At 45.2% G+C, this 64,122-nt stretch overlaps 1 protein-coding gene and 1 long non-coding RNA gene across 5 annotated transcripts; both read left to right on the top strand.

The window, feature by feature from the left end:
• Positions 1-15,333: 15,333 nt before the first annotated feature.
• On the top strand, positions 15,334-19,876 carry SRSF5 (serine and arginine rich splicing factor 5). 2 transcript variants are annotated; one of them, XM_018082345.2, is made up of 8 exons: positions 15,334-15,445; positions 15,867-16,021; positions 16,227-16,297; positions 16,508-16,603; positions 16,951-17,020; positions 18,311-18,384; positions 18,715-18,825; positions 18,985-19,876. In XM_018082345.2, exons 2-8 carry the CDS (start codon positions 15,896-15,898, stop codon positions 19,232-19,234), a joined length of 798 nt encoding a protein of 265 aa, XP_017937834.1. In that variant the 5' UTR covers positions 15,334-15,445; positions 15,867-15,895; the 3' UTR covers positions 19,235-19,876. The 2 variants fall into 2 exon arrangements, with proteins under 2 accessions (XP_017937834.1, XP_017937833.1); XM_018082344.2 differs by having other exon boundaries at positions 15,373-15,445; positions 15,864-16,021.
• Positions 19,877-20,671: 795 nt separating this feature from the next.
• Positions 20,672-59,806, top strand: LOC108641365. 3 transcript variants are annotated; one of them, XR_001921947.2, is made up of 10 exons: positions 20,672-21,711; positions 24,355-24,496; positions 25,544-26,032; positions 26,595-26,756; positions 29,084-29,200; positions 35,836-35,929; positions 37,269-37,442; positions 45,858-45,983; positions 58,219-58,319; positions 59,155-59,806. It is a non-coding gene; the product is annotated as an uncharacterized LOC108641365 (long non-coding RNA). The 3 variants fall into 3 exon arrangements; XR_001921945.2 differs by lacking the exon at positions 37,269-37,442 and having other exon boundaries at positions 20,702-21,711; XR_001921946.2 differs by lacking the exons at positions 25,544-26,032; positions 37,269-37,442 and having other exon boundaries at positions 20,716-21,711.
• Positions 59,807-64,122: the final 4,316 nt, after the last annotated feature.

Genomic DNA, 64,122 nt, shown 5'->3' with positions numbered 1-64,122 from the left:
AATCATGTGTGGTATCAATGGATTTCAGAGAGGAAGAAGGGGTAAATATAAATGGCTAATAATATTGGAGGCTATATAAGGAGAACAGTATGTATAGGAAGAGAATGCTATTTTTTGAGAGAAGATAGCTCTCACTGGGGAAATAATAATCCCAAGTGAGCAGGACAGTATAGGAGACATTAGAGAGACCTTATAAATACAGGGGTCTAGACTGCATGTGTGAATGCAGAGCTGAGGCTGGGTGCAGGCTGTGCTCTTTTCTGGGTAGTTGTGCTGCCCTGGGAGGATGGCAGAAGCAGAAACTGCAGAGGAACAGACACCCATTGTTCTATTAGTGTGATATACAGTCCATTGCTATTGTTACTGTCACTAATGTTTGCTTTGCTTACAGACCTAAGGTAATATTGCTCTTTTAGGCAAGTGTACTAATCAGTGTTCCTTTCTTTTAATGAAATCTATTGGTAGTGTTAATAGGGGAGGGAAGGTGAGAGGGTGTCCTATAGGCTGACTTGTTCAAAGTGAAGTCCTTAATGATGTTATGAGATTTTTGTATACTCACACACATGATTTTTATCCTCTGTGGAGGAACAGCCAGGTTAAGAGAATGGAAGGGGTGACACCTTCCCCCCATTTCCATTTGTTCCTAAAATTATACCTACACAGCAAGCTGATTTTACTGTAATTATACTGCTGCAAAGCTGGAGCTCTGTGGCCTGTGCATGCACATGGGAGTCATTTGCCTTCAGGAATTGTTTTTAAACTCTTAGTTTTTCACTGAGCCGTGGTGTCCTGCCACACTAATTCTGGTAGCCAGGAATGTGCCCTTCTTGACACGTGTGAAGTGATTTGTCACCTCTGGCAATGAGAAATTACTGTGTAAGGCAAGCCCTGAGGGAAGGCAGCCTGAGGTGGGTGGTCTGGGCAACCTTCCGTAACAGTTGGCCCTTCACCTGAAGGGCAAAAAGGCCAGGTGGTGCAGGAACATCTCCACTTCAAGAAAAGACCCCGCCACAAAGCTGGTTTGAGAAACTTTGCAGGGAAGGGCTGCGAAGAAGGATGAGCTTCTGCCTTCACCAGGTGTCCTGCCAGCCGAGCGACTACACTGCTCGGCTCCCAGGCAGGATGTTCTGAACGGGTGGATTTCCCAGGAACACACCAGCCCCAGTACAACCACGTGCTTTAACCCTTTAACAGGACCGAGTTCTTCGGTCCTTGCTGTGTGATGCAGCGCCACCATCGGAAAGCTTTGTGGAAGGGTTGCCTTATCAAATCATCCATTGATATATTGTGGATTTGGCCCTGCTGAGACCTTCCCCTACATTAACAGCTCCCCCAGCTGCTGACCTGTTTTTAAGGGTGTCATGAAATACAAATTCACCCTCCCAAAAGCAGAAGAATGCCAGCAGGCTACGTGCCAGCAAAGCCCTGTGCTTTGCAAAGCAAATGTTTGCGCACTTCTCCTCACCTGCCAGGGCCATGCAGAGGCCCTTTAGAGTGCTGTCACAGGAGAGGAGAGCACGATTTGGCCAGCATACACTTCCAGCCCCCATCCCTCATCAGCTGTGGTACTGGGCAAAACTGTAATGGTGTCTCAGCACCAAGAGGGGTGCAGGGGAAGGGATGGGCAAGCACACACAATGGACTTCCCAGTTCTCTCTCTTCTCTTTTACAGGAGGATGATGTTTACCAGCAAACTCCTCACCTTAACCTTCAGTGAGACACAGACTGAGCTGAGCAGCCCTGAGTGTACCTCAGCATTAGGTGGTTGTTCTTTGACAGCTCTTTGTCATCTGGCCCACACCATCCCCGTGGTGGATGTGTGGGACACAGCTCAGGCTTTTCATGTCACATCCATGAGAAAAGACAGACTTTGGGGCAAGAAGGAACAGACTGGTGCCAACATGCTGGCATTCAAGGCACAAACACCCTTGTCTCCTTTTCTGCTTCTCCAGACATGATGTTCAGATCTCCTGGCCGCTCTTTTCAGGGTTGGTGTTTGAGACCACACTGTGTTTAGCAGCACTGCCTGGCATGCAGGATTTATTTTCCAGGCCCCTGAGGCTGGGGGACCCACTTCGTAGGGCAGACAGGCTCTCCCTGTCCCCGTATGTGTCAAACCACAGCACCCAGCAGCTCAGGAGCAATCAGGCACCACTGGGTGCAGGGCTGATGCTTTCAAGGAAGGAGGGAGCCACTGTGGCCTGGAGCATCCTATGGATACAGGAGAGCACAAAGGAGGCCTTGGCAGTCCTATTCACTGGGTTCGGTGGCAGTTGGGGGTGGGAGAAGGATGGGTGGGAGAGCTGGCAGTGATGGTGCATGGCCTTCCTTACAGGTCAATGGCAGCTGGGGGATGCTGTTAGCTGGACCGGGCAGAGCTGCTGGCTGCAGCTGGCACACAGCTGGATGTGTTTCTGCATTGGCTGTGCCCATCAGGCAGATCCTCCCTTAAGAGGGCTAATATGCTACCCATATTTAGAAAGTACATAATGTTCATGTTGAAAAGGCCTCATGTTGAAAAAGCCAGGGGCCAGATCTGAGAGTAGCAGAGTTTTCTAGGGAGCCAAAAGGGGAAGCCTAGTACCCAAGGAGTGATGATGCTGGGTTTCCCATCTCATACTCTTGTCCCTGGGTGTTGCAGGGCACTGTAGGGCTACCTGTGAGAGAACTCCAATCTTGCACAACTTTCTTCCATCTCCCTGAGCTGCCTGTGCAGGATGGCAGAAATATCTCTGTAACAGCTGTTTCCAGGAGACTTATCACAGAATCACAGAACTTGCTGAGTTGGAAGGGACACACAAGGATCATTGAGTCCAACTCCTGGCCCTGCACAGAACCATCCCCAAGAGTCACAGCAGGTGCCTGAGGGTATCATCTAAACACTTCTTGAACTCTGTCAGGCTTGGTGCTGTAACCACTTCCCTGGGAAGCCTGTTCCAGTGCCCAACCACCCCTGGGTGAAGAACCTTTTTCTAATATCCAACCTAAATCTCCCCTGACACAACTTCAGGCCAGTGCCTCAGGTCCTGTCACTGGTCACCACAGAGAAGAGATCAGTGTCTGCCCCTCCTCTTCCCCTCACAAGGAAGTTGTAGACTGCAATGGGATCTCCCCTCAGTCTCCTCTTCTCCAGGCTGAACAGACCAAGTGACCTCAGCCACTCCTCACATGGCTTCCCCTCAAGGCCCTTCCCCATCTTTGTTGCCCTCCTTTGGACTCTCTCTAACAGTTTAATATCTTTCTTACATTGTGGTGCCCAAACCTGCACACAATATTCAAGGTGTGTCATCTGCAAACTTGCTCAGTATCCACTCCAGTCCTGCATCCAAGTCATTCAGGAAGATGTTGAAGAGCACAGGGCCTAAGATGGAGCCCTGTGGAACCCCACTAGTGACAGGTCACCAGTCTGATGTTACCCCATTCACTAGTATGATCCTGGGTTCAGCTCTGCAGGCAGAGTTGTTACCATTCTACAGTCTCTGTTTCCCCCATAAATGTAACCTGGCTCCAAATAATTGCTTCCTCCAGGAAGCTTTAAAATGGTTGATTTGTTACTGAAACTATTCAGTATTTCTCTTACACTTCTCTAGTGCTTTTTTTCAACAGCCTTATAAGTAACTGGGAATTTTATCTTTGTGGCATCTTGGTGGGAAGCCCCATGCTATCCCTGTTGATGGAGGGAAAAAACCCAGAGAACTGAAGTAACCTTCTCTAGGTCGCACCAGAGGCTGTGTTGCATGTGGGGAAACAAATGCTCTTTATAACACCTTCCACTTGTCTTCTTCCAGACCTCTGCTTTAGCTGTGAGCTCCTCTTTGTTTTGCACATGGAGATCCAGCTGTCACCCCAAGGGACAGCCCCTTTATTCCAGGGCAGGCTGTGCCTGAATCGAATGACTGCAATGGTGATTCAGAGATATTGATTCTCCTCATTATGGAAGCCTAATGCCAAGGGTAACACCTGCTACATAATCGCTCTCATCTTATTCTGCCCTGTGGCTAATGGGTTTGAGATAAACCAGTCAGGGCCGTGCCCTAGGGTATCAAATAGAGGCCCTGCTGTTCCCAGCATAAGAAAGGTCAGTGGGGACTCTGTGAGAATACAGGGAGACTCACTTTCTTCTTTGCTGCCTTCTGGCAGCAAAATTAGGAATTTCAGAACAAGCTGATAAAAATGCAATTTAATGGAGTGTGGGAGGGCTCTGGATACAGGGGCACATGGTGCTGGGATGCCTCTGAGGCACTGGAATAAGGTTTTCTTGCTTACTAGTGCCAGTAGAGAATGAAATGTGTTGCTGTTTTGGTTGGTTTATCATTTGTTGGGCTGGTCCTGGTCCCTGCGAGTTGAGAAGTGAGGATTAATGCCTTGTAGTTTCCCCCTGCAATTGGCAAGGACAATTATGAGAGATCCAAAGAGATTAAACATTTCTTTCTTTGCTTTTCCCCCTGTTCTGCATTTGTATGAACTCATCTTCATTTTACACCAGTGATTACTTTTTGATGTTTTTGAGGATGCCAATCACCATTGCATTTTGACCCTTCCCACAGGAGCACAGACCCACTCAGCATCATCTTACTGCTAACCCCAAGCCAAGGGGATAAGGAAGGGATGTAAATGGGGAAGGGAAAGCAGTGTTTCCAGTCTCCCTCCAGCAGTGTCAGGGTGACATGCTGCAACCCAAACATGATCTTTTGGGGCATAGGGTGCTTTGCCACCCAGTCTAACGACTGAGGTAAATAAATTCTCCAGACATGATGCCCTTCTGGGCAATTTATGCAGTTTCCTTTGAAATTCTGAAAACCACAAAATTTTTTGGTTTTTAAAGTCCAAAATTTTTTTTTTTAATTATTGCGTTCCATGACTGAGAAAAAGAAATTATTTAAAACTTTTATGTGTCTCCTTTTTAATCTGGTGAGGGAGCAGGGGGATATTACTGCTTGAGGGGGATTCCCTCCCTCTGCTGCTTCTCAAAGAAAGCTTGCCTTGTTTTAGATGTTTTTCTTCTGCCTGTCTCCATAGCAAATATTAGGGATATGGGGTCTGGTATTCATTATAAATTCCCAACAGAGAGTAAGATCAATGAAACTTTAAATAAAGCAGCTGTGAGCCAGTATGTTACTTAGCTGTTGCAGTTAAAAACATGCTTAACAAAAACGGAGCATAATCATTTGATGAGGGTCCTTATTCCCTCTTTCAGAAGCCTGCTTGATGTTGTCTTGTGGCTGATGCTTCATAGTCACCCAAGGCAGATCTTGCCTGAATTTTTGTTTGTGTACCTACCTGTCTACTAGAGCGTGGAGCCTACATCATGAAGCACTCAGCTATTACATAGCCATGGCTACTTTCACCTTTGAAACCAGGGGTGCCTGACAGTTTAAGCACAAAGCCACCTTTTTTCCCCTTGAATGTGAAAAGAATTTGGTAAAACAAAAAACCCTTAAAAATAGGGAGTGACTTTTTTTTAAAGTCATTTTCTTTATTTTCTTTTTTTCTTCTTCTATTTTTCGAGCTTTGGAAAAAAAAAACCCACCCAAAACAGAGCCAAATGAAGCCCCAGTGCAGCTGTCTGGAACACTTTAAGTTTCCCTGTACACAGTTTGGTCACTGCATGTTACACTCCCAGTGCAGAGCTTGGCAGTGTTTTCCCCGAGTCACTGTTCTTCCCTGCCATGAAGCTGCCTGGAGAGCCAGTCTTTATGTCCATATTTCCATCTCAGTCGGACAGCTGAGCTAGGGTCACAGAGAGCACTTTTACCAGACAGGAGGTTCATTTTCCTTCTTCTCTCAGCAGTGCAGCCCAGAGCAGCAGAGGTGATGAGGCCAGCTTTGTAACATGAATTCAGCCCTGTTTGACAGAAAGTCCTCTGGGCTGTCAGGAGATACCCTCCTACCAACAGAGGAGGAGGAGGAGTGGGAGGCACCCATGGGAGCAGCAACATATTTAAGCATTGTGATAGTTATAATTTTTATCAGCTGTTATTGCGGCTGAGTCTAAGACACAGGAAAAACAGAGGAAAAGTCACACAAGAACAATGAAATGATCAGAGACTGGGAGGACTTCCAAGAAAAGATGAGAAATTATAAATACATGTATCTCAGCTGTGCAGGGACAGCTAAGGAGGGTTGATACTACTAGGCAAAGGGAACAGTCCCCAGGGAGGAAAAGAGAGTCTTTAGCCTACTTCAAGGGCTTGTAATTCAACGTGACAGGAGGTATTTTGAATTGTAAATATGGGTTAAATAGACAAAAAAACCTGCTCCTTGTAATGTTATTTGTTAAACTGAAGTAATTTCCCACAAGGAGCAGCAAAAGCCCAGGCTCTTGGCTGGTCTGTATGCTAGGGAGGGGGTGTATTTTCCTGTGCTTTAGGAAAGGCAGGAGGCGGTGGTGAGGAGACAGGGCAAGTACTGAACAATGGACTGACCTGCCAGGTTCTTTGTCTTCCAGCTTTCTGCCTCTCGGAAATAATGGCCTGTGCCTGTTACTTATCCTATGTGCCATTCAACGCTTGAACACTAACAAAAGAAAACTCTTCTGCTTCTGTATGTGCTGGGAATTAGCAAACTGGGGATGTTGGAGGGTTATGTAGCAGTGTCAGACCCTTGGAAAAGCTGATGTGGCTTTATTTAATGCACTGTGCAGCTCAGGGGGCTGCATAAGAGATGCCTTGGATGTTTCAGAGTTGCAGAAGTGTGCCAAATAGAAAAGAGATTTGCACAATCATGTCTTTTGTTGCTGGCAGACACATGGTCAGGACGCTGTGGTGGCCAAACGCTTAATTCTAGAGCAATAGGTGCAATATGTGCTTCTGAACGCATATGTGGGGGGCCGGGGGCAGGGGAGAACAAATAGATAATGTGCCTATTCCCCAAAGCACTTAATCTTACTAAAACAATTTAAAATGTGATTTAAACAATAGACTTTCTAGCCACTGCATTCGTAAGCAAAGCCCAAAAAATGTCAGAACAAAGAATTTATCTTCACCAGAAGGGATGTCCTCAGCTCAGTGCTGAAAATAGTAGCACAGCCACTGATCTGACTGTAGCATTTGGGAAGGCAGCTGCACAGTCGCCATTTCCTTATGGGAGATTATGCCAGTTCCTGTGCCAAGAGAGCAGGCGTTTTCGACCAAGAGCTGTGGAAGGAGCAGAGTTAACACAAACAGATAATGATTCACTGGCAGGACCAGACACCAGCACTGCTGGCCTTGTCCTCTGCAGTGTCCCAACAACGCTGCAACACCTGCACTTGTTTTCTAAGCTGAAGCAGGAAAGTTCTGCTCCTCTCTGGCTCGGTAGGGAGAAGCCACACTCTGGCAGGTCCAGCACATGGTGCTGGCAAGCCCAGGGCAGTGCAGGTGCTGCTGGTGAAACATATAGGAAAAAAAGCTCCCCCTTCTCTGGAGCAGGCAAGTCAGGCAGCAGCTCTGCCACTGCCTTGTGATGGTCCTTGTGCCCAAACTCTGAGCTGGAGGAACGCCCTGTCTCTGAGATTGAATGTTTAATTAAGTTCTGGCACCAGGTTAGCAGGATGGTAGATAATTAACCTGGACTGGGAACCAGGCTGAGATACCAAGCCACTCCATGTGAACCTAGTGCTTGGCTAGAAACTTACTATCCAATCTAACTAACCATATTAGTAAACTGCTTAAGGAGGCAAAGGTTTGATAATGCTGGCGAGCTCTGTGTGCTGCCTCTGCTTCCTTGGCCCCAGCTGGGTGACAACCAGCCCTCAGATGCCCACTGAGGTGACTGAGAAGGGGAGGCAGTGCTGGAGATATCTCTGACCTTGGGTTATTGCATCTTCCCCTGAGCCTTTCAGCTGTTGCACCCTGGGGACTGTCCCACCTTGGCCTCTATATTTGCTGGTGTCAATCCCTCCTTAATGCCTGTAGATGAGAGTACTTTGTAGCACCAAACGCTCCCTTGCTGATGGAGTGCTTCTTGCAAAAGAGTCTATGTATGAGGATAACATAAGCCAAAAATCTGCTGAATCTTCTCTTATACTTAAACAACCTTTCCAGCACTGGTGGCTGCAAGAGAAATATTCAGAGAATTGTCTTCCTGAGGGCTTGGCTGGCTACCGTTATGAGTTTGGGGAAGAGTGAACTCCAGTGTCCTCACTAATTATTCTAGCTTTACGTTGTTACGCTTGTCACATAGATCATGGTATGGTTTAAAGCTCAAGGACCTGATGTTACATGGTGGCATGGTGCCCAGCAGGGAAAGAGCACTTCAGAGATAAGTTCTCGTGGATATAGTGGGATGTGGATCTAGTTAGTACCCCTCTGACAGCAAAGCCCTGTCAAGGGGAAAGAATGATAGTTCTAGTTTAAAAAACAGAATAGTTGCTACTACAGTAGCCCTGAAAGTTGAGTTGGTACAACAGGAGGAGACAGAGCAGAAAGTGTGAGAAGCTGGGAGCAGAAACCTCCTGAAACAAGTTTGTCGCTGAATTGACTGTAGCATCAAATCATATCTATAGAAAGACCATATATACCTGTATCTTTAGGCAATATGCAAATAAAGACCTCTTGTGGTGGGGGGAAACAGTTTTCCCCCTGAAGTTATAAAACGGTAAAACCCCAGGGGGTGGTGACGCTTGAAGTTTTGAGGTTTTACCCAATGAGCGCTTCTGCAAAATATAAGCATATCACAAGCAGAACGGAAGAGAAGGTGGTTGTAGTTGTTGTAGAGGAAGTAGCCATATTGTAGAGCCACGAGGAGTTGAGAGCAGGAGCCCCCCTGGGGGGGCTCTGGCCCCCCAGCCCCTGGCTGGGGGCTACAGGGACTTGGAACAGTGTTAGACTGGGCTAGGTGCTGTAACTAGAAAGCTGAAAGAAGTTTTCTCCACCGTGAGTGAGCAGCAGCAGAGACAGCAGTGAACAGAGGCTATGGTTGAAAGCCAACAGATAAGAACTGAACTGGAGAAGCAGCAGAAACAAACGTGCAGCTGAGCAAGGAAGACACAGAGTTGCCTTAGAGAGCCGAGAGAGAGCCAGCAGCAGAGAGAGAATTAGGCTCTACAGAGAGAGAGAGGAAGTTGGGGTAAGAACTGAAATAAAACCCCATACCCCTCTGAGACCTCCAAGAAAGGAGGAGGATGATGGACTCTTACTTGAAAGAGTCTTGAAGTGCTACAGCACTGCAGAAAGGAGCTGAAAAGCCCCCCCGCTGCTTGAGACAGAGCACAGCAAAGGGGGCTGTTTTTCCCCTGAAGATGCAGACCGTCACAAAGACCCCCGTGCTTCGTGGTATGACCGAGGTGACACGACCGTTGTCTGGGTGAACGCAGCCCATGGAAGAAAAGACCCTCGCTTGAAGACGAGTGGCCGAGGGGCTTGGATACCTCCTTGTGTGTACTGGCAGAGATCCAGCTACAGCTGCTGCATGAGAAGAAGAGAACCTGCTGCTTTAGAGACATTGCTGCTCTGAGAGTAGAAAAGGATCTTTTCCTACTTCCCTTCTAGACTTTTGTTTGGAGGGGAAAAGAGATTTGATCCATTGTAAATACTTTTATGTCATGGTAGAGATAGCTAAGATTGTATAATGTATTGTAGTATTTATTTGTACAGTCATTGTAATATATTCCCTTTCCCCCATTCTGAGTCTCGTGTGGTGTCTAGAAAACCCATCTCACATTGGGTTGAGATGTGGGAGGGGGCTTGGACTAGGGAATTGGATTTTGGGGTTCTCAAACCATGACACCTCTGTATTGGTATGAGTACTTTCAAAGAGTTATAATGCTTATATACACATTTTCAAAGTAATTATAGTGGCATAAAAATTCCATGCAAGGTAGCCATAATTGCTGGATGGTAAAACAGTCATGAAATAACAGCTTAATTTTCAGCAATATCTGTCAGAAGGCTGGAGGAACCAGGATGTCATATACCTAGGTAAGATTTGTCCTTTCTACTTTGTGCTTTAACCTGTAATGTGATATCTATTTTAAACAGCTTAGTGTTACAGCTTAGTGACAGTTTTCCTGGACTGTGCAAGTATATGGTATATGTTTTAATGTTGTTTTTCCTTAGTGTAACAGTTGCCTAAAAATAAGGAATAAAACCACCAGTGATGGGACATGTACTATCCTCCCCAGACTTGAAAAGCATGTGAAAAATAGGTGAGATGAACGTGACAAGACACAGCATTGGTAACACTCCAGTCTTCCACAAAGGTTTGACTTCTATTTCTTAAAAATAGCACAAAGCAATATATACTGCTCTTCATGAACTGTGTGCCTTTGTGAGTGCTGTTCACTTCATAACTTGACCCTTAAATATCACACCCGCTGTTGCTACATCCCAAAATAGGTTTTACCTGTTTCTGCAATGTCAGTGTATTTACTGAGTTATTTTCAGATTGCAGTCTGCTTTAGCTCAAGCCTTTATAGACGCTGACGCTTCCTAAATGGGCATTTCTAGTTAGTACTGGTGGATCAGACACAGTCTGCCCTTGTTGTTGAATTATTCCTGTAGTTTCTGAGACTCATTTCAAATTTTTCTTCTTGTCTTCAGAGTGTTTGAAACTCTTCCCTGGCTGATTCATCTGCATGTTTTAACACTGCATATTCTAATCTGTTTAACAAATTATTAATGCAGGTGTTGAACGATCCTGTGCTAAGAAGAGATCCCTGATTCCCCAAAGGAATTGTCCCCAGGTTTGTCAAGGAGCTATTTTGAATGCAAACTCTGAAAAAGTTGTACTTTCAGCTTGGCATTTTCCTATTTGTTTAAAAAATGGACTAAAATATTTATTATAGTCAGGTTTAACACTTCTCTCTTTTTCCCTCCTTGCCTGATAGTTTAGTTATTCCAGTAAGGAGTACTGTATTCATTTGAAACAGCTTGTTCTTGACTGCCTGCTTTGTTGGCATGAGCAGCTTACCAGTTTGCTGAATGAAAGTGCGTACAAACTGACGATTTAATCTTTTGTTCCACTGCCTTTCTGACCTTTGAAGTCTGCCAATCAAAAAATCACTGCACCACCAGGAAATTAGGCATTTTGTACAGTGCTAGAGATCTCTCAGAGATGGTTCATTAGTTACTTCATGGAGTTTAAGGATTAAAAGTGCTGTCTGCTTGAGAATCTTAATTCTGTTTTCCCCCTATTATGGCCTATGTTCTTCACACTGTTTTTAAGGCGAATACTGTTTCTCAGTTAAGGAAAAGGTAAAGATGACATGACATGATCTGCTGAAAACAAAAACTGTTGCCGATGTTAGTCCCTGGGTCTGTGTAAACAAAGAAGATGGTTTGTCAAAACAGAGACACAATATGATTTAAGCTGCTTGGAAATGTAATGGCCGACTATGGCCGTGAGAGCAGCAGTTGTGTTTGGGGTACATCTAACATTAGGTTAAATCAGAAAGGGGCTCAGGTGGCTTTCAGGAAAGGTCTGAAAGAGCCAGGGCGAGGAAGGACACATGATCCTGCAGAAGATCTCCTGTTACTCTCTGAAGATTTATAAATATCTTTGACCCCATAAGGTGTTTTTGTAGCAGTCTACAGCTTGCTCTCACAGTGTCGTGAGATTTCCTCACGTGTTCAGATTCAGTGTCTAAAACTAAACACACTGAGCTGGTGTAAACTTGTTCTGATCATTCAATTATTAACCCAAGGAGGAAAAAAAATAATCTTCTCCACTTTGTACCTGTAATCTTCATGCTGGACCAGGTTCCAGCTTTCTGTCTGCAGCTGGCATAAGTTCTGCATAAAAGCTAACCTGAACTTTGTTGCACTTACTAGATAACATAAAAAATGTGATGGTGGGTAATGCCTTATCATTATCAAATCTCTATTGGGATGTGATCTGATGTGATGATGCACATTCTGATGTCAATCTGCCTTAACTGCTTCACACAGTGGCAAACTGCACAGTCATAGACAGCGTCTGCTCCTTATCCTAGATGGGGTGATCAGTTCCTGCCTCTACTGCTTTTTCCTGAGCCACAGCCATTAGCACAGCCCTGAACAGACTCATGTGAACTCAAAGGTAAAGTCTGCAACTTCAGTGATGAGCTACAGATCCCTCTGTACCTAAGGTACCTCCAGGAGTAACTAAATACTGCTGCTGAGGTACAATTAATAGGATGTTAGTTTTTCTGTTTGGCTAGGAAAGATGAGCGTGAGGAACTGTATCCAAGGGGTTCTGGTAGGAGCCAGCCGAAACGAGGCTGGTTTGGCAGGAAGGATCTGTTTGGACTGTGGAAGAGTAGACCTCAGTCATGCTCCCTAACTCTCCTGACTGCTCAGTAACACAGCACCAGTGCAGCACATTTCATGCTGAATTACTCACTGGCGAAAAAAGGGTTCTACTGCTAAGTATATTTCTGGGTGGTGGGCAAGGACTCTCAGCCTGACACCAACATATAAGAAATCTGTATTTTTAGATTTGAGTAATTTGAAAAGCTTAGCTTTCCTGAAAGGTGGAAAAATAGGAAAAAAAAAAAACAGTGACAAACTTATTTCTGAATGTCTGTTATTCTATTATTTCTAGGTAAATTTCCATTTTCTTTTTTCAAATATTTTGAAGAAAAGCAATTGGTGATCAAAGATTAAATTCTCTATTTTTTTTTGCCATCTCCTTGAGACTTTTGTAAAGCAGCTCTTGAGGCCTCATTGCTGCTACCTTTAAGAGAGCTATACTTAATCTAGGAGTAACAGAAAAATGTTAGTTTAGTTAGTTATGGAAAAAAGGGATAGAGTAGGTGTATAGTAAAGGAGAAAGTAAAGAAAGGTAGAGGGAATTAAAATGGATAACCTTTGTGAAAGTAGTAACAAATACATTCACCAGTAGGAGAGGATGCAAGCTACATTTCTGCTTCCATTCACAGACCTCCTGCAGAACTGGGCAAGTGCTGAATCTTTAGCTATGTGGCTTACCTAGCAACTTCACTGTGGTTCTGAGGGATGGTAGTTTTTTGCAAAGTGTGCAGCAATGGCAGGTAGAGTCTCTGAGTTGGTGCCTCTCTCGAACTCTCTCACTCCTCCATTTTTTTTCCTGTTTCCTCCTCCTCTGTTTTAAAGCTTTCTGTAGGGTGAGAGCATAGAAACTTCTTGTCTCTAGAGCATCCTCCAGCAAGTTATGCCAGAGATCTACTACCAGTTGGTGAAGAACCACCTCCTTTTACATATTTTGACTTGGACTTCATTAGTTTAATTTGATGACCTTTTTTTAAGTAAGAGACAGCAAAGAGTTAATCCTTATCAACTGTTTTCCACAAGCAGTACCAGACATTAATGGTGTCTGGCTGGGACTTGGTTTCATCTTTCATTTAGTCTTCTGCTGCCTCCTGACCTTTTTGCTTCCAAATAGCAACTGTATTTACCTAGTTACCTTGATGAATTAACTAGGAGGATTTTTGCCTGCTTGTGTGGCTCTCAAAAAACCAGAATTGCAGGGAAGGTAGGAGTGTGGATAGTGGGCTAGCCAGAGGCAATAATATTAACAAGTCCTAGGTGGTCTTCAAACACCACCTAGGAAATACTCTACCCTCTTAACATAAATCTTGGAGAAACTAGGTAGGAATTAAATGTGCTTGCTCATGACCCTCATGTGAGAAGCCCATGTGAGTAAAAGAGTGTGACCTTTATATCAGCAACAGACTTAGGTAACACAGGAATGTTTTAAAGAGCGATTGTTGTCTCCTGGATCCCCTCCTGATTTTGCTTCTTTTCTCCTGGTGTTCAGACAGTGACATGCAGAGAGGAAATTCCTGCTTTGCAGTAACAAGAACAAGGCCTCTGAGGCTGCAGTTTTGCACTGCTAAAATGAACAGCTCTTCCTTAAAACGGCACTCCCGCCCCTTCCCGTTCTCTCTGTTCAGTGCTAACCTTATTTTCATCCCTGTACAGGCTGGTTTTCTGGGAGTTAAACCTTCAGACATCTGTTTGCTACCTTTTCCAGTACGATTTTTTGCTGGTTTAGCTTTGTGCACAAGCTCAGTGTGCAGACTGGAGAGCACCAGTGTTGACAGGAACAGAACTGCATGTTCCCAGGGTGGCACCTGTTAAAGCACTGTAACTGATTATGAAATTAGCAGTGTTATATGTTAGACAGCACATCTGAATGTATCTTCCTCGGCAGGCAAAGGCTATGAATCACAGGGATAATCACAAGCATTGTCTTTCATTGTTCGGAGTCCTCTCTCTACTGCAGCTTCTCTTCCGTGTGCATCGCCCTGGCTTTTCTCATGGACGCAGCTGCTCTGCAGGATGAAAACACACATCTTTATAACACAAGAGAAACACAGGCGATACTGACAGTTGCCCTTGCCAAACACAGTAGCCTTTCTCATCATTGCCTGCGTGCAGCAGAAATCACTTTCCCGTTCGGGGACTCTGCATGCTGTTGCAGTTTCAGGAGTGAGTGTGGGGGCAGTCATGTAAAGCTATGATGTCAGTGGCATTACGTGCAATATTGTTTCAGGGAAATCTGCGGTCCATGACTAAGCATGAAAAAGAGAAATTCATCCCATAGAGGTCACTAATAACAGACCCTGGGTGTAACAAAGATGGTCCACAAGGGGACAGGGGAGGGGGTAGGACTCAGGGGAGCATGGGATTCCAGGTGACAAATCAGGAAAATGCTATCAAAAGGATCATACTATCATCATCAAAATGCACCAAAAGGGGCAGCCTGATGCAGCTATAACTGCTGGTTCTTTGTGTAAAGCCAGCTGACCCACAGACAAATCTGGCAAGGACAGTCACACAGCCAGTATCAGATCACCGTCTGTATTGGAAAACTACTGGGTGTATCTTCAACTTCCAGATGTCTTCAGCATTTCAAATAGCCCTTGGGATAATCCACTGTCTTTACTGCAACCACCTAGAAGCCAAGCTGTGATACAATTCTGTAGAGTTATGTAAAACAGAGATGAAGCTCAGCTTGTGATTACATACTTGGTTCCAAATGAGGATGCAAGCAGATCAGGAGCACCTCACATATTTTTCTCCTAATTCTTTGCTGATCACAGTCTGTTTCTGCAAGACCTTGCCTACTCTCGCACCTGCCTGGCACACAAGAGCAGCACAGCTTTTTACTGTTGTGTACTGTATGAGTAAAAGAGTCCCGGTGGTTGTCTTTAACCTAACAACTCAGCTTTATGACAGCCCCGTGTTAGACCTCACTGTCCCCTCACGATTGCTCACACCTCCCCTACACCCCAAAATGGCTCCCGCAGAGTGACGAAGGGCCACAGCCCCGCCCTGCCCTGGATTCCCCGGGGGGCGTGGCCGCCGCCTGGGCCAATGGCCGCGCGGGGCAGCGGTGACGCGCGGGGCCGCCTCCATTTCCAGGCGCAGCGCTGGTGTTGCGCAGTAGTTGGAGTTGATCGCCACACGGTGAGGACGCACCGCCGAGCGCTCACCACACCACACTGCACCGCACCACACCTCGCACTCGCCAGACTTGGTCCGCACCGAGACCCGCAGCCCAGGTTCGTGACAGCCCCTGCGGCTTCCTTGCGGAGCGGGACGCCGGGGAACTTAGCGGGATGCGGGTACGGCGCAGGGGCGCTTTCCGCTGTCTGCCCGGCCGGCTTCAAGTGCACGGCCGGCGTTCTTCGCCCGTGCCGTTCGCTCGGTGCGCGCCGCGTCGCCGTCGATGCCGCAGCCGGGTGCGGCACCGGGCCGCCATTTTTGCGGAGCGATGGCGATTCTCTTTCTCTTCCCCGACCGGCGGGGAGGGGGCCGCGGGTGGAGCTGCGCCCCGCGTTCCCATTGGCGCGGCTGAAGGCGGCGTCCACCCGCGCTCTCCATTGGCCGCGACAGGGGCGTGCCGGCGCGCGGCGCAGTGCGGCAGCGGCGGGCGAGTGCTGAGTCACCCGCGGGGTCTGACGCGCAGTGTCCTCGCAGCAGCGCCGCGCTCACACAGAACGCAGACAGCCATGAGCGGCTGCCGTGTCTTCATCGGGAGGCTGAACCCGGCCGCCAGGGAGAAAGATGTGGAGAGGTTCTTCAAAGGATACGGCCGTATCCGCGACATCGACCTGAAGAGAGGGTTCGGGTTTGTGGTGAGTGTGCCCACCTTCTCCCCCTTCCCTAGCCCTGCAGGGTCCCTCGCCCTCGGTACTAATTCACGTTTGATGTGCACGACGCTACTTTAAAAAAAAAAAAAACAACGTTAACGTGCCCAAGGAGGTATGCCGTGTGACAAATAAGTATCTGTTCTTTTGTTGGAGATGCAATTTCATACTGACACTTGTGGTGGTTTTGCAGGAATTTGAGGATCCGAGGGATGCAGACGATGCTGTCTATGAATTGGATGGAAAAGAGCTTTGCAGTGAGAGGTTAGGTATCCTATTTCATGTTTATGCCATCTTGGCTGTCTAAAATAAGCAGTGAGTCAACTTTAGCTTATGTTGCATAATGAGTACTGTTCAAGCTATTTTGTGTTTGTTTGGTCCATGTGTCTTCGTGCCCCCCCCCATTACTGTAACAGGATACATAAGAAAAAAAAATGTAAACACATGTGGTTTTCCGTGTTTTTCTTTTCCCAGGGTGACAATTGAGCATGCCCGAGCACGCTCGAGGGGTAGAGGCAGAGGGAGGTACTCTGACCGTTTCAGTAGCCGCCGGCCGCGCAGTGACAGGAGGTACGTGTTGCTTTGAACTGAGGCAGTTTAAAAAAAGGAACGCTGTGGGCTAATCCCATCCAAGAACTTGAGCTGAAGTGAGCTGTTAAAAGGTGTTGTGTTTTTAGTCAGTCATTTGATGTGGCAGTAGGAGATGGAGGATTATGGAACTGCTCACATATGCTTGTCATCTTTATGCTCCCTCCCAAAAGTATTTATTGCCTGTACTACATTGCTCAGGGCAATACGTAGTTCAGCTTGTAGTGCTAATGATATGCCAGCACTGGTTCTTGGTACAGCCTTAGTTAATATTAAAGTGGTTATATATTGTTTGCTGGTAAAAGTCTGAATTGTTTATTTCCAAACAGAAATGCCCCACCTTTAAGAACAGAAAATCGCCTCATAGTGGAAAATTTGTCTTCCCGAGTCAGCTGGCAGGTTTGTTGAAATACGATTAACTATTTTGATTTAATTTAAAGGAATTGTTATATAATGTAGTTATTTTGTAAAATAATTAATTAAAATTAAATCTAATGTATTAAAATGTTTATGTAATTAATATGATTTTTAATGTAATTTAAATATTTTGAATGAAAACTAGTTAATTTAAATTTATAATAATAATAAATTTATATATTTGAGGATATATATTTACTTTTTTTCTTGTTTTTAAAATCCATTTTAACCACATATTAAACCCTTTATTTGCCAGCCTATCTGTGTCGTTGGCCTTATGACGAGGAGTGCCTGTGGGTTATCCTAATCGTTCTGTCTTGGTCACTCTTGGTCGGGCCTGGTTGACTTTCCAGTCAGCTCCTACAATGTCACTTGGCCACCTCTAGATCTGTGTTTGCCGGTCTAGACGTAATCGATGCACTCCTTAAAGTGCCACATTGCAGCGATCCCAGAGCGTTAACGAGATCTGATTCCTAAGTTGAGAGCTGTTCTTCCTGTAACGCTTCCGAATAACGAGGTCCCGGTCGAAAAGAGTTGAAAGATACGAAATTAGGTGGTCGTTGGAATCCTGATCGCAGTAAAGTGGTCCTTGGTGACATCAAGCATAGAGAATGTCTGGATCCATCCATAGTCTCCTGATAGGGAGGGCAGTGCGATTAATGGCTTCCATCGACTGGGTAGTGTTCGTCAAGTGGGTGGCGAAGAGCCAGTCGGGCATATGTCATGACGGTATCTCCGGTCGCTTAATGCAGTTTGCTGCTTGGCTAGCCTAGGGAATTGTTAATGAAGGTAAAGTAAACTATATTTTTAATGACATATGGGGCACAAAATAATTGGCGTTATGTAAATGTAATTCTATATTCGTGTAAGATTTGTAATGTAAATGGAGACTGAAATAATCCAAAAATATATGGGTAGTATTTCACACTCAATCCAGTATGTATACAAATGTGCTTTTTTATTTCTTTCTCTCTCTCTCTTTCTCTCTCTGTTATTTAATCTGTAAAATCATTGTAGACTAATATTTGCCTTATTATTAAGACACTTTATTAGCATTTTGCTTAAAGCAATATGCTTTTTTTCATTTATTTCGTGCCCTAATATAGATAATTCAGTATTGATAGAATACAAGTATGGCAGTTGCCATGTTTGTGATTTACCTAACATCTTCTCTTTCAGTAGTCATAAGATTCTTTTGTTTGTTTTAAACTACTTTTGTATAGATAAGTATTAATTTCACTTCTGTGCATAACATAAGTGGTCTTGTGTTAGGATCTCAAAGACTTCATGAGACAAGCCGGGGAAGTAACCTTTGCAGATGCACATAGACCTAAGTTAAATGAAGGGTAAGCTTCTCAAATCACCTCTTGAAAGCTGTAGAGTAATAACCTACGTGTAATATTTGGGGAGGGAAGCTGGCTGCTTTCAGTGTCAGCAGCTGTTCCTGGTTTACTTTCACTGCCCTTTGAAAATGCATTCAGTATTTAGGGAGTGGAATTTTTCATGCGTCAGTGATAACAAGGGATATTTACACTGAGCAGTGTGTTTTGCAATTTGGTTTTTTTTTTTTTTTCATTTTTCCCCATTTTTTCAGGTTGTAAATTGTGCTTGTGTTTATAAATGCAACTTAAAATAGTAATCTTTGTGTTTGGGGATTTTTTTTCTGTTTTCTGTAGGGTGGTTGAATTCGCCTCTTACAGTGATTTAAAGAATGCTATTGAAAAGCTTTCTGGTAAAGAAATTAATGGAAGGAAAATCAAACTAATCGAAGGCAGCAAAAGGCACAGGTATGGATTTCTGTTCTCTGGAATAATGCTTAAGTATTCATGGAGAAAGCCTTGAAGTCAGTGACCAGGCAGCTGAACTCTGGAGCCCAGTGAATTGCCTGGTTATTGCCGTGGTCCGTGGGATTTCGTTGCTCACACTGCTGCTCTTCATTTCCACAGTAGGTCCAGAAGCAGGTCGCGGTCGCGCAGCAGAAGCTCATCCGGGTCTCGTAGCCGTTCTCGTTCCCGCAGCCGCAAGTCTTACAGCAGGTCACGGAGCAGGAGCCACAGCAAGTCTCGGTCAGTTAGTAGATCTCCAATGCCAGACAAGAGCCAGAAGCGTCGTTCATCCAGCAGATCAAAATCTCCATCATCTGTGGATCGGCAGAGGTCTAGATCAAGGTCCAGATCTGTTGACAGTGGCAACTGAACTATAAGTAACTTGCCTTGGGGCCCTTTTTTAAACCATACTTGCTAAAACTTGTGGTAAGTATGTGACTTTCTGTGGGGAAGGGTTTGGATGGGGAGGGCGGGGAGGGATGGGAGAACTTTGTAGATGTGGACCATGGTGGGAAGGGTTATTGACTAATTGTATTAAATGTTTTTTGATAACCCTTTTCTTGCTCACATTTTTTTGTGAATGTCTGATGTGTATAGTTTGTGTATATTGGCAGAGCTCTTTATAACTAAAGCAGAAAAATTTTTTTGTACTTAAAGTCATCTGAACACTTAATTCTCAGTATATTCGACTGTGAATAGCAACTCAAAAGCATTAGTTTAATATCAGACTAATAGCTTTAGGCATCCAAGAGCTCTATATGTGCTGTACATAAAGCTGTATTTCAGAAGGTATTTTTTTGTGCTTTTGAGACATTGTTTTAGTTATAGGTCAGCAGATAAGTGCTGGTTGGTACTGCTAATAAAACTTTATTTTAAAATATTTTCATTTAATATGACTTGCACTACACTAAGAAAATGCCCATTTCACTGCCCTGTGGTAATAATATTCTATGAAGCACTCTAATTCTTGATACCTAAGAATGAAATAGCTCAAATAAAGTATAAAGAAACATTTCTGTGTCTAGTTTGTTCTTAGTGTTAATAAAGTGTTTGTAGCTGCATCAAAATGTTTCTTAAAGATGGGTCTGTGGCAAAGTGATGACTGTTTTGGGCGTGGGGGAGAAGTGGCGTCCTTTTAAATACATCATGCAATGTCCTTGAACGTCTGTGTGTTCTGAAAGAAGAACAATTATGCTTGTCATTGTTCATAGCAAAAAATGGAACAGATGAGTCATTTAGCTTTTAATCACTTCGGATAATAAGCATGGAATGTTAAAGATTCATGTAGTCAGCATGCATCATTAGTGTGTGTGTGCAGATGCTTCTGAGAACGTTGAGATAAACCATTTTTATAGGCATTAGTCCTCGTTCTGGGGCAAGAGGCATTTTTAAGTTGGTGGGTGGGTGTACAGCAGTGGTACCCTGAGGCTTTTGCGTTTTAGTGTTCGTGCCTTCTAGGGGCAGCAGTTTTCTGCAATCCCTGCATTTCTCAAGCCCTCACCCACAAGAGAGCTTTAGAATATAATTTTAAAAATAATGTTTTCTCTATAAAGTGCTTTACAAAGCTATTCTAATAATCTGTTGAAACCTTTAAAAAGGTCTTTGTAGCCTAGGCTGGGATTTGGATAGATCATAGGAAGTGTAAGGGGGTTCCTTTAAGAAAAAGGTCTGGCCTCTGCAGCCCTGCTGCCTTCTCTCCTTGCTGTTGCAGAGTCCTTGTGTACTGAGGTAACGGAGGGAAGAGGGAGGAGCTTTTGTGCCTTGTGGATCGGAGCGTTAAGGTGGTTAAGGTGGCAGTGTACCAGCCGCTGCTGGGAGCAGGCATGGAGAGGGGCTTAGATCCATAGTTAACTGGATCTTTACTAGTCAGCTTTGGAGAAGGGGAGGCTTCATTCTCACAGGCTTGGGATCTGATGCTGGATCACCCCAAGAGGTGTGGAAGAAAGGGCTTTAACTTCTGGGGATAAAAGCAGCACTGACAGGGGGGTGGGAGGTTAGCTGTGTTGAGACCTTAAGTGAGTTGATCCTGCTTACTTGGTTTGATGATGGGCATCTGTGTCCCAGTGGGAGTTAGCTTCAACTGGAACCTGGGTAGCTGAAGGCACCTGATGATGGGAAGGGGGTGGTATGTCAGACTCTTCTCTCAGGCTAAACATGAAATGCCATCTGCTGTGTAAATAGTTGTTCTGAATTCTGTTTCTAAACTGCACCGCTTACTTGCCTTGCAAGTGGTGTGAGTAGGTGTCTGCATATTCCCTGGGGAGCTGGCTGTTGTGATGAGGAACTTCCATTTTAAAACAAACTCCCAGGCTTTGCATCATGGGGGATTATGTTGACTTCTGGCCAGAAATGATTGTGCTACTCAGTGTAGGTTCTTGGTATGAGCCTGTTTATCCTTAGTTAAGGTGGATTACTTGAAGTTACAGTGCATACTTTGGACATTGGAGGTGTTAATGCCAATCCTCAGGAGTACTGGTGCATGTACTGTCACCATAACTGGGTGGTGTTCTCATCAGGGGTGCTGTTGAGTGCACTGACTGATAAAAGGCACATTCAAGGTTCATGTGTTCTCAGAGGTACGGCTTGCTGGGCACTGACTCAACATACTAAGGCAGCCATGGTCATGGTTTTTGTGGCCTCTGCTGTGTGGAGAGAGTGTTGCTCAGGGTTTGCAAGATGGGAGCAACCAGCAGTCCACAGGCTGCTCAGCTGTGCACTGAATCTTGCTGGTTTCTGCACAGAGAAACTTTTCACGCCTCATTTTGGGTCTTTGTTACAGAAATTACATTAATCTTCGGTGATGTCTTCAGCAACCCCTTCCAACATGTGCCAGTGGGACAGTTACAAGTAAGTGAAATTAAAAAAGGGAACTGATGCAGGCAATGATTTTCATACAGGCAAAACTGGGGGGAGTCACTTGGGACCATGGCCCTAAGCTGTCTCAAAGGGTTGTCAGAATGACTTGGAAGTCACTGAATGTCTCCTTTCTGGTCTGGCAGAATGTCTCCTTAGTCTGGAGCAAGGTCTTCAGAAAACAACGTGGTGGGTGCAGGTAGCTCTGTGGCACTCCCTTTCTCTGGTGTAAAATGAGCATATAGATCAAAGTCCTACACAGAACTGCTGGAGACCTGTGAGCTGGCTGCAGAAGGTGCACCTCAGAGGGTTATGATAACAGCTGCTGCAGAATCCATCTACTGTTTCCCTGATTTCCTACTGTTTCTGCAAGGTCCTGACACTGGTTTCATCTGTTGAGCAATAACTGTGTCTGCACCTGCACAGATCACTTGTGCTGTATCTGAGGAAAGAGAAAAATGTGAGAATAAGCAGTTCTGAAACCAGGTTATGGAAAGATTGTGACACAGCTACAATTGGTATTGCTGGGTGATTTAAAGCAAGAGGAAGGAACTTGGAACTCCTACCAAAAGAGTGAAGCTGTGTTGTTTCCAGTGATTTACGATTTGGAGCCTAGAAAGCCACTTTTTTTAATTGTAGTCTTACAAGCACCTGTACAGCTGTTTTGAATGTCAACTGCTTTGCACTGAAGGCACACCTGAGGATCCAAATGAGAGCAAGTTTTTTTTCCCCATTAGCAGTTACCCTTCCACATAGCTATGAAATGTGGTAAAGTAATACTACAGCAGCTCTGTAGCAGCTACTCTGCTGCTGCTTTGTTTCCAGGGACTGCAGAAAGCTGGACTGGAAGCATCAGAGGGGTGACTGGTGCAGGATCTCATTCAGCAGTGCATTCTTCAGCCATCATTGCAAATAGACAGCCGGGCTTTGGCATTATGGACCTGCTGAAGTTGGAGAAGAGTCTATCTTATGTCTATACGAATACTGCATATATTTTTAAATTAAGTTTTGAGCTTTTTATGTACTTTTCTAGCAAAGGATCCAAATGTTTCCTTCCTTCAGCTGCAGTACTTGGCAATTCTGTTCTCTTCTTCCTCCCCCCACTCCAAAAGTGACAACCTTGACAAGAGACTTGTTACTGTAAACTGGCAATAAGAAACCCCTAAAACTCAATTTGTGAGCGTTAGCGGGCAGGCATTCCTTTATTATCAGCACCAGACACACAGGATGATAGCTCCTCTAATCGTGTATGTCCCATTCTCGGCTTGCATGTTCAGTAAATGTCTTACACGTTCACTTCTTATAAAGTTCACACATGTTAATTAGGTATCTCCATGATGACAAAGAGGACCATGACAAGGATTGCATTCAGGGCTTTGTCCATGGCCTGCTGGCCAAATGCAAATGGTGGTGCCACACTGGTCAATGAGGTTCTTTGCACGCAACTTGGGCTCCAAAGCTCTGGGCTCTCAAAAGCTCACTCAGTTTTGTTCATCCGACCGAAGGGTTTAGAGGTCCCTTCTTCTGCAAGTGGCTGGGAAAGTGAAGGAAGGCTTGAAGAAGTCCAAATAACATTCAATTAATGCAAGCAAAACATGAGCTCTCAGGACACTGCTCTTACCCTTCAGCAGCTGTTGAAACAGAAATCCACGTTTAAAGCAATCAGCCGTGAACTCCATTCACTTCAGAAATATGCTGTGCAGTTTGTGTAACTTCTGCTCTGGTCTCCCACCTCTTCCAGCATCCAGCCTCACAATGAGAACGAGAACATAGCTGGTGGGAGAGGGAGACCTGTTCAGAAGTTGTAAAGACGGACACTTCATACAAAGGAAAATGAATCAGAACTCTTGTCCACAAGATATTGGTAGGGCCAGTGCTTAAAAACACGATGCATCCCAGGGTACTTTGTTTTTAATGAGCGTTATAAAATACTTACTCTTCTGGCCATGAAGCAACATCTTGATAGGAGGTCTAGGAAGAAACTTCCTCCATGGGTGAGTAATTTCTCTAGTAAATTCTTAGGGGCTTTCATGTCTCTTTTCCTGATGTGCTAAGTCGGACACTGTCTAGAAATTTTTTGGTTGCATATAGGAATTAATTCTGCAAGCCTTAATATCCAAAATATTATTCCATCTTTATCATTGAGGGGATGTTCTGCATAGTAGGAGCCTCAACTGACCTCTGCAGTGCAGAGTTGTGCTCAGTGGGCACAGCAGTGCTGCCTTCAGCACCATGATCCAGCTGGGGCTGCAGACATCACCCGAGCTCTTCAAGCAAATCCAAATAGGCAGCTTTTACCCACCCCTGAGTGGTACCTGCCTTATGCTTTCAGTACGAGGCTGCATGGCACAACATGCACTCGGTGCTCTGGCATGGGGGGAAGCAGGAGTTGAGCAGCTGATGCTGGGGCAGGAAGAGGGACTAGAAAGGTGGTTGATCCTCCAGCTGCTGCAAGGGTGACTGCTGGTCATCCTGCCACTGCTCCACCCCTGGCTGCATAGGGGATATGCTTCCCTATGCCTGCCATGCTGGGGAATGGCACATTGCCTGCCCTGTCCTAAGGTGCCGTGCTTCCTGATCTCTTCCTCCAGATTTTGCCTTCATTTAAGACATTTATTGCCTTCAAATTGTCCCTAGGTCCAGGGAGAGACTCGAGAAACATAGCTGAACACATTAGACTAGAGCAAAGTGAATGTCATTACCCCACATGCCTGTGGATGCAGCTGTACGAGGCTTCTGTCAAATCACCTGCTACTCCATCCCTTCCTGCGTGAAGTTGGTGAGTAATAGCACTCTTCACTCCTTCTGCATCAAGAAAGTGTTTCCCCTTTGGTAGAATCCTGTCCTCTGCTTGCAGAATATAAAGCCTGGGTTTAAAAGAGCCTCACAGATAGGGAAGTTGTTATAGGATAGTTGTGTTGCAGTACGGGGGAAGAGATTTTAATCAGGGAGGTTTGCTGCCCTAAGGCTGAGTTCTAATCCCTATGTTGAAGGGCATTATAATTCTTCAGTAGCATGTCCATTGCTCCTATTCATCTGGGAGCTCAATAGGCTCAGCTTCTCCAGCCCTATTGCTCTGGAAACGCTGCTGGCAGCAGGAAGGAATGTAGGAGCTGGTCTCCTTGTTCCTCCTCACTCGCTCTTGCTTTGGTTGGGAACTTTGTTTTCCAGGCTGGCAGCCAGGCTAGAAAAGCCCCAACAACAGCTCAGGAGCCCAGCACAGGCATCCCTCATCAGGTGCAGAGGAGCAGTGCCTGCAGCTCCCAGTGGCTTTGCACATCCATGCCCAAGGCTTCTCCTACATCTTTGTGAGTACCACAATGCCATGCTTGGAGGCAAGGCCCTTCCCCATAAATCACAGGTTTTGCCTTGAGACTTCTGTGTTACTGACAACTGCCTGACCTCATTGCTGGGCCCTGGCTGAGTAAGCAGGAGGAGGTGGCCTACAGCACTGTATGTGTTTCATTTTTCCTTGGGCATCTGCAAGATTTCTAGACACAAGCAAAGGCTGCCAAAGTAGCACATGAGCAAGATCCATAGGAAATAAGTGAAAATGTGTGAGTGAAGCCCACAGCAATTCCTTATCTCTTTCTACTCCTCCCTTCAGGTTTTTCTTTCCTGCAAATCCCCAGTCTTCCTAAGGAAATGTTTGTTTTTCACTGCATTTGCCTTTTAGCTGTGCACTCAGTTTTGTAAGAGGTGAGAAAAGGGTCAAGACAAGCAACTAAGTGTCACTGCCTCAGCAGCACCTGGAGCCCCTTCCTCAGTGCAGCTCAGGTTCTTAAAAACGACAGTGTTCTAATGCTCTCACCCTTTGTCTTTGCAGGGCTGTAGAAGAATATTTCAACTACCCTAATAGTTAAAAAAACGCCTGCTAGCTGTTTATTGTTCAAGCATTCCTGCTGCTTCCCAGTAGTTAATGGAGGAAATGCCATGGGAGCCAAGGGAGAAACTGGTCAAGGGAAGCAGAATAAATTAGTATCATTGTTTCACCCTGGCTCATCCTGGGCCATCCAGTTGTTTCACATGAGCATTGGAGCTGGGAGTTTGCATTCAGGTGTGGCCAAGAGAACTGGATCTTGGCTCTAAAGCTGCTGCTCCCTTCGGTGGGATGCAGGAGGTGGGATGGCTGAAGGGCATGGCTGGAGAAAGGAGCATGCTCCCATGCAGCGGGCCTGGGTGTTGTGTGAGCATACTGCTGGTAGCCTGCCAGGGCTGCTGCTGACCTGGTGGAGAAGCTGCCTGTTTCATCCCGAGGCAAAGCACGCCTTTTCCTTCCTTCAGCCGCTTCCTGGAAGGTCTTAGTTCCTAAAAGGTAAACTTCGAGCTGTTCTTCAGATGTTCTCCGCTTTTTCTCTCTCAACTCATATGTGCTCCAGCAGCCATCCCCCGGCGCAAGGCCCTCTGCGTGGATCCGCGGAGCTGCGCGGAGGGTCCTGCCCGGCTCCCGCCGCTGGAGGGCAGTGGCCGCATGCCCAGCGCCCCGGCGCCCCCGCGGGGAACAGGCCTCCTGAAACAGTCTCACCGTAGGTTCCCTAGGTCGCCTTTATGAAGTCAAATAGTCCCAAATTCAGAGATATGGCCTAATACAACAGGCATCACGGGACACTTAACAAACTGGAGGCATTAAAGGAGGCATTTAAAAAATGAATAAGGAAACTAATACAAGTTCGCAGACTTCCTGTTGGAGCTCAAAATGAGCTGTGTTGTGGACTTCCTTTTTTAAAAGGAGTTAGTGGTTCATGCTTTCATAATGCAGCTTTATAAATTTATCTGATAAATAAAAAATGGCTTATGTGCTTCTTTCAATAGTGAGAAGCTGAAGTCCAGTTTTCTAGTTTGCAGCTGCGATCATTGTCTCTTCTGTGTTTTTACAGAACTTAATATAACTTGAGCTCAGTCCTGTAGTTGCCCAAAGGCTCTGTTCCATCAGATGTGCCCGACAGGAGCAGTGGTGCTTGATTTATGTCAGATTTCACTTTCTCTTGGCCCACAATACCAGGCATGACTTCAACATCTTGTGTCCATATTTTGCTCAGGTAAGGTTTGAGAAAACAATGAGAACTGTACAGTTATGTGCTTGGGTAATCAGTTTGCTCATTTCTCTGTGTTTTTGAGGTTTTGCCCACCACAGCCCTGCCCACATGTGGGCACTATGCTGGAGAGGCTGTCAGGGAATGGAACAAGGAGCTTCTTCAGAGGCAATCATGATTTGTCATGACTTGTTCCAGCTGTGGCTCCCTCACACCACAGTTTTCGTACTCTCCATATTTTTTCACTTCTGTCATCACCTGAAGATGAGTCCCATTTAGATGGAAGTTTTCTATTTAAAATCTAGGTCTATTCTGTCCTGTCACAGGAAAAGTTCTGTGTTTGGAGTGGTGGTTAGCACTGCTTGTGTCTGAGCCCCCTGCAATAGGGTCAGAAACAAAAAGAAGTTGAATGGGCTGGTCTTGAGATGCAAACCATTCACCACCTGGCATGGAGCACTCTGGGCAGAAGCTGCTGTGTATCACTGGCCGAGATCAGCTGTAGCCTGATGACACGGTGATGGCCACACTCCCCTCTCTCCTCAGCCCCATGCTGGGTGCTAGTGTGTTGCCACACCAACTCCACTATGGCAGGGACTATCCAGCATATCACAAGGAAGGAGCACATATGGAGGGGGGCTGGAGAGGCTCCCCCAGCTCTGGATGGTCCTGCAGGGCTCCCTGCAGCAAGGCTGAAGGCCCTGTCATGATACAGGGCGCATACCCTGGAGACTTCCTGCAGCCACTGGGAAGTGCCAGGAATGGACAGCACTGTGGACCTGCAGTTCATTGCCCAGCTGTGTCTGCTGCAGCATTCCAGCACAGATGGTGGCCCCATCCGGCACCCAATGCCAGGGTGGCTGGGACCTTGCACCTCTGCCTTCCTGGTGGCAGCTGTGCCCTGTTCCCCACTGCTAGGCATTTGCTGGCTCCCTACCCTGGTGGTGCTACTCTCAGCAATCCTGAGCGTAGACAGGAGTCAAAGTTGTTTTTATTTATTCAAATCTCATTTAGCATCCATCAAGCTTAAAAATCACATGATTACCTCTTGTACAATTTTGTTTCATAGGAAAGTAATTAATTTACCAATTAAGCTGTGCCCAGAACAAATGATGTAAGAGCACTCTGTGTGGGCTAAATTAGTACCTGCTGGGACACAATGCCAGCATCTGTCTGGTTTAGTGACATTTATTTTAAACAGTCAGAGTGGAGATGCTGCACCCTGTGTAATTTTACTGATGGCTTCATCCCAGCCAGAGACCCAGAGTCGACTCAGTAGTGTCTGCTGGAGCATGCTCCATTTGGTCAGCAGTGAAAAAGAAGCTTACTCTGATGCCTCTTCTCTGTGTCAGGGAGGGTGTTTTAAATTTGAGTTTGCTGGCCAGGTGGGCATTGTTTATGCCTCAAGCAGTGTGGGAAGCTCTGGAGAAAGAAATGCTGCTCCTGAGAGTGTGAGGTACTTCAGCCATTTAGATGAACATTTCTATTATATCAGTGCACTGAATCTTCCTCCAAATTTCTAGAGCAAGGCTTTTTACCAGCACTGGAAACTGCCAAAAGGCCTGGTGGGAGGGAAGCGTCCTGCCCCATTCTCTCAGTGGTGTTACTACCCTAAGGGATCTGCTCCAGACAGAGAGCTCCGCTTCTGGAGAAGGGTGATTTTTATGGTAGGCAAACACAGGTTGCCATGGATTTCTGGCTGCTGAGGTACATTCTCTGTTTCCCTAAGGAGCCTGTAGCAGCAGGCAATGTGGTGTTACATGGGAAAGACTCTGTTTTCCCTTGGTGGGAAGAAGGCTGCAGGTCTGGGGCAGAAACCCTCCTGCTGATGTGTTGAGGGGAGCACTGGGGGCACCCCACGTTCCCAGATACAGAAGGTGTTTCTGTTTTTGCTGCCTCTGCCCACAGGAAGGGTGTCAGCATGGTGTTGGAGTAGAATCACCTTAAAGGCATATTTTTGAGAGGAAATTCTATAGAAGGAAGTGTGTTTATGTCTGTGATGCTTATTTTTCTCTGTAGGAAAAGAGATATTGTTTAATGTAGTTACTTGTTAACTATGTATTTAGTGGGTCTAGTTAATCTTGACTGTTTCATTTCCTAGGGGACCAGACGTCAACAGCTTCAGAAAAATATGACAGCTTAAGTTTTCTTGCAACTTTGATAAAATGCTGTCAGCAGGACAGCAGAGCATTCTTTAAGCCTGTCTCCAATCTGTATAGCCCTAACTATTGCTCTTAGTTTCATGGGAGAAATGAACCTTGTCTACTGTTCTTTTGACCTTTGTGGGGTGATAACTATACAGAGAATGATATGTTTTCTCTGGGTCATACGGGAAGACTCTGACATGAGCTTGGGAGAGCTGATCTGGGCAGCAGAAGGTTACCCAGTCCCTTGCCTAACTTCCAGCTGTGGATGCTGTACATCTACAAAGGGCAATTACACCTTCAACTGAGGTGAGTGTGCTTTGTTTTTATCAAAACTTATACTTTAAATCATTTCATTGGGTAAATTGTGCTCAAGTTCTGATGTCGTAGCTTTAAACTGTTGTTAGTGATATGAACTAGCCCTCCTTCCTACATAATGAATAGGAAGATTTAATAAAGGTTAGGGAAGTGGAAAGTAAGAAATAAGGCAATCAAGAATCACCAAGGATTAATGAAAGAGTCCAAGACCCTTATGTAAACCCCCAGGGAGAGCCAGGAGGTCTATAACAATGTAGACTCATCACCCAGTTTTTCCCCTCCTGCTGCTCCCCGAACTCCCATATGAAGGGCAGCCAAATTGCCTTTATAAGTGAGAGAAATTTCCATGTCCAGGAGAAAGCCTTGAAACTACTACCACGGTTAATCTTAAAAATGAGTCCCCAGGTGACTGTGTGAAAGACTTCTAAAAAGCATGAGGAGGAAAAATATCTTTTTTGGAGAACAAAAAGAAGAAATAATTTAAGTAATCCAGTCCAAAACAGATCTGTATTTAAATGCATGCCTGACCTTATAGGACCAAGCTGACCTTTTGGAGTTGCAGGGCTAATAAGTAGTATTATTAGCCACTGTGATGCCACTGTGGAGCCTGTGGCTTTGCCTGGTCCTTGTCTGCTCCTTCAGCATTCTTGTATCACTGACTTTGGTGCCTCGAAATGACCTTGTCTCTCTTCTTTCTTACACTTGTGGTTACTCATGGACTTTATGTGGAAGCTGTAGACTGTGTGTATTAGAAGGTCAGATTTTTCTCTCTCCCATGGGTGTTAAGAGTTTCAAGAAGAGGACATGTTAGTTACTTAGCAGCAAAGAGCTCCCTAAGAGACAGAAGTGGCTGGAGCCACACTGCACTTCTTCATGAGGACCAAAAAAGCAATTGAGGGGACGGCTGGGATCAGTCTAGGTCTTGGTCCTGCTCTATAGCCATCTCCTTTGTGGGAAAAGCAGTGGGGAAGCAATTTGACCTTAATAAGCAATAAGCATAGCGTGTTCTTGCTACAGTTTTCTTTTAAGCCTGCTTCTGTTTTCAGCATCCACAGAAAGGCTGGTGTGAAAGCCTGACTCCCACAGGCCACTGGGGTGTCCCAAGTGTGCCAGCCTGAGGGCATAGGGGACAGCAGGAATTCACAAGTCAGCACCATAGCTGAGATGGGGCTCTTGAAACCATATCCTAAGGCATGTTTGAAGTCTGGTCATCCCTGGGTAATCCTGGAGTATTGACCAAGCTCTTGTTATTCACAATCCATCAGTGGAGTAATCCTATATAAATATTTATGTGTACAGCAGTACTTGGATACTTTTTGTTTACAGGGCAGGCTCTGTGAGTGCTCAGTGGTGTGGCTGTGCCACTGCTTTTTATTTTGGATTTGTGGAGGCATTTGTTGTTTTTTCTTCCCCACTTATTTTGTTCCTTTTTCTTCAATTTGCACCTGTTGTGACTGGACCCTGATTCAGACTGAAGAGGCAGCATGTGCAGAGCTTATGGTGTTCACTTACAGGAGAAGGGAGCTAGACCTATTTTCTTGCTTAATGTCCTGCTGTGGGACACAGGCAAACCAAATTCTGCCTCCCTTCAACCATCCTGCTACAGCTGTTGCCTTCTGCCTGAACTGAGCTATTGGCCTTTCTGCATGGTGCAGATGTGCCATGAAAAGTTCAAGAGGACTGTTAAAAAACCTTTGATAATTTGTGTACTTTACCCATCTGCCATCACCTCTGGCAGCTTATTAAGCTCATGTGGGCTGAGCTCTGCCTAGAGGAGCAGCCTCCATGTAGCTGGATCCCAGTTTGGGTACCAAACATATTTCTTGTCTTCATGAATGTTTTGCTGAGTTTCTGGGCTGGTGGAAACCTTGTGGTTTTGAGTTCCACTGATATATTAGGCACTGCTGTGCTTTGGTTATTGGCATTCCTGTGGTCAGCCCTCATGCCCGGGGCTTGTCCGAGCACCCAGGCCATGGCAAACCAAACCCAGCAGTGCAGTGTTTTTGTCTTGTTTTAATTAGAGTAGGACATAATTATTAGCAGCATGTTTTTGTTTCCATTTGTTCATTCTGGCAGCAACCAAAGGAGGCCATTATCTCTACAAGAGGATGTTTCAGCACGTGTTACCATAAATAAAGCTAACAGGATCAGTGCAAAGAGAGGATCACATTCTCTTAAGGACAGCAATCGATAATCAGGCCGTTACATGCCAAATCCTTTCAAGAGGCACGATAGCAAGTTTGCACTCAGATCAGCCTTTAATCTTGCAGGATCACTGAGCTCTTTACTGGCTGATACATTTCCCACAGCCTGTCTGCCTGTAACACAGGTCTCCCTGTAAGACATGGCAGTTTGAAGACAAAGAAAATAAGCTGATGCCTTTTGGGCAATATATTTCTGTATGGATCAGGCTAAAGATGGAAAGTCAGGTCTGAGTTTACCAAGGTAACGTTTCACAACCTTCCTTGCTCTGTGAACAGCAGCAACCTTGAGCACACAACATGTTTCTGGAAACTGTGTGCTTCTCTGGTCCCCTTAGCCAGGGACAGCAGCCTCAGTTTTAACTTTTCTGCAGGCCTTGGCTGCAAACAACATTATTCTTGGAAGCAAAATGCCACTGAAGACCTGCTCTTCATGCTGGCAAATAAAGTACTTAAGCAATGTGATGTTTGTTAAAACAGCAAAATATCTTCTAAAAGTGTTTTTGTGGAACATTGGGGGAAAATGATAAGATGTATACTGGAGGGTGTTCATTCCTGAGATCTCCAGTGTTTCCTATAGTCCTCATTTTAGTGTGTCTTTTGATCTTTGCTGTTTGCCCCAAAGCTATGGGCATTAGGTGAGCTCCTCAATTTTATTTTATAAAAAAAAAAAAAAAAAAAAGAAGAAGTTCATAGCCCTCAGGGATTTGCAGAAAAGTTTGAAAATGTGATCATAAACTTCAGGAAACCAGACTGCAATTAGGAAAAGCTCAAACATTTATAATTTTCTTTAAAAAACCAGAACAAAACCCCTTGCAATTTTAAAGCTGTGATTCTCTGGATCTTGATGCATAATTTTTGAGTATGTGGGGTTGGCAGTGCTGGAAAGGATGCTTTTCTCTGCCCTGATCATGTTTTTTTCTGCTGGGAATTTTATTTACCAGCTACTTTAACTGTTTCTGCACCTTTTTCTTGGCTGACCTGTCCTGCAGCTGAGGAGCCCTCTCCATCTCTGGGGGCTTGGAAGGGCAGATGGAGATGGTGGCAGCGGTCAGGATCACCGCAGAGGCTGCCCTGCATGGGTGCATCTGGCCATGTGGTTCAGACCTGCTGGGCAGCAAAGCCTCTCCAAGGTCTTAAAGCCTGCTCTCCTGGTGAGGAGGGTCCTGGGGAGATCACCTGGGACAGCAGCAGCTCTTGTCCTCCTCTCAGTTGCAGCCAAGTGCATGGCTCCTCCTTTGCAAGCCAACAGCTTGTCTTGGAGGATTGTCTCCAGTGGGCAAAGCTTGCTGTAGGGATGTAATCTTCCCTGAAGGCTTACAAATGGAAGGGGCTCTTTCCTTCAGGTGCTTGTTTGCATGGTGTGGTGACTGATGTGAGCGGGGCCCCCAGTGTGACCCTGCTCTTTGCAGGGCATGGAAAGGCATGGTACCTTCCCAGAAATCCTGCAGGGATGCAGGAACACCGTTGGGCTCTTTCCTCTGCTTCTTCCTTCCCAAGCCACTCTCCCCTGGGCACTGCTCTTTCATATTTTTAGAAAGTACAGTTGATGTTTTTCAGCTCTGAATTTGCACGTCAGCAGCCATTGCACAGTGAATTCTCAGGGGCCTCTTTATTTCGCAAGCAAGGGTCGTACCCTGAGACGGTGTTTTCCACCACATTGTCAAGAGCACCCTGGGCTCTAGCTGCTTCAAAATGGCAGCTATTGTTTGGTGTCCCACGTCCTGCTTGAAACCAAGCCTCCCCTGGACCTGTTTTAATAGCTCCACTTTGTGGTCTGTTTATCCCCACATGCTTTCAGGGTGAGTGGGGAAGGCTCATTCCTATTTTAGGGACAGATGCAGCAACATGCTGCAAGCAGCCCCTTTTTCTGCCTTCCTCACAGTTTTGTGGGGTAGTCCTAGTTTAATCCAGCACAAGTCCCTTGCAGAACTGGAGCACCTGGAGACTGGCCATGGTTGCTACACCAAGCTCTGTGCTATGAGGGCATAGCCCATTGCATCCTTTGCAGAATGATGCCTGCAATAGGAAAATTATGCTTCGCCCTGCTCAATTATGCTTCGCCCTGATTTGAATTCATAAAAAGTGAAATATCAGCCCTCTGGGTAGAGGAGGGCAACAGTGAGCAGAGCTTTGTTTCACAGCTTCAGGATGATCATGGAGGTGGGGGGAGTCGTTTATCACTTTTGGTCAGAGAAGATAGCAGGACCAGTAGAAAACTTCAGAGGCTACAACCTGGCTGGGCAAAGTCCAAATCTCCTCCCTCACTACCCAGGATCTCCTCCTTCACTGTCTGGGCATGGGGACTCTGTGTGTTAATATGACACACCCATATTAAGATTGTATACCCATCATTTCCCACAAAAATACTTATTACAGGGAGTTTGTTTCTCCACCCCCCTATTGTAAGCACTCGTGGATTGTGTGGATCCTCTGAAACCATCTTTAGCTAACCTGTGCCGTGTCCAACTAATCCTGCAGGGCTCTGAGTGTTTTCACATTTTCCTAGCTGGGGTGAGCGCCCTTCCAAACCAATAGCCTGAATGCCACCCATGCGTATTCATGTTCCCTGAGAAATGCAATTGTAACTATTTCAATTATGAGAACCCTCAAACCCATAAATGTCTCCAAAGTTGCAAAGAATGCCCCAGCCTGGAACTGAAATCACCCTGGCTCACCAAAATTTGCCCATTACATTTTCATGAGTTTGCCTGTATCCAATGTTTCAGCTAGAACAGTGTTCTTACTTCCAGCATGTGCATGTGTGCAAGGCACACTATCTGCTTACCCTGACATGATGTCCACGCTTCCAGACTCAACCAGGTCTCCTTTCTCCCACTAAGTCTTCTCCCTAGGTAAACAACTCTTTTGGTTTGTCCTGTTCATACCTGTATTTGCTAATCCACTTTGAAAATAAGCTCTCCATAACCTGGGATAATATTGGTGTTTATTTTGGCTGGTTCAGGGTTTTGCTAGCAAAATTCTTGCGTGGTTCTTAGGCCAATGTGCTTTACTTCAGACACAAGCAAACTTTAGTCGCACTTAGCATGTGCAAGTGGCTGTGCAGCGCTGCCTTCACATACAGAGGTAAATAAAGGGTAATGATAATGTTGCCCAGAAGGCTTACACATCAAAGGCCAAGGAGCAGTTAAAATGTATTACGAGCTGTTGGCAGCGATTGTGGGGGGTATTCGTGTGTTGCTGATTTGGACAGCCAGAGTAAATGAAAACCCTCTGGATTAATTGGTACCCCAAAGAGATTTAGAGGAAAATAAAGGCTGATGGAAACTGACAAACAAGGGAAAACACAGATAGCTGGGTGTGTTGACCTGCAGTGGGGCACTGCTGATTCATTTGCAGCTCCCTACTGTGCCCTGGGAAGCCAAGCAGAGCTGGGGGTGCCCTGCCAGCAGCTCACCTAGTGCTTTGGTAGGAGCAGGCTGAGCCCCAGAGGCAGCATCTGCAGTGCTGTTATTTCAGCACATCCAAGTGTGTAGTTAAAGGTGAGACTTACCGGGTGTCTTGTGACACCTGGACACAGGACAAGAGTTTAATTACTTTTAATGATGTGGGGTGCTAGGGGAGGAGGCCTGGTATCACAGAGCGACTGAGGCTGGGAACTTCATGATTGATTTGCACAGAGACTGCTGGCTGAATCAGATGACAACCAATATGGGGAATATTGAACAATACACTCCCATCTTTTACTAGGATACCTGTATTCCAATTACTATTATGTGGTTTATTATTAATGCTTCAATTTTACATAAAGGGTGTTACACTGACAGCCATGCAAACTCCAGTCGTACTGGCTCACTCACTTTTTAGTTGACCAGATGGAGCAGGACCACTCAACACAGCACTAGCTGAGTTGTGCCCTTGCAGACCCACCTCTTTGACGGATGGGGCAGGGTACTCATGCTGATGACAGTGCGCAACTGGTGCTGACTTGGGGGTCTTTTACATGTCCACACTGGGGCTGGAAAAGAGGGTTCTTGTCTTTCCCCTGATCAGCAGCTGTTTTTGCCAGTGAGTTTCCAAAAGAATTTGGCCAAAGCCAATAGGCCACGACTTGTGCTGGTATCAGTGATGTCTCATCTGGACATCACACGGTTCATCCTGTCGAGTAATTCCTCAGTCCTCTTGCCTTGGTCCTACCTACTCATCACTGACTCTGGTAGAGACACTTTTTTATTGCTAGTCTTGACTAGACACCTCACAGTTTGTGTGGTTTCCTGTTCTGTTACACCAGTTCCCCTGCAGCTCAAGAGTTTGCTTCATTCCTGTACCCAACTCCATGCTTTGCATATTTCTCTCTTGCAGATTTGAGGAATCCTTGTCATGGGAAGAAAAGCACAGAAGGTGATGTGCTTCTGGTCACCTGATGACTTACAAGGTCTCTTTCTTCTCACATTATCCTTTCAGTGCATGGATGAAAGGAAGGAAAAGGCTGCTCAAACTGGCAGGTTCTCCTAACCATGTGTCCTTCTGGCAGCTGTGGATGCGATGGGGATAGAAGGTAAAACAACAATTCCAGAGGGGCCTTTCTCAGTCCTTTTCCTGAATATACTTATGAGAACAATAGATGAGTAAGGTTGGCAGAAAGACAGAGAAGAAAAGCAAATTGTTGTATGCACAGGTAGGATTGCTCATGTCCTCGAGACCTTGACCCAAGTCTGTCGGGCTCCTGTCTTGTCTCCCATCTCATTGTCACAGATGATTTAAAGCATGGCTCAGCTCTGCAACCTTCGTCACTACCCATCCCACTGTCCTTCTGCTGGCAGTCTCCTTCATTCTTTAGGTGTCACAGGAAAAACCTTGCTTTCTGCTTGTGCTGGGGAGCACTGTAGCAGGGTGGGAGAAGCAGCAGTCTTCTACACATTTTTAATATAGTGAAACCCTAAGAATGAGCACCACCGACTTATTTCTGACATGTTCCTGAAAAATTCCTTGCTTCTCCCATAAATCCGAGACATATATAAAGAATCTGCTTTCAGTCTTAAAGCTAAAAACAAGCATCAATTTTAAAATCTATTTTTAAAACAAATTGCATTTAATTTATAATGTTAAACTGAAGTTTTTAAAGTGCTGACATCCTTGAAAAAAAGAGAACCCTTCATTTTTTGGTGACTAATGATGAAATGTTTTCTAAAGGTGACTGAGCATAGCACAAAGAGTCCTAAATATATTTATTAGCTTATTAAACATAATTAATTGAATCTGGTTGCTAATATTGACTATGACTTCACAAGTGAAAAGCACTTTTGGTTAGCTAGACAGTTACTTATGAAAGAACAAAAATTCAATATTAAAACATATGCAGCTTACTGAATAATCATGTTATTTGTCAGACAAGCAGAAGAATCATCACTGAAGTGCTCCCTAAGTGTCAAATTGGGTAATATACATAATTAGGCCCCTTTGATTAGATATGTGCCCATGCTAACAGCTGCACTCAAGATCCACATATTAGTACAGCCTTGAAATAATCTTCAAAGGGATTGATGGCAACAGAGCACTTCTGAAGCTTCACTGGGGAGGCTTTTGGAACATAACCTACACACCAATTTTCTCTGTTCCTCTGGTTATTCTTTATTTTATCTTATTATCTTCTATTTTTAAAACAATGCATGCCTTGGTTCTCAAAGGTGATATACTGCTTCCACGAAGTGTTGCTACACTTCTATCCCTAAAAGGAAGATCTCTTACTCATCTGCATCATATTTTAAAGCCTAAAACCTTCCTATATTTAGGGATGAAACTCAGCAATTGGCAAGGCTGCTGCAAGCTGTTTCTAGGAGGTGGCAACGATCATTACCTGAAAGACAGCCTGTCTCAGATCCACTCTTCTCTCTCAGCCCAGGACAGCCCAGTGATGGATAAGGTCTTCTGGATGTTCTTTTCGGTTTTTGCAAAAGCCTTGTGAAGAAACTGCAAGGTCTCAGCAAGAAGACTGATTTTGCATCGGATCCAAGCCTCAGAGAGCCTCAAGCCCTGAGCTACTGCCAACCCACAGGGAATGAGTCTGAAGGGTACTGTTTGGCAACAGTGGAACCCAAGAGAGTGTTTAGCTGTAGATGCAATATGAATTGTTCCTGCAGTTTATTTTTACATGCTTAGAGGGTGAATGAGTTTGGAAGATTTGGAGAGAATCAGAGAATTAGCAGAATGAATCATTATTGGTTATTAATACAAAATGAGAAATATATTTCCTGGTAGAACATTGTGTGTCCAGGGATGATGAGAGGTGCTTTTGCAGAAATGCTGGTGGGGAAATATTTAAAAGAAGATTTTTTTCCCCAATAAGGAAGAGACCAAGATACAGAAAAGTTCCCCAATATGGAGGCACCATGGAAAGATTGGTCTGTAGCAGGGAAACCTAGGCAGGAGATGCTGAGAGTCTGGCAGGAGAGGACTGTGAAGCCCCATTCCTGGCCAGTTTGGTTTGGAGGGCTAAGGTATATGTGGCTAATCTTTTAATGTCAGCTATCCCACTGTGCAAGAGAGCTATAGTGTACCCCTATGAGGACATTTCACCTGTAGAAACAAGATAGGACCTGGCACCAAGAGACCCTCTTTGGAAACACGTGGTAGAGACAAAATCAACACTGAAAGACTGTGAAAAATAAATGTACAAAGATGTTCTAGGATGCCTTTTAGCTTTTTGAAAGAAGAGGGATATCCTAAGCAAATGGGTAAACAGAACAACCAGAAAGCTTTGGTAGGCATGGGAGGAGCACAGGGGAAGACTTTGTTCCCTGTGCTTTTAGCTGCTTCTTGGCACAGAAAATGGGAGCACTTTCTCCAAGGGGCCAGTGACACAGCCAGCCATGTTTGTAGCCTTCAGCTGCATGGCAAGAACACTGAAAGTAGTGTCCATACAAAGTCATCAAACTGTTACTGGATGCAGCATTAGGATCTCATCTACTGAAGCAAAAATAGACATGTGGATCCACCTTGGGCATGCAGTACATGATTAAGAGCATGTCGCCTTTCTCCATATTAGCGTTTTTAACCATGCTCAGTGGACAGGATCATCAGAATATAGATTAACATTACTGGTCAAATTATATGAAAGTTGTGAAATTTCTAAACCCTTCCCTCTTTTCTCTAAGTAAGTGCTGGTTTTAACATTGCTTCTCAAACAAGGAGATTATTCAAACCAGTTTCTCGTTAGTCACATCATCACCAAACTATGAGGTCTGAAACAAGTCAGACCAAAGCCTGTGTCTGCCCTACTTGAGAATAGGAGGAATCTAAAGGGACCTGGATTGTGTGCAAACCCTGTGGTGATGGTAGTGCTGGCAGTGCCAGCCCTAAACATTCTGTTTTTAAGGTATCTTGTGGACATCCATTGCTTATGTTTGACAGTGCACTTGTATTGGGTATTCCCAGGCACATGGGACCTTCTACAGACTGAAGGGCATCCTCAGGTGATGGGGCTGGAGGCCTAGCAGCTATATGGGTGGTGAAATCAGCCTGGAGAGAGTCCGAAAGTGCCACGGGGGAAAGACACAGTGGATGTGCTGTGCATGTGAATGAGAGTGTTCACACAGACACATGCGTGTATATGCAATATTGGTCCCTCCTGTGATAAATGGCTCTAAGTGAAGCTTTGTGAAATTTTGAATTTCTGTTTTTCAGAACAGAGCAAACTGTGGCAAAAAACCAGGAAAAATTGTTTCCTGGAATTAAAACAGTCATGTTCAGAAATGTTTCCATGTTCCGTTTTGACATTTTTTGGATCAAAGTGAAGCATTTTGACATTTGTGAGGTAGGAATGTTTTGTTTCAATTTGTTGAACTGACATGAAACATTTAGTTTCGAGTCTGCTTAACATTAAAGTAGGCAGCGCCTTTCCTTGGGTTTGGGTCCCATTCTCTCTTCTGGGCTGTGCTCCCTGGGAGCTCTGCCCAGCTCCCATGAAGCTTGGGCCAGGTCCATTTTGTTCTCAGTGAATGCAACTCAGCCGCAAGCCCCATGCACAGGAAAGAAGAGAGGCCTTTTCGGGAAAATTCATTTCAATGCTAAACTCAATTGAAATGAAAAATTTTGGGACAGTTGAAGCAAAGCGCTCTGTTCCAGATCACCTCCACAAAACACCATTTCTTGTCAGCAGCATCCCTGAATTCCCAGAGGCACTTTTTGTGTTGCAGAAGCTGTGCTCTGATTAAAAAGGTCACCCAGTGAGTGCCTGCATAGGTTTTGATGCGATCTGATCTACACCAATAAGCTCCTGGGGGTCTGCAGACTGGCCCCCTGGACTTAGCGACAGAGCTGCCCTTTAGTGTCGGTCAGGCAGATTTCCCGACAAGCTAAAGATCCCCACTCATCCTCTCAGAGGCTAGCAGGGGCCGGGGCAGCCTCTGGCTTGGCTGTCCCCGAGGAAGGTGAGTGGGCTGCAATAGGGACAGGAGTTTCTCTTGGCAATTCAGCAGACTCCTCTCTTTTCTGGAAGTGGCTGTAGGGTCTTCCTGGGATTTCTCATGAATTTTACCTAAAAGTAAATTCAAAAGTTGCATTGGCTCATTCTCAACAGCTCTCTATAAGACCAGGCAGGTCCTACGACTTTCTGTGAGGGATAATTGAATCCCTTGCCCTCCCCCTTTCCTGGGCAACAGCTTCAAAAGATCTCTGATTTTGCTCAGCAATCAAGCAATCTCATTTGCAAAACAACTGCAATGGCCCTGCAAAAGCAAAAGGACAGCTCCTTTGTTAAATAGTGCCTTTTGGTGACACAAAAGAACCATAAAGGTGATGAAGCTGCAGCCGGGACAGCGGCGTTTCCTGGACTGTGCAGTCTGACTTCCCTCCCCCTCCCGGCTGTAATTTCAGACTCCGAGTCTAAGAATTATGCAGGGCTCAAACCCAGGGAGAACAAGGTGCATTGCAACTATTCTTAGCTCCAAAAATTATTCCTGGCTTTGCTTTGAAATCTGAACCAGGGTTAATTTCTCTCCCCCTTCCCCCAGTCTGTTTCCTCTCCTCTTTCATGTACCTATTTGCATAGACTGTCATCGTAAGAATCTCCATTAAAATTGAAAGCCTCCTTCCTGCATGTCACCTCTCGCAGCCCCCTTCCGCTTGCCCTGCATGACTTTTGGAGGGCTGGAGAGCAAAGGTCCTGCGCTAGCATCGCCTCCTGAGCCCTGCATTCCCCCTGCCCTCAGTCCTGCTCCTCTGTTGCTATAGGAACATCCATCAACTTGGGAGTGCCAGAGAAAAAGAACAGAGAGTTATCTTAATTATTTAATGATTGATTAATATATTTTTATAGAGCACTTCAAAACCATGCATAATTTTATGAATTGTTTATTAACTGGGCAAGTGGTATAATTTACTGAACATCCTCCACTCTCATTGTTTTCAGTGGGAGGAAAAGTCGGTAGGCAGCTTGCAGGTTTTGTGATAGTTACATTACTAAGTGTACTAGTAGTTCTGCTTCAGGGAAATAATTTAAGTATGAGCCTTTGCTTCACGTTTCGTAGGCAGGGCTGCTCCCAACACTTGCCACTGAGGTTACTCAAATGCCTCCATTGTAAAGACCTTGTTCAGCTGGTTTTTAGCAGGTTTTACCCATCTGGAAAGAAGGATGGTGCTTACTTCTCCTTGAGGCTGAATACAGAGGGGAGGCAGAGAGTGCTTGCAGCTGGTGGTGCAGCATGGCTTGTTGGTACAGGGAGCCTCCTGGCTCAGCTGCTCCTCTCTGCTGAGTGACTGTTAGGAGGCCTGTTTTGTTAGGAGGCCTTGGAGGCTTTTGCTAAAGTTTGTGTGCTTTGTGCCTGTAGTAGCAGGTTGGAAGGACAGTATAAGCAGGGTCTGTTGTCTGGGTGAGGAAGGGTGGAAAGAGGAGCATGGTGCTGGTGTTGTGTGTGCTGCCTTGTTCCCATGTCCAGTTGAGGATGTCAGCTAGAGCAACGTTTGCTGCCCATGCTGGTTGTAAATCCTGGTCTCTGCCCAGCCTGACCCAGGTAAGCTGCTGAAGCCAGCCTGTCTTTGCTCTCTTCAACCTCCCCAGGACCTTCTTTGGGTCTGACTTCCTTGATGCCTGACTGCTCTCTGGCTTCCTCCCTCTCCTACTAACAAGCTGAGACTATCCCACAGTGGGATGCAAAGTAAATGCAGACTGACCACCTGAAGAGCTCTGCATCTCCAAGCATGGGGTGAGTCTGTGACATGCAACACACACTGCCATGCGTGCTTGGGAACTGAGACTTGCAGTTGGAATGCCTTTGCTATGAGCTGTCGCGTACTTTGCAGAACCATAGGGCTGCTATGACCTCGGGGTCAGGCCTGACTGTCCCTGTAGGTGCAGGAAGTGAGACATGATGATGCAGTAGGATACAGGCAGCTGATAAAAGCTGGTGCTCCCTGCCTGACTTGGCCAGGCCCCTTACCTGAGTAAGGCCTGCAAGACCACGGCTGCTGTGATGGAGGATGATTGGGAGGGTATATATATATATATACATATATATATATATATATATATATATAGCTGGTGTTCTTGGAGAGCATTTCCTCAGGTAATGCTTGTTATGAAGCACTAAAGACTTGTGATGCAATGGGCTGTGTGTTGATCAGGTGTGTGATGTATGCAGCTCCCTAGCTTTGAAGAGGAAGCACAAAATGAATAAGGAGACTTGCAAAACAAAACAGATTTACTTTGGATGCTCATTGGTATTTAGGAGATATTAAAGCCTTGTTCATTTTAAGGACTCTTGGATTTCTCAGCCCCTGTGAATCCATCTTCCGTAATCATTCCATAAAGATGCCTTCATATATGGCAGCCACCCTTGAGGTTTTTTTCTGGATTTTAAATATGGATTGTTGCAGAAAAGTCTCTCCTCCACCTGAAGAAAGCAGTAGCAGGATTAGGTTGTTATTCTGTAGTAGTTCAGCACTAGAGGGGGATGTAGCACATGCTTTCCAGCACATTTCATATATGCATGTAACAATATTTTACAGTGGTGTTTATAAGGAGGCTGTTTCTATAATTGCCAACATGAAGATTTTTGTCTTGCAGGGGCAATTTTCTTGCACAGGATAAAAATCAGAGAGGCTGCTATTTGCCGAGACATAAAAGACTGTGCTTGTAGTCAATTAATTTTGTTATGTGTTATGTGTGTCTTGGATATTGGGGCCTCAGAACTTCAGGCAATTCTCGTGTCTTTTTTTTTTTTTTTTTTGGTGTGTCTGACATGAGAAAACAGAGGCTGTTCTTTAGCTTGGCTGTAGCTCTAGTCCAGGCTGTTGGCTGGAAGGGGCTGAGCTCTGCCCTTCTTACCACGGTAGTGCCCTTCTTGCTTGTGGTATTGAGTCCTGCAAGTGGCTGAAAAAAGATATAAAGCCAAATCCACCCAACTACACTTGCTTGGAAAGTTGCATGTTCTCAACAAAAATGGCTCTTTGACTTTGAAGACATCTGAGTAATAAAAACCTGTTGTCCACTTCATGCACAAGTAAAACACTTGGAAAAAAAAGCTGCTGCCTTGAGGTTTTGCAGAAGCTGGTCAAATTTCTGTCCTCTTCTCTTGTTTTCCTCCTCACCTCCAGTGAGCTATTCTCATTCCATGTTTTACTCGTTTTACTCAACAGTGCAGAAGTGTGCCAGCGTGAGGAGACTTGCTAGCCGGTTAGGCCAGGGAATTTCTCCTGGTGTGTTTGGGTATGGTATCTTGGGAGAAGATACCACAGCTGGTGTATGCTACATATATGCACAAACATGGCTGTAGTAGAAAGTGAGAATGTCACTTGCTGAAGAAAACTTGTATTCAGGCCAGTGTGTAAAGACTGTCACAGATCCAGATTTTGCCCGTTTGCTCTGTGGGAGATCTTCGTGTGCGCCCCCGTGTCCTCCTCTCCTCCTTGTACCCTGGACATTGCACGGGGCTGCGGTTCCCACCTCGCACCGAGGGCTAGCTAGAAAAGATGTCCCCATTCACATTTCCACATAGAAATTTTTCTTTCCCTACTTTTAGTGCCTGTAATTACCTCTTTACTCCAGTGCCAGCAATCTTCCATCAGGCATCATTATTAACAGAGAGAAAAGGGAAGGGGAGGGAGGGAGAGAGAGAGAGCGCCACAAAACTTAATTTAATCGCAGCACCCCATGCTCAATTTAACAGACACAACAGCTCAGAATGGGGTCCCTGTGCAACGGGAGGGCAGGCAGTGGAGCGTCCCTGGAAAGAATTAATTGTGGATGACAATGTGTAAACAGTGCAGATGAATAGGGCATGCAGGTGTGAGGCACCGGGGCCATCCCGGGGACTTTTTCACACGAATTTCAGCTCCTTCACTGCTGACCTGCTCCCGAAAACGTGATTAGTGTCGGCGTTGGGAAACCATTCAGGGTGTCAGGATTTGGCACATATTAACTAGCCCTGGGGGAGAGGGGAGGGAGCGCATGGGGGCTATGAAAGGAGGAAGTCTGGCGGACAAGGGGATTGTTAAAGGGCCAGAAAATCCTCATTGCTCCGAGGCGCCCTCGCTGCTTGGAGGAAAATGGAAGAGAGCTGAAGCAGAATAGAACTCCAAGGCACCCTAGTCCTTACTGAGCTATGTGGAAAACAAGGCAATGCATTGCGGAATATTTTTCTCAGAATGTTATAAATATTAGTGATGTTTGTATTAATGACTTTTTCTTAGCTGTTGCTTTCACAGTTCTAGACACTTCAGCTTGAGAGATAAACAGTCAAAACAAGCAGGAAAGTTAATGACACAGCAGCACTGAGAACAGGAAATGTCTCCTGCGTGTATGGATGTTATTCAGCATGCAAAATTCCACTTCATCAATATATACTCTATATGTCAGTGATACAGACAGGGGTTGTATAATGGGCCCAATTTACCAAGCATGAGGTTAGACACTCTTAAATTATGTTCCCTGTGCCAGCCTGGCCCTCTGCATCCAAAAAGAGGAGTTATGTGCAGAGAGTAGACTACGTTACTGATGTCTTTTCCCACTCATGAGAATGATGCAAGGGGAAGGATAGAACTTGATGAGGACTACCATGAATACCAGTGCCTCTGCCGGACTCTGTTATGCTTTTTCTTCTTTGCTGGAAATTCTTTCCCTGCCTGTCTTGTGACTTGGGCAGCATGGCAGGGGTGCTGTGTAGATGCCTGCTGAGATTCTTAGCTTTGCAGTCCCTCCCTAGATCACTGCAGCCCAAAGGCTTGGGCCTCCAATAATGTATCAAAAATAAAAGTATCTATGTGAACGTACCTATGGATGTGAAGGTGAGGTTGAATTCTTGCTGGCCTGGTGATGAAAAAGGGTATTGCCATTGGTGCTGATTTGGCAGTGCAGACATCTGTGTGGGAGGCAGGATGGACCAGCCCCTTCCTGGGCTGTTTCCCATTGGAGAGATTAAATAGGTGGTGAGAAGGGGACACGAAATATCATCACAGAAACCTTGAAGGCCAGTATACCCAGGACAAATCACACCTTAGATTCAGAGTTGCACTTAGTCACTGTTGGAAAATTAGCTACTTTTTTTGCTCACTAGCCCACACGTTTGTGACAGACTAGTTCAGCATCCTTTTGAGGAAAGTCTGATGGTGGCTATCACTGCCTTCAAGGGGTATTGAAGGGCTGAGGTCACACAGGGAATTTCCATGCTTTGGCAGTGGAAGTTATGCCTTTTGTCCTAATTGTGGCAATTGTAAATGATTTCTCTGGTAAATCACAGCAATGACTATGTGGGAAAGGTTGTATGCTCAGTTAAAATGTTGGCAGAAGAGCAAAATTTGTTTGCTGTTAAGCCCAGTGATATCTAGATTCATAAGAAACAAGAAATAATGGTGTAGGCTTTATGCAGGGCAATCCTGCAGCTCTTGAGCTGGGACTCTCCCTGCCTAACATGTTTCCCAAGAGCAGGATACCCAGCTGAAGCCATTCATCTCAATTCTCTCTGTGACTCCAGAGTGTTCAGCACCTCACTTATCTGACATACCATCAGCAGAGATGAACAACAGTTGCTTCATTGCCATCTGCTTGACTGACTGCTGTTTCCAAAAATGATGATCAGTGCTACTAGAATTCCTTCCCCTGGTCTGCTCCCCCAAATGTTCCTGCCTCCCCACACCAAGATATCTGCCTTCTCAGAGTGCAGCTATCCCTGTGAAACTGTATGCTGAAAGGACTTCCTATGAACTGTACAAGGTAGTTCGTTTAAAAACCATCAGAATTAAGTTAATTCTGTAATGGCTGTTCTTGCCAAGATGAATGTGATGTTTTTCAGCAGAGTTTGTTGCCCCAGACAAATTCCAAGATACTGGCTTTCTGCAGTTTTCAGGAGAGGGTGTTGCATTTGCTGCAGTATGGCTGTTTCTCAGGGCCAAGTGCTCCTCATTCTTTTAAAGTCTTTTTTTGTTTGTTTGTGGGTTTTTTTAATTATTATTTTGAGAGATATTTGCTCATCTTTCCAATTTTGCTTTTCAAGGAAGAATAATGTGCTCACCAGTTACATAGCTGGTAATTTATCCACTGGAAGGGAGAGGTCTCCAGGAGCCAAAGAAATCAGCTCCACAGACACCTGACCTAGGGACTATTGCAGGACTGTCTCCAGGTAAGCTCTCTATATCCTACACTAGGAGCTAACTGTACCCTGATATACCTACAAAGACTGGCTTCTCAGTAAGGCTGCAATACTTCATCAGCCAGAGGACCCAACAAATGTTCTTCATTTGTACTTACAGTTGGATCACTGGATCTTCACTTGTACTATATTTAAGCCACTAGCTGCTATAGAACCAAAAAAGGCATTGTTGAATTGTATTAGTTCAAGAGTGGAGGAGATGGGGCTAAGGGAAGGTAAGTAATTTGCAGGCAGTGAAAATGGGACAGTTGAAGAAGGTGAGGATGTGGGTCCCCAGTCAGTTGTGTTAAACTTAATACCATAGCTCTAGCTCCAATTTCTACAGAATCTTCACACCATGCTAAATTGATATTGCACACAAAATATGCTCCTGTGGTGACAAATTGCTCTTTCTTGTAAGGATCTCTGACTAGTGCAGAGGTTCTCAGTCCTGATGAGAAAACAGAGCAAGAAGGGGCTCTGGAAAGTTTAGAAACTGCACATGGATGTACCTCTTCTCCAGCCAGTTCTACTGCTGTCTGTGTTACCAAGCATGGGATCAGAGCCTGGCCAGGGTGGTGGTGAAGGGGCTGGGCTTCTGGGCACTGTGACCTTTGCAAAGGTGCCGGTCAAGTTATGGTGCAGGAGGGAGGATCTACTGCCCTTCCATGCTGCAGAAACCCTTACATACAAGCTTATTGTGACTGTGAATTGAGTGGTGGGTTTACCTTCAAAAATCTGAACAGTTTACATCAGAATTCCTGATGGTATTCCTAAAATTATTGTGCAGTTCATGTTGCTCTTCTTACTGCTTTTACCTGACATCAGCTGCCCTTTTTCAGGACTGTCAACTTGTTGATCAAGCCTAGACTCCAAAGCCTCCTGAGCTGTGTCTTATGATCCATCCCACTAGTTAACTAGGGGAAGAGGTCTGCTCTGGAGGCAGATGTAGCTGAAAATCAACTTGGCTGCTTGACATTTCTTTTTAATGTGAGAATGTAACTTGATGGGACAAAAAGAGAAATGTACTCTTTCCCCAAACCAAGGCAATAATATTGGAAAATCTCTATAACAGTGAGGAATAAAAACTCCAGGGTGGCAAAACAGATTTTGCTTACAATTAAATAAGTCAACTGGATCAATAGTTCAAACTGTGTAGAGTTCTTAATGGTGGTTCATTTTCCCAACTCTGCTAAAGGCCCCCAGCATTCTCTTCGTTCTCACAAACACTTCTGCAGTGGATATTGGTTAGCATATCTGATGAATTTGATGATATGGAGTCCAGCTTTGCACATGTTTCTGTTCAAGAGGAGAGTATTCAGCAAAATACTTAACTTTTTTCAGCCCCCTGCAAATGTCTGGGCAACATGGAGTTTTCCAAAGTACTCTTAGATACAGAATCTGAGTAACTTGTTTTCCTTGTGGTGAGGCTGGAGCAAAAGATGCCTTCAGAAGAGGTTACAGCAGAGGGCAAGGAAACAAGAGCTCTAAAGTGAGATGGAGCAGTCTGCCTTAGGAAAGAAGAGCTGAAACTCTGGGTGCACAGGGCTACTGGCTTCTCTACATGAGGTCCAAGTTAGGACAAACCCTGGACCTGCCAGGGGAAGGAGACCTGGGAACATGGAGAAAAGGCTGTGAGGGTAAATTCAGTGCTCAGTATTCAGGCCAATGAGAGATGTTTCACAGCTTAATCTCCACAGGGTCATTCATCACCTTTTCTAAGCTGGTCTGCTCACAAGTAGTGCTGGTGTGGCTGCACCACAGAAATGCAGTGGTATGGCAACACCAATATGGGGAAATTACGAAAAGCCAAGTCTCTGCTGGTTGGTGGGTGATCTGAGGTACAGTGAATGAAATGTTGCAGAGCTTGAATACAAAATATATTTCTCTTTAGTTGGAGATGAGCTGGCTAATTTCAGTATAATAAGTCGATATCAAACCTTCAGCCAAAGTTCAGATGAAGTAAATTTTGAGTAACTTGCTTTTTCCTGACAAGTTTTTGAAATCTACATTTATATCTTCTGCTGGGAGTGCTTGCAGAACTGCTAACTATCACTTCAAAGAGTATATTTTGTATTTCCTAATCAAATGCCTGCACTAAGGCAGGGGAGATGCAATGCAAATTATTTTCCTGGAAGACACTTGAGTGCAGACCATGAGTTTGAAGGTAAACAAGGCACCTTCTTTGGTGCCAGTAGTTTACTTGTATGAACTGAATTGAAAACAAAACCCAAAAAAATCTGAAATCCTATCTGTTACACAGTGGTGGGCTGTTGCTAATGCCATCTGATCTGGAACAGTCACCAAAGTGGTTATGCTGGGATGCTTAATCTGTCTGTCCCGATGTTTACTTGACAGCAAATGAAAGCTCCTCCCTGCCCTGCCAACCCCTGTCCTCTGCCTGGGGTGGAAGCTGGTCTGCTTCTGCTGGTATGGCCAAGAAACACAGGGTTTGGTTCATTGTCTGGCTCCAGCTGCAGTGGTCAAGCGTTAGGGCTGCTTGACAAATATGCCCAGACACATGAAATTACATATCTTAATATTCATTTCTGTGTTTCTTGATGTCTCTTTTTGCCACTCTGCATCTCCATTTCCATTCCTCAATCAAGAGAGACAACCTGCACCTAATTACTTTTTCCTCTTTAGTCCTAGTTTTGCCATATCCATTCCCGAGTTTGTTATTTCTGACACTGCTAGCCAGGTTATCTCAGACTTATGTGCTATTATGGGTATGGTTACCAGGCTCACTGGTCCTATTTCCCAGAATGTCCCCAGTGCTCCACTCCAGCTGTGTGGTTCGGCTGTTGCTCACACACATTCCCCTTAACCACATGAGGGATCCAGCTAGCCCTCACAGCACCACCTGTAGCTTTTGCCAGCTTCTCATAATATTCCCTCTCACATTCGGCTTTCCACATCACATCCACTCTCTTGCCTGCTAGCTTTCAGAATCTTTCCAGGTAGCTTAACCTCAGGCCAGGGCCCAGCTGGCAGGTTGGTGCCTGCAGTGCTAGCCCTATCCCCATCCTCCAGCCTGCAGCATTATTATTTGCTTGCAAATGATCAATATGAGGACTATTAATATATTTATTAGATGACATAAATATAAATCATTACTGAAAAGTCTTACCTTTTTGAGGATATGTGATAAGAAAGTCAAGGCAGAGGGCCTGTCTGAGCAGTTGTATGTTCGGTTTTCCAGCTAATGCCAAAACTCATGGCTGTTCAATAACAAAGCAGGCTCAAAGAAGGTGGTCGTGAAATGTTTGTGGATGTCCTTCTATGTTCCTTGGCAAGTCTATGGTATCACCTCTAGTACCGTGAAGGTGGTGAAACGATTCAGCTTGGTTGTTTCTTTCACACCTTCAAGAATGTGTGAGGTGTCATTGTGGATCTGCTAAGCAATGCTGGCTGTCTGCCCAAATCAAATTGCTGGCTGTGGGAACAGTTGAAGTCCTTATGAGACATACTTGGGAGGAGGAGGTGAAAGCAGCCATGAGGTGTTCCTTGTGTCTCTGCCCTTCCCCCAGCACTTCATTTTTGCACCTCTGCTGAGCCCCAGTGGAACCAGGGCAGGGGGATGTCTTCTCTGTTCAGGAGTGCTGGGCAAGATGAAGATACCTGCAGCCATGCTGCTCTCTCCCAAGAGGGCCACACTGCTGCAGCTCTGCTCTCACCCTCCTACCATCCACCTGCTTGATTCCAGCTCCTGCTGGCAGCAGCAGAGCTCTGCCTGGCACTGCTGGGCTCTTTGTGCCCTGGAGGTTGGCACACCTGGGTAAAGATCCCTTACTAGATGCGCTCTCGTGAATCTTGGGCACGAGCACCACAAAAGGTTGTAATGAGGTAAAGAACTTGTTGTGAGGCCACAATGTGACAAATGAGTAGTAACCCACACCTCAATGTAATGGGTCTACCTTAGGCTATTCTTTTCTACCTTGAGAACTAAATGAGACTATCCTAGCTGTGAATGCCCATTGGATTTGTATCAATCCATAGGCTCCGACTGGACTGCAGCAGCATCACTTCTTAATTCTTCATGTTGCAGACTAAACTCCTTCTGGTTTGGGCCTATTAGAGAGTAAGAGCTCTTTGGACACAAACTGTTTGACCTCTGTTTGCATGGCAAGATTTTCACCTGTAATTATTTACTAAATGTGTTGGGCTACTGTGTATCCTAAGTAAGAAGAGCATAATTTATATTACCTACTTTAAAAAGCCAGAGAAATTGGATTTTTTTTTTTTAGAGGAGATAATGTTTAGAGAGAGAGGGAGACACTGAAATATCTGAAAATATCTACTAACAGAAAGACACAGAAACCTCTGTTTAACCACAGCAAAGAGTCATTCTCTCCATGTTTTGGGCACCTTTGTCTTCCTTTGCATGTATGAAAGGTGAAGTATTTGGCTAATTCCCAACCGAGATTGCACACCCAGGATTCCACCCAGCTTCTCTGCTCCAGTTGTGCATGCAGTTTTACCTGCTTTGTCAATGAAGGCACTGGTGGGCTGTGTAACCTTGGTTGGTGTTAATGCTCGGCCTCAAAAATTTGAGTGGTTAGGTGTTGGTGGCCACACTCCGGGATGACTGCAGAAAGTTTGGCTGAAACTGTTTTCTGAAAAATATGTATCAGTCCTCTGACAGCATATGCATACATGCCATTCTCTTGTGCTCTACCAACTAAACTTACTGAAGAATCAACCTTTCCTTTGATGCATGGTGCCTGACAACGTTCTTTGAGTCATATTCAGGAGACATGACTACTACAGACAATTAGAGAGAGGGCATTTTACAGCAGGCCTGATGGCTTGCACTGGTATTCAGGGGCCACACCAAGAGACCAATGCCAGTATTTGACTCAGCTGGTACTGCCAGACCTGAGACAGCCCTACAGTTACCCCTGCCAGTGATGCCCTCTCTAGGCATTTTGGAGCCCAGAAGGGACTTCTAGGCTGATTCAGGTACCAAGGGATCACCCCACCATTAGTAAAAAGGTATATGTCGCACATGTAAGTGGAGAATGGCTGTCTCTTGCTGCTTGCAGTGGAGAGGAGCTCCACTGCTGGGCAGCTGGCACGTGAACAAACTCTTTTTGTGCCTCAAAGGTTGCAGAAGGTTGCCTGTGGTTCTAATATAATGCCTGACCAAAAGCTTTTTTTAGCAAATGGAGAGCACTTGGAAAGCTTTGTTTCAGGCCTGAGGTAAAATTAGCTCATGCTTTGGGGAGAATGTGCCTGGCCCAGAAGCAATGGAGGTCCTTCACAGGAGTGGGGTAGGTCCTGTGCCCCCAGTCAGTCCCTGCACCCACATGGTTGTTATCACTATCACCTACTTGCACCTTCCCCAATAAGTAGCTATGTGGAAGAGAGGCCCGTTTGGCTCTGCTGGAATGACATGGGAGCGTATTCCCCCTGCAATAAAAGAGCATTTCTGCAGCGCTTCATGGACTGTATGGGTCAGGAAAAGATTGTGTAATGAGCACATTTCAGGAGATTTGCAAGTTCTGAGGAGATCATAAGTATGTCACCCAGGAGGTCTTCTCTTTAAGTCAAGTGGCGTGTGCTGTGAGGACTCTTGTTTTCTCAGCAGGAGTGGGAGCAGCCTTTGGCAGAGCTGCCATATGCATTGGGCTCTGGCATCCACCTGCAGTGCAGTTAAGGCAGGTATGTTTATTTGGGAGGCATTTCTACACACACACAGAAGGGGTGCTTGTACACAAATCTCTCTCTTCCTCTCTTATGTGGCTGTGTTTCTTTGAACTGATCCAGTATCCCACTGAATTGAATAGGAGGTGGGTAAAGCCTACAAGCCTACTCATGAGTGTACCAATTTGCACGAGCATGCCCTTGTTTTGAGGCAGCCTTTTGTATTTTTCGGTATGAAAATACTGCATATACTTTGCCTCTCTGAGGTGTTCCCTTGTGATACAAGAAATGCATCTCTGTCAGTGCTTTATACAGCCTCAGCACCTAAAGAAGCAAAGGACAAGCAGTGGGGGTTGATGGTGCTCAGCACTCTGCTGGGAAGTCTTCTGGATGAGCCTCATATGCTGCAGTCTCTCTTCCTGCTCTCCACTTCATCCCCAGTGTGTATTACACTTGCCCCAGCTTCGCAGAGATAATTTGCACTCTCCTAGTTCATTAGCTGCTACCCCCTCCTGTCCATGGGCAGAAAAAAAGCCCTTACTGTTCAAAAGAACACATGCAGCAATCATTAATGCTGACCCTAATTGTGCCAATTCAAACCACTCAATAGCTCTAATTAAAACCTCTCTTCTGCGGGGCACTGAACGGTAACAAAACTGTCACCCCGAACAATCAAATCATGGAGCTAAGAAATTTTTTTCCCCTGTTGTGTTCAAATGTTGTTGCTGCTGTCGAAAGGGTCATCTGAAGGGATTAAGTACGGGGCTTTTGTAGGCTGCAAAGTGTGTAGGGGGATATCTAAGCCCAGTCAATATCTTTTGGTCACAGTTTGAAATCAGAAGACCCCAACTTTTTTCCAGGCCTCCTTTCAACCACTTTACCCACCCCCATGCAGCAAGCAACACCTGCAAAATAGCCAGGCTCTTGGTTATGAGACACATGGACACCACAAGTCAACTTAAACATCTGCAAAGGAGGGGGTGAGGGGGAAACCCAGGCGTTCCTATCCCTACAACCTTGTTTCTCAGGGTCCCTGACTACACTTTCCTGTGTGCCATAAATAACTCTGCAATTACGTTAATTGGTTGCATATTTGTTGACACAGGAGTGGACAAGAGTAGGTTATGGTGGGAGGATTTTTGCTTTCGGTGCAATTTTATACTGCCTTCTTCAGATGTCCCTTAATCCCCACTCTCCCTTCCCCCAGTATTTAGGATTCTCATGTCTTTCAGAATAACTTTATAAGCCTGTGGGTGGGAGGAAAAAAAGAGTGTTAAAATTCATTTGATGGCACCCATGCACTCACATCTGTTCTGCTGTTTCCCTAGCAAAGTCTATCAATCAAAAGGAAAAGGTTGATACAAATCACAGTGGGATATTTCAAAAAGCTGGATGCAAGCAATTGTGTGCTAGAAGGTTTTTTCTGCACCAAGTTTTTGACAGGAGTCAGGAGAATGAAATTGTGTGCATGTTCACCTATATTTTTTACATTTCCCATTTTTTTTAAAGAAGGTAGTGAAACTAATAGAGCAACAGTATTAACTACCAAAATTCCAGTCTTGGTACCTTTTGCTTTGTTTATCGTTGCACATGTTCTGAAGTCCAAATCAGAGACCAAATGAAAGAGCCTGACAACACTACAAGCACTTTTGCGTCTGTGCTTCTAGTTTTGATCATTACAGGCACACATACTACCACATGTGGTTCTGGGTTCAAATCACCATCTCAGAGTATTTGGTATGGGGTACTTGACTGAGCCTTTCTTTCCAGTGCCTCCTTAGCTTGCTTTCTTTCGTTAGCAGTAATCAGCATTGCAGTGAGAAAGTTCATGGCATGTTGTGTTTCATCTTTCCTCCTTTCATCTCTCCTGAGCTGCTGTCCTAGCTGAGGACTAGGGAGCAGGATGACACCTGTAGAGCCCTGGCAGTCTGCCTCTTCAAACACCCTGAGCGCTTTCTGTCAGAAACCACCTTCGTTGTTTCTTGTTCTGACTGCTGGGTTGTGCTGTGTGCTGTTACAACATTGCCTTGTCTCAGCAGTAAAGCCATTTAATTTAGTGATGGATAAAATAGCCCATATTTAGAGTAGTTTGACTCAACCTTGAAGTATTCAGCCTTGGTTAGCAATGAAGTACAAAATCTGGATGTATAAACATATAAACACACATTCTTTCTGTATAGAAGCAACTGGACAAAACTTAAGAATGTTTAAAAAACATTTTTATGTGGACAGTCCGTGAAAAACTCTTACCAAACTCAGCCATCTGAGCAGATATGTTCAGGATAATGTCTATTTTCACCAGTTTGCCTCAGACCCTGCGAGTCCCAGCTTAGAAGTCAGCAAGGGGCCACACTCTTTTCTAAAAGTGGGGTTGCTGTGACACATGTCCCACACTGTGACGTGTGATGGTGCTGACCCACTTCTGCCTTTGTGTCATCACTGAGTGGGATCGCAACATTCTCTATTTTTCAGTGGCAATGTGCTCTTACAATGGGATGAAGAGGAATAAGTGACACTACCATACGGCATTCAAATGAGTGCACTTCAGAGCAAGGTCCCTTCAACAGCAGCACCGGAGAGAAGAAACCAGGTTTTTTGTTTGTTGGGGGCTGTGGGAGATAGCAAAGCATTCGCTTGAGGCTCTTGACACTTGCTCAAGAAGGGGAAATAAGGCACAGAGACATTTTTTTTGGCCTGCTCCAGGTGCTTCCAGCCAAGCCGAGAACAAATCCTGGGACCCTAGTATCATGTCTAGCTTCTGGAAAACAGCAACTCTTTTTCTGATCTGGTTCTTGCCTGCTTTCATATGGGAAGCTTTGTGAATCCCTGTGAGCTGAGGGTAGGGGATTTCTGCAAAATACACTCCAGTGTAGATTCCCATCACTTTCCGTTTGGATCTCCCACAGTCCTGTCTGCCCTTTCGTCCTTATTCCTTGTCTCCATTTTTTAGGCAGCAATGCTGGAGTCTATCCTCTTGACTAAGCTGTTGCATTTTAATTTTCAACAGGCCCCTATTGCTCTTGCACCTTGTGTGTGGTCTTTGAACGTTATGTGGCTCGGCAGCTGGGAATAGTGAGTGGGTGGGCAATTTAAAACAGAAAAGACTCTGTATCAGCACAGGGCTGAGGTTTGAACTCTGCTCAGCTTTGGATACGTGTAGCTGGTTCTCAGGGCTGTGATTTAAGTGCTGTTTTGCTGTTGTCAGTGCGAAACCAAAATCAGTGCAAAGAAACCGGTAGGGACGAAAAAACTTTGCCTGTCTGATAACGAGTGTTACTCTTGGCCCTGATGAAAAATTGCAGGATCAGGGCGACTTAGAATTTGTATTCTGCTGTTTTGTCACCATTTTGTCTCCCCAACTCGGAAAACAAGGAGTGTCTAATATGATGCCAGGGTTTCTTTGTTGGAGTATGTTTATGAGCCGTTTCATGCTGTGTAGGACACAATTCTGATTCTGAGCTTCCTGAGGATATGGACTGCTGATGGAGAGAGGCAGATGAGGTGGGTGCCAACCTGTGAGACAAAATACTTTATTGCATTCATCTGAGCATCTCTCTGAGACAAGGTAAATGGGCTCAAGCAACAAAATACAATCCCAATGTCATGAATTGTTGAGCTCATAGGGCCTGGTCCCCAGCTGCTTCCTCCTCCTTTCTGCTATTTTCTGTGCCACTAGAGGATCATATGAATTGGAGTTCAGGTGGGAGACCCTGCTTTTCATGTGCTCTGGCATGATTCCCACACACGCACACTTCTTTCACAGTTTCGATGGTGAGCCCACTCCGTATGGGCAGAAGGTTCTCATGTATGGGAAATTCACCACTGGCTCTCCTTCACATTTGCAGCCCAGAGTACCAAGTTCTCAAAATTTCAGTGCAGAGGTAGTTCTTTCCCCACCCACTTTCCATCTATCCCACCCAGGTAGACAGGATGAGCAGAAAGAATCTTTGCCTTGATGAGATTGATAAATGAGGTTGGAACAGAGCTCCTCTTTTCTGGAGTCCATATGGAGTCCTACCCAACTTCAAACTCATAGCTGATTCAAAAAAAAAAATAAAAGTTGGCAAGTCCCTAAGTACTTTTAAAGATTCTAAAGGTTAAAGATACGGTCGACTGGCATTCTTTTTAGATCCTGGACTGATAGTATATTTACTTCACAGAATTAAAAAGAGTGTACAATTAGCATTAGAAACCTATTAGATAGATATTTGGAAGAGTCATTTAATTTTCCAGTGCCACATAAGTACCCCTCATTCATCCCCACTGCACTGGGCTTCATACTGATTCTTAACATTATACACTACAATCTGCAAAATATAAGTAAGCATAAAAAAGCAAAAAAGGAGAATACCCTTTTTTTCAAGGAGCTGGCAGATTACAGACTAACATCAGCCATGTCATTGTAGAGGTTCCATCCTTAAAAACAGGTAACGTGCTGCAGCACCACGTAAAAGCATACTGAAGATCAAATGGGTATTAGTGCCTCTTTACTACATCTTGCACCTCACTGCATTCCTTTTTTGGGTTTTGTTTTCATAATAATAAAGGTGTATGGCCAACAGCCTCTTCCTGTGGTGGAATAACACAGGGCCATGAAGGTACAGTTGGGTAGTAGAGTCAGATGGATGGCACTAGTGAGAGTTGAAGGTTTGGCAGTGAACTGTCAGTTTGGGAACTAACCAGGACTACTAGCAACATTTTGGGAAACCAAAGTAGTGCAGCCAGGACCAACACAATTTAATATACTTTCTAGAGAAAAAGTCTGCACAGAATTTCTGTATGAAGTATAATGAATGAAGTGGCAGACTCTAGATGGATTTCATGGGAAAAGACTTGAAATCCTATGATATTTTTGACAAAGCTTTTTGTCCAAGTGTAAGTGAATATTCTGCAAAGAGCTTCCAGGATGAAAAGCCTAATAGAACACTTCCTATTACTAATGGGGTTTCTGTTTTATTCAGGCATATATATAATTAGCTGAGACTCCTTTTTGTTGACATAATCCATCAAATGCACCCCAAAATATGCTAATAGCAATGTGTGTCTACTTAACAAGTGTGAATACTTTGCACACAGCAGCAATTGTGCTGACAGTAGATGACACTGTAAAATTGCTGTCCAGTGCGATGTGAGTCCTTTCAAACCAAATGATTCCTGATTTTCACTTTCATAATCACTGAATCAAATTTACTCCTCCCCACTCCCTCACATTCTACCTATGTCTGGGAAGCTGGGGAAATCGTATTCTACCTCATTTCAGGGTGACTGCACAGATTCTCTCATCCTGTGGTTGCTGTTCCAAACTGCATTGGATCATGAGTATGCGTAACTTTGTGGCTTTCCAATCTTTATTCTGGGCTGCCCTGAACTCACCTTAGATGGAGATTTGGGGGTGCCAGCATAGTATAAAAGGCTCTTTCACTTCTGCAGGTTCTCAGCAATTAAGGCCTGGCAGCAATGGATAATTCTCTGATTAATATGATCTAAATGATTCAATAGGCACAATGTTAAAAAAAATAGCTCTGAATTCTGCATTGTTACAACCTACAACAACCAATCTTTTAGCAAATTCCCCATTTTATTCTTTATTCCTTTTGTGACAAAAAGTGAAATCTAAACTTGTTGCAGGAGCAGTTGTAGCATCCACTGACTTAAAAAAGGACCTCTAACAGTAAATTGGTCCCTAAAAGCAATTAACTCATATTTGGAGGCAGCAGACTATTCTGTATTGAAAGTGTGAGTAAACATTTCTACTAAACATGTGCAAGAGGGGATACTTGCCCTGATGGAAGCTGTGGCAGATAGATCCCATGTCAGTTCTGTTGTGGGGGCAAATACTATTCAAAAGAGGACAGCAATCTTCTGAAACTTGTTTAAGGACAAGAGAAGTAGATGCAGAGGCAAATAATCAGAGCAATCAAACAGTTCTCCCTGAACAGTTGTCAAGACCACCAATATATACGTTCTGTGCCATGAGTTTGTGGTGGTGAGCATGATATGCATGCACCATAGCAACAAGATATTAATCATCAACACAGACAGGCACATGTTGGGGTAAGTCTTCTGAGGTGCAAGTCGTAGGCTGATCTGGTATACACAACAAGCCCCAACGGTACCAGTTTCAGTGCTACCTCCAGCATCACTGCATAGTTGAATTCATTACAGCTGAGTTTATGTCTTCCTCTGAAGGATCCAAACTTTGGGCCCTGTGTAAAAATGTCTAGACATGAAGAACAACTCCTCTTCCAGTTCTATGTCCCTCTCTCTTTGTAGTTTCCAGTTACACACCCTGGGCAACTTCTTTGCTGGTGAGACACCACTGACTGGAGTGGCACTGTGCCAGCACAGTCTTTGGTACTCTGAGTGATGGCAGGGATTTTCAGAAGAGCTCAAGTGAGAAGGCTATGAGCCCAATTCCTCTTACATTTGGTCAGTAGCCTGCTCTTGGCTCGTCAGCATCTCTGCAAGGCCACTGGTGCCCAGTGCAGGCACTTCCCACTTGCCAGCAATCTGAAGAGAAATAACAGACAATTTAGTGGCACAAAACTTTCTGTTTCAGCAGTTTGTTTTATTTACCTAGATTTTTCTTTGAAGATGACACACCAGGAAAGTGTACCTATACCAACCGAAGCACCCAGACCACTATGCTGAAGAGTTTGGCATGCATTTTCAATTGTGAAGGTAATTTACTATTGGAAAAAAACCCTATGTATTTTCTCTCTTGATGGTGTCTTTAAATGAACTTGGATGTCCTCCACCCTCCTGAATGGTGATTTGGTAAGGTTTTTGGGCTTGGAGCAGCTCTGTGGAATTTAATGTTTGTGATACATAGGCCAGGCTATGAAGTCTCTTCTGCACTAAGGTACTAGTTCGATTCCTGTACAGGCCATTCGCTTAAGAGTTGGACTCGGTTGTCCTTGTGGGTCACTTCCAATTCAGAATATTCTGTGATTCTGCAAAGAAAATATACATTCCTACAGAGAAACACCTGGCCATGGGAATATAGGTCAAGACTGAAGTATGTGTGCCAAGGTTATGAACAGCTTTGGCCATAAAGGGATCAAAGGGTTCTGTTACTGGGAATTTCTGACCATCTCTAGAACTTTTACTTGGTGTTAAGATGCTGCTGGTGTCAGGGCCTCATAGGCATTGAAGGGTAGGCTTCCCGCGTAGTAGATATTCTTCGTTAGGGATTAGGAAAACAATTATTTTTTTTATGGTGGTAATGACCATTTATATAGCACAGAGATCCTGATATCCATGAGTTTGTCTGTGGAAAAATACACCAAAGAAAGACGTTCATGTTTAAAGTAGAAGTGATAAAGAACACACAAAGGCATCACACATGAAATAGGTCAGATGCAAAAATAAAGCTGAAGAGGGGAACTTAGGCAAGTGTGATATTTTTATCCGGACTGAAATTTTATCAAGACTTAACTATGAGGTGATGTGGTACTTCAGTGGTGGGATCACCACCTGAACAAAACTGTACTAGATTCTCCCTGTCTTTTCACAGATTCAGGTGTGCACTGATACAACTCGTCCAAACTCAACAGAGCTGATCCTGATGTACACAAGGACACTCATATTCAGATTACCCAGCTCTCCCCCTCCTCTTCCCCTCAAGGTCTTTCTGCTCATGTCATGTGGAATGGCATAAGTTCAGGTATGGATCAGAGAGACTTTGAAATGGAAAATCAGAGGATACTGCAGGCCATATTGGAGAAGAGCTGGCAGAGTGGTGAGGGTTAGGACTAAGATAGGCTTGTATGGGGTGCTGTGTTTGGAGTCCCAGAGGCCAAAAATAATGAATACTTGCAGAACTCCGTGTGAGTAACAAATGGCTTATCCTGTCTAGTCTAATGATAAAATGTTACATAGTGGGATTTTAAAAATAAATATGTTTGGTTTGGGTTTTTTTTGTTTGTGGAGTTTTTTTTGTTGTGTGTTTTTTTTTTTTTTAAGAAAGATTAAAGCAACCGCTATAGCTAAACACACTGCTTTGCTCTGATAAGATGCCAGAATTACACGACTTCTACTGTGTAACACGGTTCTTCGTGTGGGCGTAGCAGCCCCTCCCCATACCTAGCGGATACACTGTAGGGAATTTTTGCAAATGTGAGTATTGCCTCTTGTAAGGTCATCGACTAAAGAAAGTTAAATACATTGCATGAAGAAATTTCATGTCTTGTGTGTTTCCTTGAGAGCATCACAAAATAGTGCTACATAAAATTATCGGTATTACATGCATAGCAATAACCTCCTGTGCATATTGTTTTTCAAAATGTGTGGCCTCTGCCCTGCCATACCCTCCATCAAACTCATGCTGGTAATTTGAAAATGAAGGACTCAATGTAAAAGCAAGTCAGCCTGGTTCCCAAGGTATCTCCACCACTCAGTAAGCACGTAGAGAGGGGCTTGGCATTAGACTCTGCCTCCAGAGATCAGAGTCTACAGCTCACTGCCATTACACTGCCATGGTACTGCTCCCACTTTAGTTTGTAATCAGACAGACATGCCTGCAGAGACTGGGCCCTGCCAGTCAATGTATCTCCATTTCCCTCCTGCTTCTGCTCCACAGCTGCACTCACTTCCCTGTTGCATGACACAATGCTCACTTTCTACCCAAGCTTCCCATTACTGAGTGCCTGGTTATGCTTGTACATACTGGGACCCTCATGCAGTCAATAAGGGCTTGTTGTCTCAAGAGGTACCAAACTTGGAATGGTTTTCCAGGTGCAAGGGAAAGACCACAAGCACATCACCTCCACAACGAGGTCTTCAGGATTGGCTGGGCAATGCAAAGCAATGGGTTGTGGGCCTACTTGTGCACTTGGGAAGGCAGGGAAAGATCTTCAGGGACAGGTAGTCTCTGTGGCTGTGGGTCAGCCATGCCCTGGGCCCCGGCATGGAGGTGACAAGAGGACATGCACACCCTGAGGCACGAGCTTGTGCCTACAGCAGCTTTTGCCCCAGAGCGCCAGACCAGATGAACGCGGTTTGTGGACCACGAGGTGATTTCCTACGCCAAAGTTTCCTGGTCACCAGCCCGACCCGACTGCACGGCTCAGCTGTTACTGTCCCTGCCCGGGGCTGGGGCCGGGTATGCCCTGCAGGGCTTTGAGCTGGAGAGTGCCGGCCGCGCTGGCTGGCCGTCTCCCGCGGCCCCGCCGAGGCTGCCCGGCACCCGCCAGGTGCCGCCGAGGGCTCCAGATGCTGCGGGCCCCGGCACCGCCGCCCGCGCCCCCCGCCGGCAGCGCCACCGCCGCGCGGCAACCTGCGCCGTCCGCCTCTCGCCGGGCGCGGGGCGGGGCGGGGGCGGGCGGCACCGCCTCTCGCGCATTGGCTGCGGCCCGCGGCGGTCGCGCGACTATTGGTGCTTGCCGCGGTCAGTGCCGCCCGGCCCGCCCCCGCGCGGCTTTATAAAGCGGCATCCCCATGGCCGGGCGCGTAAACTGCCGCGGGCGGCACCGGCAACCGGCAGCGCGCTCGCCCGACACGGAACACGCCGCCGCTCGGCAGAGCCTGCTGCTGCGGTGACAGAGCTCCCGCCGCCGCCCCGAGGGACAATGGTGCGCGGGCCTGTCGCGCGCGGGTGCTCGCCCGTTCTTGCTGGCGCTGCTGCTGGTTGCATCTGCGCAGGGTCGCGGCACCGAGCCACGGGGCCCGCGGGGTAAGTGGATAGTAAGCTGCCGCCCCGCCGCAGCAGGTTGCCCTGGCCCCGGCCCGCTGCCCCCCGGGCCCTGTCAGCGCCGCAGGTGGAGCCTTGGCCGTCGGGGCAGCGCCCCCCCCGGCGCAGACCCTCGCAAGGGCCTCCCCTCTCGCTTATTAAAAGCCGGGTGCCGGCTGCTTGCGCGAAGTTCGTACACCGTTATAAGCTTCTTGGTATTTATTGCAGAAAACACGGGAGGAGGGAGGTTGGCAGGCTGTGTTTTAATATTGCTCGTCTTGCATTTAATGTAGCCCCTGTTCCCAGCACATAGCTTTAGGACTTTTTTTTATGTTCCCAAGCAGGGATTAAATGAATCCCTGCAATAAAGCTCGATGCCTTCAGCCCAGACTTCTCCCTGTAGGAGTCTAGCTCTATTTTTTTTTAATCTGACAGTATTTGACTCTTACTGGGGCTGTTAATTTCACTTACCAAACTATTACATTGCTCTGGGGGAGAACCCAACATCTTTTCTAAATATGGTTCTCCCAGTGAGCGAGTGCTACCACTGCAGCACCACTACGGAGTAGCATGAGAGCTTTCAATTATAAAGCTGCAAAACAGTAGCTGTTCTTCAGCCAATGCTGCAATGAAAGCACCACTCTGGGTAAGTGGACAAACTTCTGTCTCTGCAGGCATGTTGGATGCATTGGGCCATGTGCATTCTTGACCTAGCAGTCTGAAATACTGTGAAATGTAGCACTTAATTAACTTAGATCATGGTTAGGCAAGATCTGGAGTCTTCAAAATCCCTACTCATCTGAAATATAACAAGGGACTTCAGTGCAATGTTCTGTTTTCTGGTTTTTGGTTTTGTTTTTTGTTTTTTTTTTTTTTTTAATGGAAGTGCTGTTTGACCATGATGGCTATTAAATGCTTCTCTGAGCTATGAGAAGTGTACTACTGGCTGCACTGATGTCCTTGTGTTCAGCTGTGCTGTGTAGCCTCTTTTATGGCCAGATGTGTAACAGCAACTGTTAGAACTAGTGTGAACAGAACTAAGTCAGAACTGGTGTGTGCCATAAATTATTGGAAGCCTGCTTTAAAATATGAGGAAACACAGGGGTGCTTATGCGTATACCTGTATTGCCCCATATCAAGCATAAACCTCAAAATTGGAGTGGTTCCAAATAGAGGAGCTTTGAGGTGATAAGTAAGAGTCTGGCTGGATGACTAGGGCCCTTCATCAGCACTGATATCTAATGCTTTAATGAAGATCAATTTAAACAAAGAACAAAATAAAAAAGTTCCTGATGGCAGTGCATAATTTTACAGTAAGCCTGTATATCAAACAGGTTTCATATATGCAATTTTTATATAGTGTACTTTACAAGGCAGTTTAATCACTCCTTATGCTGTGTCTCTTGGAATGGGAGCTACTTCAGGAGAGTGGAAAACCAAATACAAAGGACTACTGATTTACTTTTTGCTTGAAGTAAGTGAACTGACTTTGCTATTTCTCCCTTCATGACTGGGGGAGAACATCAGTTATGAGCACTAGCAACTGCAGGTCTGTGGAAAGATGTGCCTTAAAGTTTTAACTTATGAGCTCTTAAATAGAAAGCTGTGAACTTCCAAGGTGTTTAACTCATGAAGTCTGTCTTTTTGCCCTTCAAAGTGTCATGATTAAGTACATGTGAAGGGGAGGAGGTTGGTTTACTTGTTTGCAGCCATGTTGATTGATATGAGCCTCTGAGCTTCATCTCTTGTAGTGATTAGTTAAGTTGTAATTAGTATAAAGGTGCCATACTTTAGATTCCAATGAACACAAACATTTCTTTATTATTAATTCTTAAATGATTATTACCAAGTTACACTGGTATGTATTTCTCATGCTGACTTGTGATCAAGAGTGTATTCCTGTCAGGAAACCTCCCTGTGTGGGTGACGGTGGTGTGTCAGTGTTGCAGTTCTGGGGGCCAAATCCTGTAGGTGTTCAGTTGCTAGATGTGAAACTTATCCTTTAACATTTTCTTTTCTGTATGGTAAGCACTGGAACTACAATATTTGCAAGGTGAAATGCTTTTAAAGGTGAACAGCAGCTTTTTAATCCTTCTCAATGAATTTAAATGACCAACAATAACGCTTGAAGCAAGTTTCAGATCTTCTTCTTTGCTTTTCCCTCTTGCTACTGTAGTGTTGCTTCTAAGCTAGGCAGTCAGCATTGTAACTGAATAGATACACAGAGGAGTATGGCTTGCTACTGTTTGCAGAAAAGGATGAAAAACTAGGGATATTGAAGAGAAATAGGTGTATCTACATCTCTTCTGCCAATAAGGGGTGAAACTTTCAGGTGAAGTGAGTTCAGCATAATTACTTGAATACGAAGTTAAATTATAAGTGCAGCTAGTATCTACAGGTCCGCTGAGGAACTTCTGGCTCTCAAAAGGTGTATGAATCTTGCTGTTTCTTGTTATAGTGAAACTATGAGCAGTGACATGAATTCCTTAGACTTGGTAAGTGTCAGTGACTTGCAGGAAACATCTGGCTTTTGCACATATGCTGTTGGCAACTGACACTTACTAGCAGCTGCTCCAAGTGAAGCCACATATTAAGTCTTATACCTTGTCCTAGAAATAACTTGGAAGCCCAAGGCTACTGTGTGGCTTGTTCCCTCACTTGACAGACTCTAGAAAAGCTTCTGCTGTGTTACACAATTGCCTGGTCACTTCTACTTTTGTAGCTCAGAAGAAAACTGTGGATGCGATCAACTGACTGTACTTGTCCATCTGAAGGACGGAAAAAGATAATCAGGCTTTACTTTCTATCATATTA

Source organism: Manacus vitellinus, unplaced genomic scaffold (genome assembly GCF_001715985.3).
Source record: "Manacus vitellinus isolate BGI_N305 unplaced genomic scaffold, ASM171598v3 scaffold_6_pilon, whole genome shotgun sequence".
In the NCBI taxonomy this organism is placed as follows: Eukaryota; Metazoa; Chordata; class Aves; order Passeriformes; family Pipridae; genus Manacus; species Manacus vitellinus.
Note: the sequence above shows the minus strand (reverse complement) of the source record. Positions and strands in the feature narration are given on the sequence as shown.

What these genes read in the sequence shown, in the direction of transcription:
- SRSF5 (XM_018082345.2), top strand. Translation starts at nt 15,896, where the DNA reads ATGAGCGGCTGCCGTGTCTTCATCGGGAGGCTGAACCCGGCCGCCAGG. An exon ending in CTTCCCGAGTCAGCTGGCAG is followed by an intron (nt 17,021 to 18,310) that starts GTTTGTTGAAAT and finishes GTCTTGTGTTAG; the next exon opens with GATCTCAAAGACTTCATGAG. An exon ending in GAAGGCAGCAAAAGGCACAG is followed by an intron (nt 18,826 to 18,984) that starts GTATGGATTTCT and finishes TCATTTCCACAG; the next exon opens with TAGGTCCAGAAGCAGGTCGC.